Here is a 72,089-nt window from a genome sequence, read left to right on the forward strand (position 1 = left end):
TCTGTTCACTGTTGTATTGGAAGGCTTAGAACAATGCTGGTTGTTCAATTATTCCTGTTTTAAAAGATTTATTTTATTTAGGAAAGAGAGAGAGAGAATCTTCCATCCATGGGTTCACTCCCCAAATGGCTGAAGTGCTTGGTGTTGGGCCAGGCTGAAGCCAGGAGTCAGGAACTCCATCTGGGTTTCCCATGTGGATGGCACGGTCCTAGGTACTTGGGCCATAATATCCTGCGTTCCCAGGAGCATTAATAGGGAGCTGGACCTGAAGAGGAGCAGTCAAGACTCAGATTGGTGCACCAATGTGGTATGCCAGCATTGCCAGTGGCAGCTGAACATGCTACACCACAACACGGGCCCTCAATTATTATGTTGTAAATGAACACATTGACCAAAGTAAATATTTCTGTTCTGTATAGATGTCAAAGTTAGAAATTATAGTCAAATGCTATTACACCTTTGTTAAACCAATGGTTAAGAATGTTACCACTATAGTTTTAATGATCTGTGATTATTTTAAAATTGGTTGTATTTAGGTAAAATGATAATTTTTCCATTTAATTATCATGTATATCCATTGTCTATATTTGCACTAAACTAGGGTCTTTTTGCTTTTTACTTGTTAAACTTCTTATTCTGTGAAGTATTAAGCCTTTTTACTGCAATGTAAATTTAAAATATGTTATCTCAAAAACAAACAAAAATAAACAGAGAAGGAAGGAGAGAGAGGGAAAGAAGGGGAAGGAGGAAATGAGGAAGGGAAAATCATTTTCTTAGAATTGTATCTACAAAGCACATTGAATATGTTAAAATTTAATTAAATTTTTAGAAAGATTTTATTTAATAAATATAAATTTCATAGGTACAGCTTTTGGAATATAGTGGTTCTTCTCCCCATATCCGCCCTCCCACACCTACTCCCTCTCCCATCCTATTCTTCATTAAGATTCATTTTTAATTAACTTCATACACAGAAGACCAACTCTAAACTAAGATTTCAACAATTTGCATCCACACAGACACACAAAGTATAGAGAACTGTTTTTTACTGTTAATTCACATACTACAACACATTAAGGACAGAGATCCTACATGGGGAGCAAGTGCACAGTGACTCCCGTTGTTGATTTAACAATTGACATTTTTTTAACTTTTATTCAATAAATATACATTTCCAAAGTACAGGTTGTGGATTACAGTGGCTTTTTGCCCCCCATAACCTCCCTCCCACCCACAACCATAAAATCTCCCCCTCCCTCTCCCATCCCATTAACATCAAGATTAATTTCAATTATCTTTATATACAGAAGATCAATTTAGCATACACTAAGCAAAGATTTCAAAAGTTTGCATCCACACAGAAAAACAAAGTGTAAAGTACTGTTTGAGTACTAGTTATACCGTTAAATCACATAGTACAACACGTTAAGGACAGAGATCCTACATGGGCAGTAAGTGCACAGTGACTCCTGTTGTTGATTTAACAAATTGACACTCTTGTTTATAGCGTCAGAAATCACCCAAGGCTCTTGTCATGAGCTTCCAAGGCTATGGAAGCCTCTTGAGTTCACAAACTCCGATCTTATTTAGACAAGGTCATAGTCAAAGTGGAAGTTCTCTCCTCCCTTCAGAGAAAGGTACCTCCTTCTTCAATGACCCCATTCTTTCCACTGGGATCTCACTCACAGAGATCTTTCATTTAGGGTTTTTTAATTTTCTTTCTTTTTTTTTTTCCAGAGTGTCTTGGCTTTCCATGCCTAAAATACTCTCATGGGCTCTTCAGCCAGGTCCGAATGCCTTAAGGGCTGATCTGAGGCCAGAGTGCTATTTAGGACATCTGCATTCTATGAGTCTGCTGTGTCTCCTGCTTCCCATGTTGGATAGTTCTCTCCCTTTTTGATTCTATCAGTTAGTATCAGCAGACACTAGTCTTGTTTATGTGATCCCTTTGAGTCTTAATCCTATCATTATGATCAATTGTGAACTGAAACTGATCACTTGGACTAGTGAGATGGCATTGGTACATGCCACCTTGATGGGATTGAATTGGAATCCCCTGACACGTTTCTAACTCCACCATTTGGGGCAAGTCCGATTGAGCATGTCCCAAATTGTACATCTCCTCCCTCTCTTATTCCCACTCTTATATTTAACAGGGATCACTTTTCAGTTAAAATTTAAACACCTAAGAATAATTGTGTGTTCATTATAGAGTTCAACCAATAGTATTAAGTAGAACAAAAAAAATTAAAAGGGATAAAGTATTAATTTGTACATCAACAGTCAGGACAATGGCCGATCAAGCCATTCTTTTTCATAGTGTCCATTTCACTTCAACAGGTTTCCTTTTTGGTGCTCAGTTAGTTGTCACTGATCAGGGAGAACATATGATATTTGTCCCTCTGGGACTGGCTTATTTCACTCAGCATGATGTGTTCCAGATTCCTCCATTTTGTTGCAAATGACCAGATTTCTTTTTCTTTTTTTACTGTTGTATAGTGTTCTATAGAGTACATATCCCATAATTTCTTCATCCAGTCTACTGTTGATGGGCATTTAGATTGATTCCAGGTCTTAGCTATTGTGAATAATTCATACTCTTATTTATGACATCAGTAATCACCCGAGGCTCTTGTCATGAGCTGCCAAGGCTATGGAAGCCTCTTGAGTTCACAAACTCTGATCTTATTTAGACAAGGTCATAGTCAAAGTGGAAGTTCTCTCCTCCCTTCAGAGAAAGGTACCTCCTTCTTTGACGACCCTTTCTTTCCACTGGGATCTCACTCATAGAGATCTTTCATTTAGGTCATTTTATGCCACAATGTCTTGGCTTTCCACATCTGAAATGCTCTCATGGGCTTTTTAGCCAGTTCCAAATGCCTTAAGGGCTGATTCTGAGGCCAAAGATCTGAAAAACTAATTAAAATTAAAATTAAAAAAATTAAAGGTGGAATTCACTGCAAATACTGGTTAAAGAACTCATATATCACAATATTCTTTCATTGGTTAACTGAGTCATCATCTTTTTAATGGTTTGTAGGTTATTTAGCATGGAACTATTGAGTTTTCTTTCCTTGAACAATTTCTTAACAGTTCCAGGCACATTGTCTTGTGTTCAGTTAAAAATGCAAACACGTGTGTGAGATTGGACTACATGCTTTTCATATTCCTTCTAACAGTAGTAATGCTGTGAACTCTTTAGACCAGCTTCAAAAAAATTTATAACCATGTATTCTCAGGGAGTTCTAGAAAAAAATATCATGCACTCCAATGCTAAAAGGAATGATTTCTGAATGATCATACAATTGATTCCTTCAATCAAATGTATAGAGTTTCCGAAGATTACCAATCTGTAAACTCTCTTCTGAAGATTCCTGCTGTAAATAGAAGTGAAGAATAGTTAAGAAAAAATGACAATAAAACAGTGACTATGATTTATATCCAGGACAGCCTTTTCAGAATGCCCAATGAGTTAGAAATCAGAATCCCAATGCAGCATGTATCTGTTAAGATCATAGTAAAATGTTCACTTGATATGATCAACCTTGAGTAACTTGCCATAGTTACATCATTCATGGATGTTTCAAATTGACTTCCTTTGAAATATCTAACTACTTCTGAAGTTTGGATCCAAGGACTCCAGTGAATGAAGATGAAAATTTTTATTTAATTTTTGAATTCAGTGGAGTTGAGTAAGCTGCTATGCCTGTGATAAAAGCGATGGACATAACTATGGTCATTATTCATTGTTACACTTAGTGCTCACCATATCCAGTTTTCTTTACCTTCTTGGACACAAGAAGAAGCACATTTCCTGTTCCCCTTATACTTATATATGCTAGTGAAGCTTCCATTAATGATTCATTAAAAAACTGAAATTATGTATGACTATTCTCGGCTGTAGCACTAAAGAGCCCATGAGTACTTCTCTGTGCTTTCTGTATTCTGATGTTGTCATGAAAGAATCTTCACAGTGGGTTTGAGATGCAACAGTATCAAAAACTCTTGAAAATTAAGCTACTGCCTGGAAGCACATGGTTTTAATGTCACCCAGAAACCCAAAGCAGACTATTTGTATGGGAATTAAATATTTTTTGTGTTCAGCTACTCATCAAGATTTGGGGGTGTTTGGGCCAAACCATAATCAAATTTGTCTTGATATTGATAGCAAGAAATACAGTAACTCAAATGTGGATAACAACGGCTTAGTAGTCACAAAGCAGGAAATAAGTTATGCAGTGGCAAACATTTGGTAAAATTGAGATAACTTTTGAGGTACATTGGGTGCCCAGTGAACATTTAGCTCTAAGAAAGAAGACTGAAAAACAGAATTTTAGTAGTGTATATCAAATGGTTTTACTACATATGTCCAAAGAATTACAAGAAAGAGAGCAGCTCAGAAACAAATGGCCAGTTTGCAAGCAGAATGGAGAGAAGCATGGAGAAATTCTAGAAATTTGGTTTCTTTCAGACTTGAAAGTTTCCATCACTTCTTTATCCCAACTAGCAGAAGATAAAATTGAGAGAAAAAATAAATATCAAATACCTACTAAGATTAGACTTGGGGAGTGGATCTTATGAAAGCTATGATTTCTTACTTGCAGTTAACTTCACAATGAATTGACTATTCAACAACCATACAACCCAGCAATTGCACTCCTGAGCATTTATCCCAGAGAAATTAAACTTACAGTGACACAGAAATTTGAGCCTTAATGTTAATTGTGCCTTTATTTATACTGTTTGAAATTAGAAACAATTTAGATGCCTTCTTTAAAAAAAGAGTTATTTATTTATTTGAAAGTCAGAGTTAGAAAGAGAAAGAAAGAAGCAGACAGAGAAAGAGAGTGGGATCTTCCATCTGCTTCTTTACTCCCCAAATGACCACAACAGCTGGGACTGGGCCAGGCTGAAGCCAGGAGCCAGGAGCTTCTTCTGGTTCTCCTATTTGGTTGCAGGTCATAAGCACTTGGGCCATCTTCCATTGCTTTCACATGCACATTAGCAGGGACTTGCTTCAGAAGGGGGGCAGCCAGGACTTGAACCAGTGCCCACATCAAATGCCAGTGTCACAGGCAGCAGTTTTAGGTGCAACGCCTCAACACCAGCCCCATATGCCCTTTAATAAGTGAATGGCAAAAAAAAAAAAAAAAAAGAAAAACAACTGTAAAACAGACATACTGTTGAACACTATTCAGCAATAAAAACAAACAGGTGATTGATACATTCAAGAACTTGGATTAATCGCCAAAGAATTACTGAATGATAAAGGTCCATCCCAGAAAATGACATACTATATTCAACATTCACATTTTAGAAATGACAGAATTGCGGAAGTGGAGAACAGATTAGAGGTTTCCTGCAGTTAAAGAGGCAGATGAGACAGGAGAGAAGTGGTTTTGACTAGTAAAGGGGAGTACAAAGTACCTTTGGGATGGTGGAGCTCTTCTGGATCTTGACTGGCTGTGATATTCTGGTTGTTATATTTTATTGTAATTTTCTAAGATGTTACCATTTGCAGAAGTTTTTATAAAGGATGCATGGAATTTCTTGGCAGTGTGTTTCATAACTGCATATACTTCTATAATTATCTCAATAATTAAAAGTTTAATGCAATAAAAGAAACAAAAACATAACGATTTATAACGAGCTCAGATATATATGATTTCAATGCCGACTTCATCAGTTTTTTCTTGTACAAAATGGCAATTGTAATACTTTTGGTGAATGGAGAGAGTTAAAGATTTTATTAAATGTCTTATAGAAATAATGCTGAATAAATGGCAGCTATTATTATTGCTACTGTGACTATTAAAATGCAATATTTTACATTTCATTTTTCCCAAGGAAAGCATATATCTGATGCCAACTTCAGAGTTGACCAAAAGAATAATACAGAAGAAACATCTCAGAGAGTACAGTCATGTCCACAGAGGACAACAGTCATGAGAGCTACATAAGATCAGAGTCAGGGCCCTAACAAAGTGGGTAAGGGCCATCACAATCTTCTCAGTGGAATTTTAGTCTTGTGCGGAACCAATAATTGCCCTTTGTTTTCCATTCTTCTCTTTCCTGGCTGTTCACTGTGGCTATCCTATACTCTTGGACTATTATATCTTAGCTAGGTGCAGGGGAAGGGGCTGAAAATGAGTCTTTCTGATTAATTTGTAGGCAGCCATGCATGCACTGAAGCCGAGTATTACACATCACCTAGATATCCAAGACCCTGAGCCTGACACTGTGCATCCATGAGACTTTGCAGTTGTCTTGGGAAGAGAGAAACTAATTCTGCATAGGGAAAGAATAATAGACTAAACATTTAGTGTCCAGAGGTCTAACTGAGGTAGACATTACTAATGCCCATTAAATCCAGTAGATGAGTCAAGTCACTTAGTCTCCAGGAAGACTGCATTTCCTGTGACAGTTTGCCCTATCTCCTGCTGCTGCGAAGGGTCATGCAGGGACCTGTGCAGAAGACATAAGATTTAAGCCACCTGGGTCACAGTCATTGCATGGAGGTTACTGGCCCTGGAAAACATCCTGAACCTACATGAATGTTAAATAAACATTAAGTAGAGTTTAGTTAAGCCCCTAAGATTTGGACATCACTTTCCACCAGAGCACAACATACCCTAGTCTTATCAATTAGTTATATGTTAATCATATATAAAATATTAAATGAATTTTACATATGTAATCAATATAGTGGTATACACATACGAACATGGTCTGAAAACTCCTGGGTCAAATTAGGGAAATAATAAATTAAGCGTTTACAACAGTATTTCAAACAGTTCACAGAAAATGGAATTAAAAGAGAAGTTTATTTTTGGTGCAGAAAAATTGCAAATATATGCATACAAAACATTCATGGATAATGCATATTAGGAAAAAACTATGCATGGATTTAAAAAATGCTTTGCAACAAAATAAACTTGTCTTTTTATTCAGTTAAGAATCTATCTAGATAAATACTATGAGGAGTACTCTAATAGAGCTTCCAACAGTAGGAGACAGGGAATGAACAGATTTTTCCCTATGGAAGGGTCCAGAAATTCCTGAAAGATCCAGAGTTCAACCTGATTGTCAAAATAGAAGCATCACCACAAAGTGACAATCAGTTTGGTCTGTAGGCTCCTGGAAGGCTTTGTTTTAATCAATATTTGTGTTGCCTCTCTAGTGAAAGAGGTAATAGAGGCTAATTGTCATTTAAGTGACTGTTAAGAAGACCAGATGAATTGTTCTGGTAGCAGAAGATGTAAAAGCAGCAGCAACAGAAGGCATTTAAAGCACTCTACACTAAGTGTATCAAAATAAATAAATAGATAAAATATCAACCCTAATTATTAGTTCAATACTACACTTGCTTTTCTGAGCATTTGACAACCATAAGTCCATTTACTAATATCTCAATATCATTTGTGTTGACCTCTGCATATATTATTTTTACGCTTGTAATATTACTTTCTGCTATTGCTATTGATTTTTTTTAACTTTTTTAACTCTACTTGAAATGTGATGAGTATCACACTGAAGCTTCACATGTGAGGGGGCTTGAAAACATTCACTGAAAATTTGCATTGTCTTTCAAATCCATTTTTTCATGAACTTGTCAAAGCCCTCTCATATGTCCCCTTTACTCACACATGCAGCAACCCTATAAATTAATTATTAGCACCCATTTTCAGAAGAGAGGACTGAAGGTCATATTGCCTGAATGTTACAAGGACAACATTGGCAGTACAAGGACTTCATCTGAAGGTAACTGTGACAAAGCCCTGTAATGAGAGTCCTGCTGTGGCACCACCTGTATACGCCCTGGTCCCTGCCACAGTATCACTGCACAGCCCAAAGGATTTACCACTGGGTTCCATTCTTCACAATCTGGGTCAAGGAAGCTGGCAACATTGGTAATGCAAGGATATAAAGTGAAGGGAGTAAGAGAAAAAGTAACAAGGTGTTAAGGGGACTTTTGTTGTACGAGGCTGAAAACACAGGAAACAAAGAAGCACCACTATAACCTCATCTTCTGTAGGGGAAAACAGGCATTATAGTCAAACCCCCCTCTCCAGGATGTGGGGGTTGCAGAGGAGATGGATTCTGCCTTCCAAAAATCATCCCACAGCCAGCCCCAGAGAGGGGGTGATGGACTCCAACACCCTGCATCTCTGGACTAGTGAGGAGGGAGGAGGTTGCTAGAAGATGATGCCAAGTGAATTATTTGCAAGCTTGGAGCATGCCCATTAGAATGAAAGCCTCTTGTCTCATTCTTTGGTTGAACATCTTCTTATAAAGTAACCATTTCTTCTCCCCTTTACATACCTGAAGGGTGCAACAGGAGAACAGGAGAACACAAGAACAATGGCAGGGCGGAGGGGCCACTGCAGCACCACCATTTAGCCTGGCAAAGAGTTTCAGCAGATAATAGAGACTAAGTGGGCTGAAACACTTCCCACTGGACAAAAGGGTGGCTGACAGGCATGAACCCAATATCAAGAAGCTGTGAGTTCCCTGGAAGAGAATGTAAGAGGAGGGACATTGGGAGAGGTTAGAGAGGGTGGATCCATCTCAGAGAGAAGTACAGACGGAGGCTCCTGCCAGGTCTCAGACGACTGAAACTCACAAGGAAGGCACTGCTTAGACTCCTGCTGGTAGAAAGCTTCTGTGATCAAGGAGGAGTCCCAGGAGAAAGGACACTCACAATGGAATGAACCACACAAGGGCAGATAAATGTGAGATGCTCACCCCTTGCCTCCCTCTTCATCTCTGCCCCAACATACATGGTAGAGATATCAAGAAAAGGGAGAGGGAGAAGGGATCCCACAGGTTCCCCTGCTAAGCAAGAAAGGAAAGAGTTCAAGAGCTGACTGCAACATCCTCTTCTGTTCATATTCCTGAAGCCGTAGATCTTACTGACACATGAGTAGGGCAAAACGTTGAGTGAGATAAGAGATGGAAGACCTGGGCCAGAATTGTGGTGCAGACAGTTAAACCACTGCCTGCAGCACTAGCTTCCTGTGTGAGCATCTGTTTGAGTTCTAGATGTTCCACTTCCAATCCAGCTCCTTACTAATGCACCTGGGCAGGCAGTGGAGGATGAATCAAGTGCTTGGGCCCCTGCACCCACGTGGGAGACCTGGATGGAGTTCCTAGCTCTTGGCATCAGCCTGGCCCAGCCCCAGCCATAGTGGCCTTTGTGAAATAAACCAGCAAATGAAAGATCTCACTTTCTCTTTTACTCTGCTTTTCAAATAAATAAATATCCAAAATGAGAGAGAGAGAGAGAGAGAGAGGGAGAGATGGAAGACCTGATGTATTTTAGTGACTTGAAAACAAGGGGATCTCCATAAAATGTCATCACAGGGTCTCAAAGCTTGATTTAACAGAGAAAAAGAAAAAAGTTGATCCCTTCTGATTTTAGATTTTGAGGATTTGGCAGCCACTATGCTGTTTATTGGTGCCTTCCCCTGAAGGACCTGTGATGCCAAGAACACAGGGAGGGGACAGGAGGAGTCAGGCGGAGTTGAGATTGAGCCAGCTGGGCAAAGGCTCGCATGTTGCACCCCCATCTGAAGAAATGAGAAAAGCATAGCATACATCTCCAGCTTACTTCTTTCCCTGAGAACAGTGATTTATACAGGATATTTTCCCATCACAGCAAGGTGTTAAAGTTTACTATAATGAAAGAAAAAGATACCAGGAAGAGTAAAAAAGTTGCATTCACTCTGATTTTGGATAAAGACTGCACAGAACTCCACCAGGGTAATAAACAACAGGCAGTTATTTGGCAGAGTGATAAAAGCAAACTTTGCTGTTGACAATGGAACAGTGGCTGAGTTTATCCAAAGTTGAAACAGCTTTGATGGATCCAAGTGTAACAGATGTGGGCTGTGAAAGTTGGCTGAGAGACTCTTGACTGCTCTAAGTGAACTGATTGGAATGTAGGCTGTCAGGGAAAGGACACTTAAATTATACCTGTCCTAAAATATGCATGAAGGATTTGAATCGCCAAAGGAAAAACAAAAACAATAAAAGTTCCTGAACAGAAGAAGAGATTGAGGATGTAGCAGAAAGTGAAAATAAAGGGGAAGACCCTGCCCAGACAGCATCAGCCAGGCCATAGCCTTCCAGGAAGCCAAAATTGAAGAAGAAGCAAAAAAAGAATCCGAAAACCTAGTTCAGAGGGTCCCTCAACATCAGACAATTCAAGATGCCTGAGGACAAAGAAAAGCACATATTTCAGTGATGAGAAAGAATTCGATGATTAACTTATATTTATTATGTAAACTGGAATAAAAATGAAAAGTCCTTTTTTCTGAAATTCAATCTTATTTATTTGTTGTTATTAAACCTTATTTTTGGCTGGACTCAGATTTAGAAGTAGGCATTCTCAGAGAAGGCAGCCGTTGTCTCTTGGCAATCTGTTCCTAGTGTTTTTCTTTGGCCTCCTTCATTCTCTTGGCCAAAAGTTGAGCACATCCTCCAGCCTCTTCCTTGTCCTTAGTACACTGTGTCTTCAGAGCAGTACACCAGAGTTTGTGTTGAGGACATGTGGAGTAACCAGTCACTGAATATTGGGTGCTTTGGTCCTAGGTTTCTTATCCTCTTTGTCTAAAGGCTTTCTTACAACATACTGGCATACATCATCTTCTTTAGAGAGATTGAAAAGTTTGTATAGACAGATCAACCGGACGGAAGATCAACAAGGAAACATTATATTTAAATGACACTATAGCCCAAATGGATCTAACAGATATCTACAGAACTTTTCATCCTACACTTAAAGAATTTACATTCTTCTCAGCAGTACATGGAACCTACTCTAGGACTGAACACATACTAGGCCATAAAGCAAGTCTAGGCAAATTCAAAAGAGTTAGAATCATACCATGTAGCTTCTCAGACCACAGTGGAATGAAGTTGGAAATTAGCAACTAAGGAATCCCTAGAGCGTATGCAAACACATGGAGACTGAACCACATGCTCCTGAATGAACACTGGGTCGTAGAAGAAATCAAAAGAGAAATCAAAAACTTTCTGGAAGTAAATGAGGATAACAACACAACATATCAAAACTATGAGAAACAGTGACTTGATCAGCCCTTGTCCTGACTGTCGATGTACAACTTAATAATTTATCCCTTTTAATATTTTTTGTGCTACTTAATACTGTTGGTTGAACTCTGTAATTAACACACAATTATTCTTAGGTGTCTAAATTTAACTGAAAAATGATCTCTATTAAATATAACAGTGGGAACAAGAGAGGGAGAAGATGTACAATCTGGGACATGCTCAAACTGACTTGCCCCAAATGGTAGAGTTAGAAACGTGTCAGGGGATTCCAATTCAATCCCATCAAGGTTGCATGTACCAATGCCATCTCACTAGTCCAAGTGATCAATTTCAGTTCACAATTGATCATAATAATAGGACTAAGAGTCAAAGGGACTAGTGTCTGCTAATACTAACTGATAGAATTAAAAAAGGAGAAAATGATCCAACAAGGGAAGTGGGATACACAGCAGACTCATAGAATGGCAGATGTCCTAAACAGCACTCTGGCCTCAGAATCAGCCCTTAAGGCATTCAGATCTGGCTAAAAAGCCCATGAGAGTATTTTAAGCATGGAAAGCCAAGACACTCTGGCAAAAAAAAAAAATGACCTAAATGAAAGATCTCTGTGAGTGAGATTCCAGTGGAAAGAACAGGTCATCAAAGAAGGAGGTATCTTTCTCTGAAGGGAGGAGAGGACTTCCACTTTGACTATGACCTTGTCAAAATAAGATTGGAGTCAGCGAACTCAAAAGGCTTCCATAACCTTGGCAACTCATGACAAGATCCTAGGGAGATTACTGACCCCATAAACAAGAGTGTCAATTTGTTATGTCAACAACAGGAGTCACTGTGCACTTACTCCTCATGTAGGATCTCTGTCCTAAATGTGTTGTTCAATGTGAATTAATACTATAACTAGTAAACAGTATTTTACACTTTATGTTTCTGTGTCGGTGCAAACTGTTGAAGTGTTTACTTAATATATACTAAATTGATCTTCTGTATATATGAAAAAAAAAAGAAAAGTTTGCAAATTCTTCTGGCTCCTTGGAGACCCAGGAAATGAGTCACCGTGGTATCAGTTAATCCAGGAATATCTTTCTCTCCTTTTTTTTACAATAACCAAGCTGAGAATACTCAAATTGGCATCAACAATGAAGCCCTAAACAGATGTGCACTTTGATTCTCCAGTTCTCCTTGGTCTGTAACAGGAATGCCCCTTACTCAGCAGTAGGTGGACCAGGCCATGGGTCAAGAGACCTTGTTTCATGGGAAAACCTTGTTTGTCATTCCCACTTGAGTCACACCACCTAACCCTTCCATTCTTCAGCTAGAGTGCTGGCAGTAACTTCTGTGGCCATACACTGCTTGTAAAAAGTACAAAGTTTACATTCATCATCCACTTCAATGAGTTTCTGGCAGCCAGTGGCTGGGAAGGAGATGTCCAGCTTCATCCTGAAGCAGCTTATCGCATTGGAAGGGCCAGCAAAAAGAGCAAAAAGTCTTAAAATAAAAAAAAAGTCTTGCAAAGTTCAGTGTAAGACTAAGGCTGCCTTTAGAATTTGAGCATAAGAACACTTAATATTAAGCAGTTTTTTACTAGAAAATCATTCATAAGAAATTTTAAAATACGTATGAAATATCATGTTTCTGTCCTTCCTTAGCACAGTACAGTTGAGCATTCTTTTTTTTTTTTTATTAAACTTTTATTTAATGAATATAAATTTCCAAAGTATAGCTTGTGGGTTACAATGGCTTCCCCCCTCCCATAACTTCCCTCCCGCCCGCAACCCTCCCCCCTCCCACTCCCTTTCCCCTTCCATTCATGTAAAGATTCATTTTCAATTCTCTTTGTATACAGAAGATCAATTTAGTATATATTAGGTAAAGGTTTCAACATTTTGCCCATATAGCAACATCGAGTGAAAAAACTACCATTGGATTACTAATTATAGCATTAAATAGCAATGTACAGCACATTAAAGACAGAGATCCTACATAATTTTTTTTTCAAAATAATTAATTTTCTATGCCATTTCCATTTTAACACCAGGTTGTTTTTTTTTTTTCATTTCCAATTCTCTTTATATACAGAAGATCACTTCAGTATATAATTAGCAAAGACCTAATCAGTCTGCGCCCACACAGAAACGCAAAGTATAAAAATACTGTTTCAGTACCAGTCATAGCATCACTTGGCTTTAGACGACACATTAGGGACAGATCCCGCATGGGGTGTAAGTACACAGTGACTCCTGTTGCTGACTTAACAATTTGACACTCCTGTTCATGGCGTCAGTAATCTCCCTAGGCTCTAGTCATGAGTTGCCAGGGCTATGGAAGCCTTTAGAGTTCGCTGACTTTGGTCTTATTCAGATAGGGTCATAGTCAAAGTGGAGGTTCTCTCCTCCCTTCGGAGAAGGGTATCTCCTTCTTTGATGGCCCCGTTCTTTCCACTGGGATCTCACTCACAGAGATCATTCATTTAGGTCTTTTTTTTTTTTCCCATGATATCTTGGCTTTCCATGCCTGCTATACTCTCATGGGCTCTTCAGCCAGATCTGAATGCCTTGAGGGCTGATTCTGAGGCCGGAGTGTTGTTTAGGACATCTGCCATCCTATGAGTCTGCTGTGTATCCCACTTCCCATGTTGGATCTTTCTCTCCCTTTTTGATTCTATCAGTTAGTATTAGCAGATACTTGTCTTGTTTGTGTGATCTCTTTGACTCTTAGACCTATCAGAGCTATCAATTGTGAGCTGAAATTGATCACTTGGACTAGTGCGATGGCATTGGTACATGCCATCTTGATGGAATTGTGTTGGAATCCCCTGCACATTTCTAACTCCACCATTTGCGGCCAGTCCGATTGAGCATGTTCCAAATTGTTCATCTCCTCCCTCTCTTTTTCCACTCTTAGATTTAACAGATTTAACTTTTAACAGATTTAACTTTTCAGTTAAAATTTAAACACCTGAGAATAATTGTGTGTTAATTACTGAGTTCAACCAATAGTACTAGAACAACAACAACAACAACAAATACTAAAAAGGATAAAGTATTACATTGTACATCTAAAGTCAGGACAGGAGCTGATCAGTTCATTGTTGCTTATAGTGTCCATTTCACTTAACAGGTTTCCTCTTTGGCGCTCAGTTGTCATCGATCAGGGAAAACAAATGATATTTTTCTCTTTGGGACTGGCTTAATTCACTCAGCATGATGTTTTCCAGATTGCTCCATCTTGTTGCAAATGACTGGGTTTCGTTGTTTCTTACTGCTGTATAGTATTCTATGGAGTACATGTCCCATAATTTCTTTATCCAGTCTACTGTTGATGGGCATTTGGGTTGGTTCCAGGTCTTAGCTATTGTGAATTGAGCTGCAATAAACATTAATGTGCAGATGGCTTTTTTATTTGTCAAATTAAATTCCTTTGGGTAAATTCCAAGGAGTGGGATGGCTGGGTTGTATGGTAGGGTTATGTTCAGGTTTCTGAGGAATCTCCAGACAGACTTCCATAGTGGCTTAACCAGTTTGCATTCCCACCAACAGTGGGTTAGTGTCCCTTTTTCCCCACATCCTCTCCAGCATCTGTTGTTGGTAGATTTCTGAATGTGAGCTATTCTCACCGGGGTGAGATGGAACCTCATTGTGGTTTTGATTTGCATTTCTCTGATTGCTAGTGATCTTGAACATTTTTTCATGTGTCTGTTGGCCATTTGGGTTTCCTCTTTCGAAAAATGTCTATTGAGGTCCTTGGCCCATTTCTTAAGTGGGTTGTTTGTTTTGTTGTTGTGGATTTTCTTGATTTCTTTGTAGATTCTGGTTATCAATCCTTTATCTGTAGTATAGTTTGCGAATATTTTTTCCCATTCTGTTGGTTGCCTCTTCACTTTCCTGACTGTTTCTTTTGAAGTACAGAAACTTCTCAATTTGATGCAATCCCAAATGTTAATTTTGGTTTTGACTGCCTTTGCTGTTGGAGTATTTTCCAGGAAGTCTTTGCCTGTGCCTATATCTTGCAGGGTTTCTCCAATGCTCTCTAATAATTTGATGGTTTCGGGTCGTAGATTTAAGTCTTTAATCCATGTTGAGTGAATTTTTGTGTAAGGTGATAGGTATGGGTCTTGCTTCAAGCTTCTGCATGTGGAAATCCAATTTTCCCAGCACCATTTATTGAATAGACTGTCCTTATTCCAGGGATTAGATTTGGATCTTTGGTCAAATATAAGTTGGCTGTAGGTGTTTGGATTGATTTCTGGTGTTTCTATTCTGTTCCATTGGTCTATCCATCTGTTTCTGTACCAGTACCATGCTGTTTTGATAACAACTGCCCTGTAGTATGTCCTAAAATCAGGTATTGTGATTCCTCCGGCTTTGTTTTTGTTGTACAGGATTGCTTTGGCTATTCGAGGTCTTCTGTGTCTCCATATGAATTTCAGCATCATTTTTTCTATATCTGAGAAGAAGGTCTTCGGGATCTTGATGGGTATTGCATTGAATGTATAAATTGCTTTTGGGAGGATAGACATTTTGATGATATTGATTCTTCCAATCCATGAGCATGGAAGATTTCTCCATTTTTTGGTATCCTCTTCTATTTCTTTCTTTAAGGTTTTGTAGTTTTCATCGTAGAGATCTTTAACGTCTTTGGTTAAGTTTATTCCAAGGTATTTGATTGTTTTTGTAGCTATTGTGAATGGGATTGATTTTAGAAGTTCTTCCTCAGCCGTGGCATTGCCTGTGTATACAAAGGCTGTTGATTTTTGTGGATTGATTTTATATCCTGCTACTTTGCCAAACTCTTCGATGAGTTCCAGCAGTCTCTTAGTAGAGTTCTTTGGGTCCCCTAAATAAAGAATCATATCATCTGCAAAGAGGGATAGTTTGAGTTCTTCCTTCCCGATTTGTATCCCTTTAATTTCTTTTTCTTGCCTAATAGCTCTGGCCAAAACTTCCAGAACTATATTGAATAGCAGTGGTGAGAGAGGGCATCCCTGTCTGGTACCAGATTTCAGTGGAAATGCTTCCAACTTTTCCCCATTCAATAGGATGTTGGCCGTGGGTTTTTCATATATTGCTTTGATTGTATTAAGGAATGTTCCTTCCATACCCAGTTTGCTTAGAGTTTTCATCATGAAAGGGTGTTGTATTTTATCAAATGCTTTCTCTGCGTCTATTGAGAGAATCATATGGTTTTTCTTCTGCAGTCTGTTAATGTAGTGTATTACGTTGATTGTTTTGCGAATGTTGAACCATCCCTGCATACCGGGGATGAATCCCACTTGGTCTGGGTGGATGATCTTTCTGATGTGTTGTTGCATTCTATTGGCCAGAATTTTATTGAGGATTTTTGCATCTATGTTCATCAGGGATATTGGTCTGTAATTCTCTTTCAATGTTGCGTCTCTTTCTGGCTTAGGAATTAAGGTGATGGTGGCTTCATAGAAGGAATTTGGGAGGATTCCCTCTTTTTCGATTGCTCTGAATAGTTTGAGAAGAATTGGAGTTAGTTCTTCTCTAAATGTCTGGTAGAACTCAGCAGTGAATCCATCTGGTCCTGGGCTTTTCTTTGTTGGGAGGGCCTTTATTACTGTTTCAATTTCTGTGTCAGTTATTGGTCTGTTTAGGTTTTCTATGTCTTCCTGGCTCAATTTAGGGAGGTTGTATGTGTCCAAGAATCTGTCCATTTCTGATAGATTTCCCTGTTTGCTGGCATACAAGTCCTTGTAGTAATTTCTGATGATTCTTTTTATTTCTGTGGCGTCTGTTGTTACGTTTCCCATTTCATCTCTGATCCTATTGATTTGGGTCTTTTCTCTTCTTTTTTTAGTTAGTTGGGCCAATGGGGTGTCAATTTTGTTAATTTTTTCAAAAAACCAGCTCCTCGTTTGGCTGATTTTTTGTAATGTTTTTTTGGATTCAATCCTGTTGATTTCTTCTCTGATTTTAATTATTTCTCTTCTCCTACTGGGTTTGGGTTTGGTTTGCTGCAGATTTTCTAGATCCTTGAGATGACTTGAAAGCTCATCTATTTGGTGCCTTTCCAATTTCTTGATGTAGGCACCTATTGATATAAACTTTCCTCTTAACACTGCTTTTGTTGTATCCCATAGGTTTTGGTATGTTGTGCTGTTATCCTCATTTACTTCCAGAAAATTTTTGATTTCTCTTTTAATTTCTTCTATGACCCGTTGTTCATTCAGGAGCATATTGTTCAATCTCCATGTGTTTACACGTGCTCTAGGGATTCCTGAGTTGCCAATTTCCAATTTCATTCCTTTGTGGTCTGAGAAGCTGCATGGTATGATTCTAATTCTTTTGAATTTGCTGAGACTTGCTTTATGGCCTAGTATGTGGTCAATCCTAGAGAGGGTTCCATGTACTGCTGAGAAGAATGTAAAGTCCTTAGATGTAGGATGAAATGTTCTGTAGATGTCTGTTAGATCCATTTGGGCTATAGTGTCATTTAAATCTACTGTGTCCTTGTTGATCTTCTGTCCTGTTGATCTGTCTATCTCTGAGAGTGGAGTATTGAAGTCCCCCAGTACTATTGTATTGGGGTCTAAGTCTCCCTTTAAGTCCCTTAACAAGTCTTTTAAATAAGCTGGTGCCCTGTAATTAGGTGCATATACATTGATAATCGTTATATCTTCTCGTTGAATGGATCCCTTAATCATTATATAGTGCCCCTCTTTGTCTCTCCTAACAGTTTTTGTAGTAAAGTTTATGTTGTCCGATATTAAGATGGCTACGCCCGCTCTCTTTTCATTTCTGTTGGCGTGGTATATCTTTTTCCAGCCTTTCACTCTCAGCTTGTATGGATCATTGTTGGATAGATGGGTTTCTCGTAAGCAGCAAAAGGATGGGTTTTGTTCCTTAATCCAATCAGCCAATCGGTGTCTTTTAACTGGACAATTCAAGCCATTAACATTCAATGTGACTATTGAGAAGGAGTAACTTTGCCCTGCCATTTGCCAAAGATATTTTCTAATATCTGGTTTGAGATTCCTGTGATCTTTTGCTCTGAGGTTTCCTTCCTTTACCTTCTTTCATATTGGTGACCGTGTTTCTGTGTTTCTGTATGTAACACGTCTTTAAGCATCTTTTGCAGGGCTGGACGAGTGGCGACAAATTCTTTCAATTTCTGTTTGCTGTGAAAGGTCTTAATTTCACCTTCATTCACAAATGAGAGCTTTGCAGGATATAATATTCTGGGCTGGCAGTTTTTCTCTCTTAGTACCTGGGCTATATCTCGCCATTCTCTCCTGGCTTGTAGGGTTTCTGATGAGAAATCAGCTGTAAGTCTAATTGGAGATCCTCTGAGAGTAATCTGTCGTTTCTCTCTTGCACATTTTAGGATCTTTTCTTTGTGTTTCACTGTGGTGAGTTTGATTACGACGTGTCGTGGTGAGGATCTCTTTTGATCATGTTTATTAGGGGTTCTCTGAGCTTCCTGTACTAGGATGTCTCTGTCCTTCTCCAAACTTGGGAAATTTTCTGCTAGTATCTCACTAAAAAGGCCTTCTAATCCTTTCTCCCTTTCTATGCCTTCAGGAACTCCTAGAACCCGAATGTTGGGTTTTTTAATAGTATCCTGTAGATTCCTGACAGTATTTTTTAGATTTCTGATTTCTTCTTCTTTTCTTTGATTTGACTGTTTCCTTTCCTGTTCTCTGTCTTCTAAGTCTGATATTCTCTCCTCTGCTTCATCCATTCTGTTTTTAAGGCTCTCTAATGTGTTTGCCATTTGATCTATTGAGTTCTTTATTTCATTGAGGTTTTTTTTCACTATCGCAATTTCCTGTTCCACTAGTTGTTTCATTTCATTTTGATTCCTCCTTAATATTTCATTTTCACGGGAGAGATTTTCTATCTTGTCCATTAAGGATTTCTGTAGTTCAAGAATTTGTTTTTGAGAACTTCTTAATGTTCTTGTGAATTTTTTGAAATCTGCTTCTTGCATTTGCTCTATCTCTTCATCTTCATAATCTTGCATTGTCATGTCTTGTTCACTTGGGGGCGTCATAGTGCCTTCCTTGTTCTTGGTAGCTCCGCTTCTATGTTTCTTGCTTGGCATGTTAGAGATAATTTGTGGTGTTTTTGTTTTTGTTTTTTTTTCTCTTGTTATACTATGCCTCTAAGTGAGCTGTCTGTTTTGTTGGAGCCTTAGGGGCTGTGATGGGTGTGGTCAGAGGGCTATGCTTGTTTCTTGAGGTTTAAGGCTGTGTAAAGAGCGACTCTCCCAGATTATTTGCTCCTTGCTGGGACGCTCTCTCTCTCTCTCTCTTTTTTTTTTTTTTTTGTTTTGACTTAGTTGGGAGTGGGGTTGAGGGTAGTTGAAATCTAGCCTCTGTGAGTATTCGTTTGATCTACCCCTGGGACCATACACAGTGTTTATGCAGCCCTCAATGTGTTCTCCAGTTTCGCTAAAGATACTGAGTTTGGCTGAGCTTTACATATGTAAAATCGCGGTGCTCTTTGTTTTGCTTGGTGAGTGAAGGGAGAGGCCTCTGTTCCCCCTCCCCCCAATGTCTCGGACTTCTCAGGTCTTTTGTCTTTCTTACCCTCCTCCGTTCCCGCTTGGCAAGTTAGAGATAATTTGTGGTGTTTTTGTTTTTGTTTTTGTTTTTTTTTCTCTCGTTATACTATGCCTCTAAGTGAGCTGTCTGTTTTGTTGGAGCCTTAGGGGCTGTGATGGGTATGGCCAGAGAGCTATGCTTGTTTCTTGAGGTTTAAGGCTGTGTAAAGAGCGACTCTCCCAGATTATTTGCTCCTTGCTGGGACTCTCTCTCTCTCTCTCTCTCTCTCTCTCTCTCTCTCTCTCTTTTTTTTTTGACTCAGTTGGGAGTGGAGTTGAGGGTAGTTGAAATCTAGCCTCTGTGAGTATTCGTTTGATTTACCCCTGGGACCACACAAAGAGTTTATGCAGCCCTCAATGTGTTCTCCAGTTTCGCTAAAGATACTGAGTTTGGCTGAGCTTTACATATGTAAAATCGCGGTGCTCTTTGTTTTGCTTGGTGAGTGAAGGGAGAGGCCTCTGTTCCCCCTCCCCCCAATGTCTCGGACTTCTCAGGTCTTTTGTCTTTCTTACCCTCCTCCGTTCCCGCGCTGGCGAGATTCTGTGGCTCTGCCTCCTCTCCCGCCGCTGCCGCTCGGCTTGTCTCGGTTGGTTTTCCACGCGGTGGGTTCCCTGTAAGTCCTCTGTGTTTCCTCCACAAGATCCGGAAGCGATTCCTCTGCAGTTTTTTTCTTGAGTTTTTTCCTGATGCTACAGTAATTCCGCTTTTATGAAAGTTTATTTTCCCAAACTAAGGCACACGTCCTCACTATCCGCCATCTTGGCTCCGCCCCAGTTGAGCATTCTTAATCTGAAATCCAAAATGCTACAAAATCTGAAAAATTTTCAGCATCAACACAATGTCTCAAGTTGTACATTCAATACCATGGAACTCTGATGTATAAAAACATTATTACACATTCTGTATAAAATGACCTTCAGGCGATGTATATGAAGTTTATATAAAACATAAATGCCGGTCATATTTAGTCTCAGGACTCATCCCCAAGATATCTCATTACGTATGTGCAAATACTCCAAAATCCAAGAGAATTTGAAATCCAAAGTATTTCCAGTCCCAAGTATTTCAGATGAAAGGTACATAACCTATACTAAAAATCAGAATTTGCTAGTAATAATATTGAAAAGAGCTTTTTTTAATAAAAATAAGAAAACAATATTATTATAGTAATACTGTTGTCATCCCATCAGAAAAAGATATTAAAGTGTTTTTTTTGAGATGTTCATAATAAAACTTCATTCATGTCTGATTGGCTAACATGACTTTTGAAATTTAAACTTCAAAAAAGTTCATAAATGTTAATAAGCATTTTTAACAGAAATAAAGAATTTCGAGAATTTGTTGTTGTTACAGAGTATGTCAGTCCTTTTGGTTCTCTGGTCATATTCTCCTACTTGTTTTTGTGTCTTTAGAATCAATGCATATTTTCATGTAGGATTCATTTTTTTTTCTTTTTTTATCTTTTGATATTTATTTTATTTATTTGAAAGACACAGTTACAGAGAGAGGCAGAGACAGAGAGAGAGGCCTTCCATCTACTGGTTCACTCCCCAATTGGCCGCAATGGCGGGAGCTGCACCGATCCGAAGCCAGAAGCCAGGAGCTTCTTCCGGATCTCCCACGTGGGTATAGGGGCCCAATGACTTGGGCCATTTTCTACTGCTCTCCCAGGTTTGGAAGGGGAGCAGACAGGACTAGAATCAACTCCCATATGGGATGCTGGCGCTTCAGGCCAGGGCTTTAACCTGCTGTGCCACAACCCTGGCTCCAGGATTAGTTTTTAAAAAATATTTATGTATTTGAAAGGCAAAGTTATAGACAGAGGGAGAGAGATGGAGAGAGAAAGAGAGAGAGAGAGAGAGAGAGAGAGAGAGAGAGAGAGAGTGTTATCTTCCAACTGCTGATTCACTTCCCAAATGGCTGCAACAGCCAGGACTGAGACAGACCAAAGTCAGAATCCTGGAAATGCATCCAGGTATCCTATGTGGGTGTCAGGAGCCCAAGCACTCAGTCATTTTACCCTGCTTTCCCAGGCACACTAGCAGAGTGCTGAATCAGAAGCAAAGCAACCAGGACTCTTAGGGGATGCCAGTGACACAGCTTAACCTTCCATGCCACAATGCTGGCCTCAGATGAATGGCTTTAACATTACAAAATGTATGTCCCAAATAAAACTCTGAATGTGGAAAATAAGTTCCATATATTTACAAAAATAATTTGTTCTCCTAACAACTGATAGTTTTTTCAGCTTTTGAATATTTGCATGATCACATAATTAAACCAATAAATATGCTATGCCTCAAAACTTAGAAGGAAATAAAAATGTGGCTTCTATGCTGCCTCAGGTCCAGAGAAGATGCTGTTTGACTCACTGTGAAGGCACTGTGTGTCCTTATTTAACATAAGCAGTGGCGTTTAAGAAAAAATCGTTTGGCTCTTTCTCGTGGTCACAGGGGCAAAGAAAATGTAACAGTCACTCAGAGGAACTGAAATTGTCATTCTACCTAAGAAAACGTTTAGGAAGCTACAAAGTAAGACTGGGCTCTTTATTTCCAAAGTCTGACATATACCTACAAAGAGTGTGAGAGACTGCACTTGACCATCCATTGGTCTCATTTATACCCAACCTTCCTTCAAATCCCTCTGGTCTCTGTGCTTCTGGGAACACTTCCCTGACAGATACAGTCCGATCTGAATGTTTCTCTATGGTGCTGTACATTGCACCCCATTAGCACACCCCCACAATAAATATGATGGCTGATTTACAAGTCCGGGAATGTCTCCTTCTGACACTGGTAGTGATGCTGGTTACATTTACTGAGTTTAATATATATTAGAATACCTTAAAAAGTTCATGGAGAAATGAATTTGAAAGATCCGTTTATTTTAGTACAAAAAGATTTTCTTAAATCCAGGCAGACTTTTTTCATGATGTGCATTTTCCATGATCATTTTGAAGTAATCTTGCATCGTAATATTTAACCCTTAACCAAATGTTATGAAATAGATACCATTACTATACCCATTTTACAGATAGGAAACTTGATTTGCTTAAGGTCATAAAGCTGGAAAATGCCAGAATCATAATTCAGAAGCAAACAGTCTCCAGGTACAGCCCTTTGTACTACTGAAGGAATAAATAAATGAAAAAATAAGGAAACTATTGAAAATTGAGAAAGACAGGTCAAGGGGTCCACAGTGTCCCATCACTTCTTATCTTCTTCTGAGCTGACCTGGAAGAGTCCAGGATGTAGGTGGAACATCCTAGAAAGCCATTGTTTCCAGGCACATAATAAGGCAATGACCTCCTAACTCTTCATTGAGTGCATCTCAGCCTGGAAGCCTGAGTCATGGCGTCATGAGTGTAACTCCATACTTCGCCGTCCCTCCTCTTCTCACTCTTCCTATGTCCATCCCAGCCTCTTTACCAGTTGGTTTCCTATTAGGACTGTCAGCAGGAGTGCTGGCAGCCTGGAGTGCTGCAAGTGCCATGAGAGCAAGAAGTGTACAGGGGCCGGGCACAGGCCCCAGGCCTGCCAGCCCACGGAGGTCTATAATAGAAGACATGGCTCCCAGCTCTCCAGCTCTGAGTCACACCATTTTCCCCACTGGTAAGGTGGCAAGCCTGGCATTTCTACTCTTTTTGTCTTATTAGTTTAAGGGCAGAGAGACAGAGCTCCTATTCACTGGTTCACCTCCTAAATACCTGCAATGGGCAGAGCTGGACCAGGCTGAAGCCAGGAGCTGAGATTTCAATCCACTTCTCCCTCGTGGGTGTCAGGAATCAAGTACGAGAGCCATCATCTGCTGCTTTCCAGGGTCTACATTAGCAAGAACCTGAAACCAGGCTTAGAACCCAGGCATTCCACAATGTGCTGTGGATATCCCCTTAGTGGCTTAGGAGCTAGGCCAAGCCCCACCCCTCACCAGAGTTTCTAAGTTGTGAGGGGCCTTGTCATTCCCGTTTCACTTAGCCAGTGGGAAGGCAGTGTAAGATAGCCCATATACTTGGACCCATGGCATCTCTGGGAGACCAGCATGGAATTCTGGCTTCTGGCTTTAGCCTGCTCCAGCCCTGGCTGTTGCAGCCATTTGGAGGAGTGAACCAGCAGATAGAAGATCTTTACTGCTTTGCCACTTGAATAAATATATAAATAAATAATTTTAATTCCCCCTATTTCCAAATACAGCTACTTTCTGAGGTGCTTGGGTTAGGACTTCCACATAGTCATACACATGGGAAATTCCATTCATACCATCAAAGAAAGTATCAAGAAATATCTCCAGGGTTAATTGTGCTAAGGCTGAAATATAGGGTATGGAGGCAGCAAGCAGAAATTAATATATTCAAAAACAAATTTTGGACTCAGATTTCATTCTTGCTTGTTTTTTTTTTTTCTCATTGTTGTTGTTGGTACTTGTTTTTTTTTTTTTTTCCTTCTGTCACCTACCAGCAACCCTAAGACTGGCAGTTGGCAGGCAGGGATTCAGCAGCAGGATTCCCACTGAGAGCAGGCAGGGGAGGGGTCCCCTGCTCATGATTATGTTACTTTTCCTTCTAACTTTTTGGCTAAGGCCACATAGAAGAGCCTTTGTATTTCAGGGTATTTTTTCATGCTGTGGTTCAGGCCAGCAACATCATGTAATGACACCCACGAGAGGGGCTGACACAGGGAGAATGCTTGACTTAAATCTCACCTCAAAGGTCTCTCTGGAAATGGTGTGGTGTTATCAAGACAGCAAACTGAAATGCAAAGGAGCCTGATGAACCACAGCTTCTTCCCTACAATTTGACTTTTGTGACTTACAATGTTCTTTTTGATCTTGAAAAGAGCCATCTCCTCCCTTCACTTGGTCCCTGCTTAATAAGACATTTCAGTTGAAGTAGAGAAAATTGACAAATGGTTGTGAGAGAATGAGCTAAGAATAGAAACAACATGAGTATAGTGGTCAGTCTTTGGACCTCCATAGCCATGACCTTCATGTATGTAAGCCTCAGCTCCCTCATTCTTAAAATGAGAACAGCAAGACAGTCAACCACATCAGGAGATTGTGCCCATGGGGTTAGACTGCTGAACTTCTCCTTGTCGAAACCCCAGAGAGAGGAGGCACAGCTAGCACTCACACATGCACGATTAAATGAATCGGTGAGAGAGAGACACAGTGCTGGAGCTTGGCTGTTCATTCATTCAGACACCACAGCTAGAGCCTGGCTGGGCTCACAAACTTGTGACCAGAGGGGCTGCTCCAAGCTTCATAGATCTGCTGCTTGAACTGAGCCTCAAAGGACCAGGACTCTCTAAAATAGGGAGGGGAGGCATTATCTACACAGGGAGCAAAATGTACCAAGAAAACCTGGGACATTTAGGTTGATTCTATGTCTTAGCTATTGTGAATTGAGCTGCAATAATCATTGAGTGCAGACAGCTCTTTTATTTGCCGATTTAATTTCCTTTGGGTAAATTCCAAGAAGTGGGATGACTGGGTCATATGGTAGGGCTATATTCAGGTTTCTGAGAAATCTCCAAACTGTCTTCTATAGTGTCTTTACCAGTTTGCATTCCCACCAACAGTGGATTAGTGTCCTTTTTTCCCCACATCCTTGCCAGCGTCTGTTATTAGTTGATTTCTGTAAGTAAGCCATTCTAACCGGGGTGAGGTGAAACATGATTGTGGTTTTGATTTGCATTTCCCTGATGCAGTCTGTTGAAATCTTTACTTAGTATATACTAAGTTGATCTTCTGTATATAAAGATAACTGCACATGAATCTCGATGAAGAATGGGATGGGAAAGGGAATGGGAGATGGAATGGTTGCAGGTGGGAGGAAGGTTATGGGGGGAAAAGCCACTATAATCCAAAAGTTCTACTTTGGAAATTTATACTTATTAAATAAATGTTGGGAAAAAAAAGAAAACCTGGGAGTGTAGGGAATTGGGAAGAATTTGGTGTCACTGGAGAGCAGACCTGCCATTGGAAAAACGGAGAGTTGTTAAGTTGGGCAAGTAGAGGAAGATCAGAAGATGAGGGGCCTTTGTGTACTTTTACATTTTTATTGTATCCATTAGGCAGTGTGAGATCATTAGACCAAACTAGAGCATTGTAGTTTTTAAGGAAGTATAGATGGTTCGTGACTCATATTGGTTCAAATCATTTTTTTTACTATTTCTTTGTAAAAAATCATTACATAATTCAATAGAAACTACATTCTGAATGTTGAATTTGGACTTTGTCCCTGAGTAGCACTGTGCAGTCTAGTCCTCTCAGGTGATGCTGGACAGTGGCAGTGAGTGTTGTTCGCAGTCAGCCCCAGGGTCACTGGGGGACCAGCTGACACTCTACAGTGCACTACATGCTGATATAGGATGTGCGGTGGGTTAGGTGGGGGTCAGTGCATTTTACACTTAGATGTTTCAGCCTACAGAGGGTTTATTAGGATGTAACCCCATCATAAAACAAGGAGCATTTGTAACTCTTTAGACATTTTAGACATTTAGGATTTTAGAACAAGCTGCAGGTTCATAATGGGAATAAAGTCCACTGGGAGAAAATAGTGGATGCAGAGGATGAGAAATCTGGTTTGCAGTCTGTTTAAATGCTCACCACGTTGAGCAATAGCAACTTTCCACTTCCTCATGAAGTTGGAGAAGAATATTAGATAATTTACAAATATCATCAGGCATTAGTTCTTAAATATTGTTACAAAATGTAAAATTATATTTTAAATAGAAAATTGTAATTTATTACTAGCATTTTCTTGATCATTGTCAACTCTTATTCCTTTTGTATCTTTTTAATGTTAAAAAAATAAATATTAGTGTGAGATTAATTTTAATGGTGAAACTTATGTGCAGTACATATAACATATTTCTGCCTAGAGACAAGTGTTGTGGTGCAGCAGGCTAAGCCTCAGCTTGGAACACCTGCATGCCACATCAGAGAGCCAGTGCCAATGTGTGTCCTGGCTCCTCTGCTTCTGATCCAGCTCTAAGCTAATAAATCTGGGAAAGCAGCAGATAATGGGTGAAGTGTTTGGGCCCTTGCCACCAGGTAGAAAACCCAGATGGAGTTCCAGAGTCCCGGATTCAAGTCCTACCCAGCCATGGTTGTTGTAGGCATTTGTGTAGTGAACCATCAGATAGAAGATTTTCCTTCTCTCTCTCTCTCTCTCTCCTTTTCTTTCTCTCCCTCTCTGTCTGCTTTTCAAATACATAAAAGTACAAAAAAGATTTACAAAATATATTTCATTTATATATTTGCTTCATGAGTTTTACCAAAAAGTAATGCAAGGAAGTAATGCAAACCTCATTTGAAAAATTGTGTAAGTTTCTAAAGAGCATGTCTGTAAAAGCACACTTTAATTCATCCATGCCAAAAGAGCAGCTTAGCATTTAGAGTATGATTTTTTTTCAAATGATCAATTATATATGTATCTGGGAATTCCATTATGGTCAGATAGTTTGAAGTTTGAAAGCAATTTTAAACTAATTTTTTTCCTTTTTTATTTACATAAAGGGAACAAATTTCATGTATTTCATATATATAGTTTTAAGAGCATGATACTCTGGAAGTTGGGTGTAGTTAACACTTTCAGTTTGAAAATTGCTAGTAAAACTCATATAATATGATTTGCAGTGAAATGTTTGTAAATTCCTACTTTAAGTTGAGATGAATGTTAGGTTACCAGAGGCTATTGTAAGCACAGTGTTTCCTAGTCTTTGGGCTGCTTGGTCTGTGGTGTGCCTTTTCTGTCATTGCTGACATTTCTCTGAAGGTTACAAAGGAAAAATGTTCTTAAAAATACAGTTAATGAATCCATTTTCTAGGCCTCCAAAGGAAAATTAAAGTGATTTGTCAGTTAAATGCCAACTCAGTTGTCCTATACAAGGACAGATAGAGGTAATGCATGGTCATTAGACTGGTGTTTGACAGGGAATCTATTGACTTTATGAATAGCATAGGGACAATCACAAGAATATTTTTGCCTCTGATCCACTTAGTGACTACATTTAAGCATGTGCTGTGACATTTACTTTAAAGGTGTTAACTATAACCTCTCATTTCTAATTTGATCAAAACCTGCTGGAAGTGCCTACTTTCAATGGTCATATATTGGCCCCAGCCTGCCTCATGCTTAATGGTTTCAAATGACACATGGCAAAAAAACTGGAATGGAAAACTAGGTTTCTCTCCAACAGTTGAATTCAAGTCAACAAACACGTATTGAGCACTCAATGTAGTGTAGCCACCACCTTAGGTGGCTCCTGTTCTAATGTTGACAACTCTTCTCTTTTAACTGTTCACATCCATTTCTGAGTACTCTCATGATGCAACTCTAATCCATGGGCTAAAGCGTCCCAAATCTACCTCTCTGACCCGCATCTATGTTCAACCATCCAATGGCCCTCTCCTATGTAACCCCGCAGGTAGGCTCCTCATGTGCCGCATAAATGTGCTTTTCCTTCTGTGCCCTTGAGGAAATGACTTGCTTACTGATCATTACTTATTCCACTCTCCCCCACCATGTCCATAGGAGGAAACTTCAAAACCTTGTGGAAAATGAAAATAAAAGTTTATTTGGGTACAAAAAAATTTTTAAATCCAGGCATTTTTTTCATAACACACATTTTTCATGAACATTTTGAGGTACCCTCACATGTACTTTTATTTATCAGTTATCAGAATGTGCTGATTTTCTCAAATTCCTTCCCTTCTCTCCAACCCACTGCCCATTTTCAGTTTTATTTTAGCATTTATTTATTTTATTTGAAAGGCAGTGTGACAGAGAGATAGAGAGGGAGAGACAAGAGAAATCTTCCATCTGCTGATTCAATCTCTAATGGCTATAATAGCAAGGAACTCCATCTGTGTCTCCCACATGGGTGTCAGGGGCCCAAGTACTTGGGTATCTTCTGCTTTCCCAGGTGCATTAGCAAGGAACTATAGCAGAAGTGGAGCAGCTGGGCCTTGAATGGCACTGGGATATGGGATGTCAATGCTGCAGGTAGTGGCTTAATCTGCTGCACCACAATGCTCTTCGTACAACAATTTCATTAGCCTTCTTCTGCCATCAGACTTTTCCAGTTCATTTCTCTCTCCACATATTACCAGTCATCAGTAGGATTCCCAGCCTTGTCCTTGTCACTGTCCTCTACCTACCTTGCATAGTGTACATCAGCTAGTACACCAAGGGGATTCACCCAGGAGGTGATACTCCTACAGAAACGCTACTCATCACTCTTGTTAGTGTAATGCTTCCAATGTAATGCTTCCAGCTTCAACACCACCAAAGGCTTACAATTTTATTTATCAGCCATGCTATTTCTGCCTCATTCATTCAAATAAGAAATACTTATTAACTATCTACTCAATCTACTCTGTGCAACTATGCATATGTAATGGTGAGCTAAATGTCTACATGGAGATTACTGTCTCATGGAATCTTCTAGAAATCCCATTGTATTAGTCTATTTTCTGTTGTAACAAAGTATCCTAGGCTGGGTACTTTACAAAGAGCATGGGTGTATTTAGCTCACAGTTTTGGAGACTGAAAGTCCAACATAGGGTGGCCCCATTTGTTTGGCCTCTGGTGAGGATCTGCTGGCTGTATCACTACATAGTTAATGGTGTCATGTCAGCAGCATGTGTAAGAGCGAAGAGTCACATGGCAAGACAAGAAGAGAGGGATTCAGGGGCTGAGCTTGCTCTTTTTATAAGGAACTACTTTCATGGGAACGAAATGTGTCCTGCAAGAATTACTTTAATCCCTTCCAAGGCAATGCACTGATTACCTTATACGAGCCCCTACCTCTTAAAGGTTCCACTACCTCTCAATATTTCCACACTGGGGACCAAGCTTCCAGAGTAAGAATCTGTGTGAAATTCTCAAACTGTATTCAAATCATAACACTTGTCCTCTCACCCCCACATCCTGATATATCTTACTCTTGTTAGCAATCTTCTCCCTGAAGAGACTGCTCCTGACACGTGAGGCTACACACAGTCACCAGCTTCACAGCTGTCTCTCCCCTCTAAGTGTGCTTCTGGAAGGAAGAAACCATGGCTTGTTTATTTTTCTGCATGCCTACATCATGAACAAGTAGATCTGCTCTCAAAGACTTCATAATACATAATATATCTATAAAAATGTATGCATATATACAAAATATATCTATAAAAATGCCAAAAGTAATTGGGAAACAAAGTATCCCTGCTACAAAGAGGGAGATTGCTCTCGAACACGTGGTAAGAATGGTGTTTGGGTGAAAGAGAGGAAAGTAAATCTATGCATTTGCAGAGGTCAGCTTTCAAGATAGGTAGCATTTCTACAAAGAACAATGAGGAAAGGGAAAACATGAACCAAGACATGAGAAATGGTGAGCAGTCCTGCTGAAATAAAAGGATGGGTTCAGATGACAGGCTGAATGCTCTATTGAGATGTGTGGGGTTGAATGTGGTGGGTGATGGGAGCCCTTTAAGTTCTTGAGTCTGGAGTGGGAAAATCTCAGCTGCCCTTTAGGAAGAATTGCAAGGGAAGTATGTGAAATGTAGAAAGGTTTTGTGATGAAGTTCATGGTAGAAATGAGAATATAAAGCAATGGATGTCAGAAATGCAATAAAAAGAGACTGAAAAGAAAAAGAAAATGTATACGAGCAGTGAAAATGTATTTAAAATATGTTCAGACTCCTAAGAAACACTTTACATTGCCAGTTGCTATTTATACTGCCCAATCCCCAGCAGGAGCTGGGAGCAGAGAAAGCAGGAACCAGAGCTGGTCTTAGCAACTCTGTACCCTCAACCTAGCAACAGAGTCCCTGGTGCCTAAGAAACACTCCAGGATTCTAGTGGATAAATAAATTAGCTTATCCATTATTTTATACTCCATACTCCTTGAAAAAGAAATCACTTTGGAATCCTCATCTATTTCCTTTGCACTTATTAAAAATAAATACATTTAAAATGTATTTCAAATAAAATAATTCTAAACCATTATTTTTTTCTTTCTGCAGCTTCACCTACCACTTTGATTCAGGAAATTGTCAAGTACTGTCATGAATATATGCATTAAGTTGCTGGAAAACCCGTATATTCCTTCATATTTTGTAGCTTTCTTATAAACAAATCTGTCTTAAAATTATTTATTTATTTATTTAGTTGAAAGGAAGAGTTGCAGAGAGAGAGAAGGAGAAAGGGAGGGAGAGAGAGAGATCTTTCATTCATGAGTTCGCTCCTCAAATGACAGCAACAGCTGGGTAAGGGTCACCCTGACACCAAGAGCCAGGAAATCCATCTGGGTCTCCCACATAGCTGACAGAGTCCCAAGCCATCTTCCACTAACTTCTCAGGTGCGCTAGCAGGAAGCTGGATGAGAAGCAGAGTGGCTGGGACATGAGCCAGAACTCCAATGTGGGATATTAGTGTCTGCAAGCAGTGACTTAACCCAGTGAACCACAGTGCTGGTCCCTGACTAACCTCCCTAAAATGTTCCTTTGGCCTGACTGTTTTTTTAAATATAAAGCAAGAAAAATAATTATTATTTCCTTCTTACCTAGCAGATGCTGGTTTCTATTTTGGAAAAAATTTTGAGGTGAGGCAGGTTTGTTATCTATGTAGTGACATATTCCTGTTTTCTAGGCATTTCTATTTCAATGCTCTACATCACTTACAATTCAATACACCAAAACTAAACTGCTGATTCTTCTCCATAAATCTCTCTTCTTGGGGCCAGCACTGTGGCGCAGTAGGTTAAAGCCCTGTCCTGAAGCACTGGCATCCCATGTGGGCTCCGGTTCTAGTCCTGGCAGCTCCTCTTCCCATCCAGCTCTCTTTTCTATCGCCTGGGATAGCAGTAGAAGATGGTTTAAGTCCTTGGGCCCCTGCACCCATGTGGGAGACCTGGAAGAAGCTCCTGGCTCCTGGCTTTGAATTGGCATAGCTCTGGCCATTGTGGCCCTCTGGGGAGTGAACCAGTAGATGGAAGACCTCTCTCTCTGTCTCTACCTCTCCTGTAACTCTGTCTTTCAAATAAATAAAATAAATCTTTTAAAAAAAATCTCTCTTGTTCCCCACTGCCCCTTTTGCTGATGGTGTTAATTTCTTAAATCTACTTTTTTTCAGGATTATTACTGGTTCCTTAAACTGTGCTGTGTAGGAGAGCCTGTCTAATGTTTTTTTATTTTTCCTTGTTGTCACTGTGTACTCTTTTTTTTTCTACAGTACAACGTGTCCATCCTACTGAACTTGCCACTGTGCATGCACTATTTTTAGTCTTTGTCCAGATACTATCAAGGTAGGGAGAGCCATATGAAGAATCAAAGAAACTGGGAGCCAAAAAAGTTGATGAAAACTAAAAATTATGGCAGTATAATCTGAAACAAATCTTTAACATTTTTAAGCACCATACTGTCGTTACTTAAAGAAAGTTATGTGCCATGAAAACTGACATCAGTTCAGCTGCCTCCTGTAACTCCAGCATCCCATATAGGTGCTGGTTTGAGATCTGTCTTCTCCACTTTTGATCCAACTCCCTGCTAATGTGCTTTGGAAACAACAGAGGATGGCCCAAGTGCTTGGGCCTCTGCCACCTATGTGGGAGACCTGGATGGAGTTCCTGGTTCCTGACTTCATCTTGGCCCAACTCTTGACATTTTGACCATTGGAGGACTAAACCAGCAGATGGAAGATTCTTTATCTTTAAAAAAGATAAAATGATAAAACTATAATATACTAAGAGAGAACTATAGAAGAAGATATTTGTGACCAAAGGGTGGGGATGATTTTTTTAAGATAAGATCCAAGTACAAATCTTAAAGGGAAAAATAGTGGATTTATCTACATTAATTAATCAAAATACATTAAAATTAAAGATTTCTGGAGTGACTATTTAGCAAGCAGTTAAGACACTGGTTAAGACACCATTGTCCCATATTGAAACATCTATGTGTGAAAGCCAGTGCTGACTCCGGACTCCAGCTTCCTGTTAATGCAGACTCTGGGAGGTAGCATTGATAGCTCAAGTGATAGGATTCCTCCAGCTACTTGAGCAACCTGGATGGAATTCCTGGCTGCAGCTTAGCCTAGTCTTGTCATCTGAGGAGTGAATCAGTAATAAGAGAGCATGCATGCTCTCTCTCTACCTCTCATGTAAATAAATAAAAATTTTCAAAGTTAAAAGAATTAAGGATTCTGCTCAATGAGTGACAATATAAAGTGAACAGACTAAAACAGGATAATTGCCAAAGACAAAGCCAACTAAGGGCTGACAAATGGGATGTGGGAGGACCACAGCCTCTGGCCTGACAGCACAAGGAGCACCATAGATGCCCTTCCCAGTGAAATAATCATAGTTGGCAAAAATTATTTTTCTTATAAAAATCATTCAGTCTCTAAAAATTGTCATAAGGGCAATGAAAGGAAATGGAAAAAAACCTTAAGAAAATTCTATCAGGGGCCAGTGCTGTGGCCTAACAGGTAAAGCCACTACCTGCAGGACCAGCATCCAATACAGGTGCCGGTTCAAGTCCTGGCTGTTCCACTTCTCATCCAGCTCTCTGCTATGGCCTGGGAAAGCAGTAGAAGATGAACCAAGTCCTTGGGCCCCTGCACCCACGTGGGAGACCCAGAAGAAGCTCTTGGCTCCTGGTTTTGGATTGGCGCAGTTCCGGCTGTTGTGGCCAATTAGGGAGTGAACCAGTGGAGGGAAGCCCTCTCTCCCTGCCTCTCCTCTCTCTGTGTAACTCTGACTTTCAAATAAATAAATAAATCTTAAAAAAAAAAAATTCTCTCTACCTTCTGTTCCCATCCAAGTATTATCGTACATCGTTATCCATTCTAATAGGTATTAAATAACTGTGTTTTGAATTTGCATATCTTTGATGACTATTGATATTGAAAACACTTGCTCTACTTATTGACCATCCTGGTATCTTCTTTTGTGAAATGATAGCTCTAGCCTTTTGCTCATTTAAAAAGAATAACTGCACGTCTTGCAATAGATTTAGAGAAGTTCTTTATATATACTTCAAGCAAGCTCTTTGCAGATATCTGTACTGGCTTGTCTATTCATTTTCTTTATGCTATCTTTTTATATACAACAATTTTTATTTTACTAACATCTAATATTTTGCACTTAGTGCTTTTTGTGTACTTTCTATGAAATATTTGCCAATCCAATATTGCAAAAGTTATTTTGTGGGGGCTGGCGCCGTGCCTCACTAGGTTAATCCTCCACCTGTGGCACCGGCATCCCATATGGGTGCCAGGTTCTAGTCCCAGTTGCTCCTCTTCCAGTCCAGCTCTCTGCTGTGGCCTAGGAGGGCAATGGAGGATGGCCCAAGTGCTTGGGTCCCTGCACCTGCATGGGAAACCGGAAAGAAGCACCTGGCTCCTGGCTTTGGATCATCACAGCGCCAGCTGTGGCGGCCATATGGGGAGTGAACCAACAGAAGGAAGACCTTTCTCTCTCTCTCTCTCTCTCTCTCACTGTCTATAACTCCATCTATCAAATAAATTTTTTTAAAAAAATTATTTTGTGCTTTCTACTAGAAATTTTATTGTTATGGGTTATATTTTGTTCTATGACACATCTCAAGCAGTCTTATTGTGTGCAGGGAGATAGGGGTCAAGTTTGTTTTTGTTTTGCATGAGTATCCAGTTTATCCAGCACCATTTGTTACTGAGTTTTCCTTTCTTCATTGAACGACCATATGCACTTAATCAAAAATAAATTTGCCATAATTTCCATGTGAACCTAAAGCTGCTCTGATAAGGCAAAGTCTTTTTTTAAAAAAAATAAATCATAGGTAATAAACTTTGCCAAGGAAAGAGGAGAGAACATTGTGATTATGTGGCTGTTTTTGAATGTGCACTTTAGTCTGAGATGAAATACCAGATCCACCTCTTATCAGCTGTATAAGGCAAGTTACTGACCAATTTGTTTCCTCATTTTTTTTGTAAAACAGAATACTATTATTGTCATTGAGGAAATCAAGTAAATCAGTATCTGAAGTGCTTTGGACAGTGTCTAGGACATATTAAATGTGCAATAGTTGTTGGCTAGTAATCAGAATCCAACTAAATATTTACAAACCAACACACCACAGTTAAAACTGGCTTTCACGTCTGAGTACACCCATGGAATATTTCCTAAAGGAAAGTCCCTCAACAATATTGATACTGATGTTGAAAGTCATAAGCATACATAAATAGCAAACACATGCCTGTGTAGATCACTCCATTAGACCATTTTATTCACCTGACCTCTAAATAGCTTTGCCATCTTTCTCCGATTCTGTACATTTTGCTCTTGTTGGCTCAGCTAGGAGTTAATGCCATGGAGTCAGCACAACTGGGAGTCAGCTCCAAATAACTGATGTCTTAAATAAACAAGTAAACAATATTGTAGAAAGTTTGCCCTTAGATAGACTAAATTTGCTTGGTTCTATTTTCCTTTAAGTTTTCTGAGTCACCAGAGGATCATAATAATCAATTTAGTATCCTAGTGTCCAGGTAACAGCTAGGGATGTCAACCTAATGTAAATCATTCCATAATTTACTGTTCAATCTGAATTTCAAAACATACCTCTTTCCCCTCCTTTCTTAGTGCCAACCATGGGGTTGAGATAATTATTGATAGATTTATTTTAGTTCTCACAGGAATAATTTACATACTTTAGTGTAACTTTTTAAATCATGTTGTTTTATCCCTTGTTCTTTACTTTAAAATTTGATTTTTTTAAAAAATTAAATACTAATAAAATAAAAATATTACACATAGAACTTCAAATTTGTATATTAATTGTGACACTGATTGCACCTAATCAGAGATGCCATTATGCTCTCTTTCTAACGCCTCTAAATTCTTCAATTTTCAAGACAATAGGGTAGCTGCTAGGATTGCACTGGCAGATGTTGATCTTAGTCAGCTCTGTGCTGTGCCTTGGATTTAATGAGCCATGACATGTCAGACTATGTCACTCACAGACTAGAGCTTCCCACCTGAGACCTACAGAACTATAGCTCTGTGGAACAGATCTGTGATCAAAAACAGATGAGAAAGAAAAGAAAACTTCATTTCCATGAACCTGTAAAATTTAGCATCTCATTCAGTTCTAAATGTAAGCAGTAAATCACAATATCATGAGCAGTTGCTGTAGCCTTGTCACCAACAGAAATCATTCATATTTTCATATCTAATAACCATTGTGAATATCTCAAAAATATTTGTATATATCTCAAAACATCGAAATTCTATTAGTTGGTTGAATTTATGCTTAATTAGATTATAGTAGTTAGATTTTACTTACAATTTTAGTAAAGAAACATATATATTCCTTTATCACATGTCAAATTTTTATATTTAAATATAATTAATCATGATTTTTTTCCTTCATAATTCCATGCACTTCATTGTATGCATTTAAAATATTATTCTGGGAAGAATCTATGAATTTTGTTAGATTACCAAAGGGCATGATGACATACAAAAGATGAAGAATTCCTACTCTATCCTTCACTAAATGACTTGATCCATCAAGGCCTTTGGAAATAGGTAGTCAGCCCTGTGTATTCACCCTCAGCTCTAGGAAGCAGATAAGCAGCCTGCCCCAGGCAGATCTGTACCTAGAGGTCCCATGAAGTGACCCACAGACTGCTCCATAAAAATACTTTTAGATAATAACTATGCTACTGTAGTCAAGCAACAGAAAAAAAAAATCTGGCTCTATCCACCCCACCAGCAAAGGCTCAGCAGAAAAGCTATATCTCCCTCTTCCCCAGTGTGCCCTAACCCATGCACACCCTGCAAGGATGCTATCAGAGAAGACAAAGTAAGGATCCAAGACTGTTACCTCCTGATGCACCTGCTGCCTTCCCTTGGGGTGCTATCACAGGAGTATAGTGGAGACTTGACACTTTCACCATTGCTGGGTGACAATGAGATCACCCCTCATCCTGATGTCAGTAGGAGCCACCTGGGTCGCAGTGAAAGAGCACTACCACCCTTCCCAGCCAAGAAGATATCAGTGACTGCTTTGCAGGAAACCATATCTACCATATCTACACAACAGTTACAATGATTCTTATGTCATTATCAACACAGGCTGAATGGGGAATCCAGACTTCCATTCCTACCTTGTAGTCACAAGGTGATGCTCCCATGATGAAAAATGCAATGTTAAAGGAAGCAGGCTAAAACATAAGGTTTAAATAAGACAAAGAACCTCATAGAATAATAAGCAAAATGTCTAGGTTTAAATAAAATAATCATTCATTACACCAAGAATCCAGAAAAATCTCAACTGAATAAAAAGAAAAAAAAATCAATGGTTACCAACAATGAGATGACAAAGAAGTTAAAATCAACTGACAAAGATTTTTCAAGCAGCCTTGATAAATACACTTTAAGGAGTTTTACATAGATGAAAAGTATAGGAAACCTTAGCAAGGAAATAAAAGCAGAACCAAATGGAAATTTTAGAATCAATATGTATAGTAGTTGAAGTAAAGAACTAAATACCCAGGCTTAGCATCAGAATGGAGGAGAAAAAGGAAGGAATCACTGAATTGTATGAAAAGCCATTAGAATTACTTAATTTTAATGACAAAGAGGAAAATTTAAGGGGGGAAGAGGACCAGAGCTACATGAACTTGTGACACTACAACAAGAACAAAAACAAGAACAACAACAACAAAATCTAGTATTCCTATCATCAGAGTTCCAAATGGAAAGGGAGAAAGGACAAAGCTATAAATATACTCAAAAAGCAACGGCTAAAGACATACAACATTTGGGAAAAGGCACACCTTAAGAAGTCAAGAAGCTGAGAAATCATACAAAAGAATAAATCCAAAAAACTCAAACCAAGACACATTATGGCCAGACTCTTGAAATCAAAGGCAAAGCACAAATTTTAAAGCAGTAGGAGAGAAATAACACCTTACATACAAAAGAAAAACCATAATAATGATAGGAGATTTCTCATCAGAAGGCCAGAAGGCAGCTATACATTCTTCTAGCACTGAAAGAAAAGAACCAGAATCCTGCTGGGGAGAAAAGGAAAAGCATCTCCTTTGAAAGTATTCTTTTGGAATTAAGAGGATATGTAGACATTCTCAGATGAAGAAAAATGAAAAGGCATTGTTGCCAGCAGACCAACTGTAAAAGAAGGCTAGAGAAAATTTGCATAGAACACAGTAAGAGAACATCAGGAAGTACAAATGTACTCTTTTGTGTACAGCACAATGTGTCTCACCAAAACTCTTCAGGATGTTTAAATTCTAATATCAAGTGTTAGTGGTTGATGGGTTGCGAAGATGCCACTTATGGTGTCTGAGAATTATGTCTGGTGGGAGGTCAGTGGGGCATGCCCTCTGAAGGTGATTCTCAGGAGAGGACTGATTGTCGTTTGAGTTCAAGTTTGTTCTGTCTCTCTGCTCCTTGACTCACTGTGTGATCATTCCTCTGTGCCCACCAGGACCTCTACAGATGCTGGTCTCTGGGGCAGCTCAATCCTGGACTGCAACTACCAAATCATTAACTGAAATGAACCCTTTCTATCCTCAGAAAAGTGGACTAATACATATACTATGTAAAAATGTGGTTAAGTAACATAGACTACTCTTAACTTTCTAAATTGTTTGACAACTGAAGCAAAAGTTATAATAAAGTGTGATATAGTCATACAGAGGAAATATTGAAGAAAACTACATAATAAATGGTGATGACAAAGTGACATAAAAGAAAGCTTCTAGACTTCACTGAAACTGGTAAAATTTTGGGACTATTAGTGGGAAAAATAAATCAGTGTATAAAAGGATAACACACAAGCTTAGAATAGAATAGAGAAAAACTAAAATTGAGAATGTAAGCTGCCACTTTAATAACCTAGAAAAAAAAACAGAACAAGCACAAATAACACTAAAGGGAGATGGAATGTAAATTCATTAAACCGGAAATAGAAAAACAACACAGTAAGTCAATGAGCAAAAGTGTAGGCTCTTTGAAAAAATCAATAATATTGGCAAATACCTAACCAGAGTGCTGAAGGAAAAATAGAGAAAACACAAACAACCAACATCAGTAATGAAACAGGGGATGTCGCTATAAACTCTGAACACATCAAAAATGTAATAAGGGAATTCTTAAAACAACTCTACAGATAACCATTTGATAACTTAGATAAAATATCTTCAAAAATACTATCATATCTCACGCCGTGTGAAATAAGTAATTTGGAATGAGAAATTATTATGAACAACTATACACCAACAAATATGATAACCTAGAAGAAATGAACAGCTGCATTCATACACTTTACCAAGATTGAATCACAAAATAATAAAATAACCAAGCATACCAACAGTGAGTAGTAAAATCAAATCAGCAAGGAAGTTTTCCATCAATGAAAAGCCCATGATAGAAGCCGACCCTGTGGCATAGTGGGTGAGGTTGCCTCCTGCAGTGCCAGCATCCCATGTGGGTGTCAATTCGAGTCCTGGCTGCTCCACTTCCAATACAGCTCTCTGTTATGGCCTGGAAAAGCAGTAGAAGATGGTTCAAGTCCTTGGGCCCCTACACCTGCATGGAAGACCTGAAGAAGCTCCTGGCTTCTGGTTCTGGATTGGCTCATCTCCAGTCATTGCAGCAAATTGTGGAATGAGCCAGTGGATGGAAGACCTCTCTCTCTCTCTCTCTCTCTCTCTCTCTCTGCCTCTCCTTCTCTCTCTGCTTAACTCTGGCTTTCAAATAAATGAATAAATGTTTTTAAAAATCCCATGATTACCCAGTTTCACAGCTGAATTCGACCAAACATTACAAAAATAACTAATACTGATTGTTCTTAAATTATTCCACAAAAATTAGAAGAAAAGGAAATTCTTCCAACTCATTCTATAAGGCTAGCATTACATTGATATCAAAACCAGATAAAGAGCGGAGCCAAGATGGCAGAATAGTGAGGTTGCACACTGATAGTCCGGGAAAAGATAGTTTAATAAAAGTGGAGTTACTGTAGTCTCAGGGAAAGGCTCAGGAAAAAAATTGCAGAGGAAACTCTTCCGGATCTAGTGGATGTGACACAGAGGACCTACGGGGAGAACAAGGACGCCCATGGCTCAGAGCCCAGGCAGAGTCTGTGTACCAGCATTGGAAGGGGAGGTGAGACAAAAGCCCCGGTAGCCGAGACATTGGAGGGGAAATGCAGAAAGAGCCTAGAGGGAACGAGGCTTGAAGCCCCGCTGGGGAAAGTTCATCAGGCTGACTGGAGGAGAGGAAAAAAATGAATAAATAAGGGGAACTGGCATGGACACGAGCCTCTCTCTCCACTCACCTTACAAAGCCAAGCAAGACGAGCGGGAGTGGCAAGATGGCGGAATAGGAAGGGAGCACATTGATAGTTCAGCAAGACACACAGGTTAATAAAAGTGGAGATACTGCAGGGTCAAGGAAGAGTAGGGGAAGAAACAGCAGTGGAGACTCTTCCGGAACTAGTGATTCACAGTGGACCTGCATGGAGAGCGTGGGAACCCAAGTTCGGGACACCAGCAGCAGAATCAACGCACCAGCGCTGGAACGCGAGGTGAGCCGAAACTCGATAGCCCGAGACACCAGCAGGCAAGCAGAAAGAGGAGACTAGAGGGAACGAGGCTTGAAACTGCATGGGGAAGGGCTCAACAGGCTAACTAGAAGAGAGAGAGGAAAAGAAAGAAAAAGTGACCGATACGGACACGAGTTTCTCTCTCTCCGCTCACCCCTCAAAGGCGAGCAAGACAAAGAGCAGGCGCCATTTTGGACATACGTCATAAGCAGGGCAACCTCAGGTCTGCACCAGCCCTGAGCCTAGCAGAAAAACCTGACTCTGGGGGGAGGGGTGAAATAACAGGAGATTAGCATCTAACTTGGCAACCCAGTGGGAGACTGCAGGAGAATTGGAGCCCACACTGAGGGCAGCAGAGATTCCCTGTGTGGTCCTTGGGAAAGAGCTTCCGATCTCTGGCTCCTGTGGGTATATCATTCGCCTGCTAACTACCTCCAATTACGTTCAGCTGTGCGGAATTACTTCCCTTTTGAATCAAAAAAAAAAAAAAAGAAGAAGAGAGATTTACCACACCTAACCTGGGAGTGTCATCTTTGACACACCCTCAACCCTGAGGAACCAAACACAGCTCTCAGGCCACACCCATCTCAAGCCTCTAAGGCTCCACTGAAAGCAGGCAGTCCACTTAATATAGAGCCGTAGTGTAACAAGAAAAAACACCACAGTGAAGAAACCAAATATCTCCAACATGCCATACAACAAACTCAAAAGCCGAGGTAACAAGAACAAGGAAGACACTATGATGCCCCCAAATGAAAAAGACACCCCAATTCAAGATTTTGAAGATGATGAGATAAAAGAAATGCAAGAAGCGGATCTCAAAAAATTGATAAGAACGTTAAGAAGTTCTCAAAAACAAATTCTTGAACTACAGAAATCCTTAATGGACAAGATAGAAAATCTCTCTCGTGAAAATGAAATATTAAGGAGGAATCAAAATGAAATGAAACAACTAGTAGAACATGAAACTGTGATAGTGACAAAAAACCACAATGAAATGAAGAACTCATAGATCAAATGACAAACACATTAGAGAGCCTTAAAAACAGAATGGGCGAAGCACAAGAGAGAATATCAGACTTAGAAGACAGAAAACAGGAAAGGAAACAGGCAAACCAAAGAAAAGAAGAAGAAATTAGAAATCTAAAAAATATTGTCGGGAATCTACAGGATACTATTAAAAAACCTAATATTCGGGTTCTGGGAGTTCCTGAAGGCATGGAGAGGGAGAAAGGATTAGAAGGCATTTTCAGTGAGATACTAGCAGAAAATTTCCCAGGTTTGGAGAAGGACAGAGGCATCTTAGTACAGGAAGCTTATAGAACCCCTAATAAACATGACCAAAAGAGATCCTCACCACAACACATTGTAATCAAACTCACCACAGTGAAACATAAAGAAAAGATTCTAAAAGATGGAAGAGAGAAACGCCAAATTACTCTCAGAGGATCTCCAATTAGACTCACAGCAGACTTCTCATCAGAAACCCTACAAGCTAGAAGGGAATGACGAGATATAGCCCAGGTACTAAGAGAGAAAAACTGCCAGCCCAGAATATTATATCCTGCAAAGCTCTCATTTGTGAATGAAGGTGAAATTAAGACTTTTCATAGCAAACAGAAACTGAAAGAATTTGTTGCCACTCATCCTGCCCTGCAAAAGATGCTTAAAGATGTGTTACACACAGAAACACAGAAACATGGTCACCAATATGAAAGAAGGTAAAGGAAGGAAACCTCACAGCAAAAGATCATAGGAAGCTCAATTTCTCTTTGACATAGAATTAAACTCTGATGCTCTGTTAAAGCAATGTATTAAAGTAATCTAAAAACAAAAAGCAGTTCAAATAATTGGCAATCTACAAAAAGAGTTAAAGATTTTAAAAGCTATTTTTAAAATTGCTATATTGGTCTATTATGCTATATTATATGTGTGTACATATTGTATGTCCACATGGGAAAATTTTATTAAGAGTTTTATTTTAATTGGCTTATAGATAAGATTGTCCATAAATTTAAGCTGCTAAAATCAATCAAAGATACATTTTAATTTGTGTGACCTGAATCTGTGTATCATATGTTTTAAACTGTTGGTAGAAAGAAACTAAAAACATTTTAGATGGTTGTGCTTAAGTTTACTGGTTAAACAAACTACACCATGTTAGATATTTAAGAGGTGTTTTCAAATACATGATTCTTAAAATTTATAGAAGGCATTGGACCTTCTGGTAAATGTTTTCTTAAGTTCTTATCTAAGGGTTGAAACGGTTTGCTAAGCATTCATGTGATATTGCTATTGTCAGCAAGCGAACTAGGACTTGCTCCCTCATTTCTCTATTCTAAGCCCAACTTGTTCTTTCATTTCTCTATTCTCTTCAAGGTAGGGAACTAATTCTATTATGAAGGAATCTGTAGGACGCACAATTTAATCTTTAGACCTTATAAAAGAGATGGCTAACAATTTTCTGTAATAGCATAGCCAAAATAAGAGCTTAAATAATAATCTCATAGCTAGATTCACTTCGCCATCAGCGAAGTATACAGTAAGTAGAAAAAAACCTCCCTTTCAGACCAAAGGGAAAGAAAGTTTTAAAGTGAGAATATAATTTTCCTCATGGGCATTGTCTACCTTAGAAAAACTACTACAGAACATGCCTGTGACTATAGACTTGTAGTTCAGGCCACCGAAGATTAGAGATGGGACACGGGCACTCCCTTGACTTGCATCCTCTGGTCTGCTTTAACACAAACCAGGAGGAAAAGAAAGCTAGGCATCAGAAGCAACGGGTGGCAGGCCTATTAATGGCTGATCTGTACAGTGATCTGCCCTCAAGGAGACCCAACAGGCCAGTCCACTGCAGTGGCTTTCAATGTGGTAAGCCTGGGCTTCAGCAGAAGTCAGCTTGTGAAGAGCCCTGGCAGCTCTGCCAAGAGTTGGATCACTGGAAATGGACCTGCCCTGGAGTCGACGGATGCCCAGGTCAGAGCCACAGATCTTATTGGCTCTAAGCTGAAAAGCCCTTCACTCAGCCCAACTTCCAAAGTGACCACTGCAGCTGAGGGGATGGTCAAGTAGGGTCAGCAACATTGCAGGCAGAACTGTACATTTCTTGTTAGAGATGCCCCCTGCCTTTACCTGGCTAGCTCTCCTCCCAGCCCAGCCAAGTAATGAAAGTCAACAGAGTGCCTTCCCCTAGGAGGTTCACACCTCCCTTAGGATATACCCCATGTGAAGAGATAGATAGGTCTGGGCCTCTGAACTTACAAGGCCTAAAGCCCACCAGATTATTATCAAGCCCCTTCTGTCAAGTTCTATTTGCCTCTTAATCAGAAAACTTAATTGTAGCTTAGACAGCACCTTTCTTAGCTCCTCTAATAATGACTCTGTCCTTTGTTCTAGACCCTGTCTAGCACACTTGGGCCTCATTCCTTTGTAATCATAACCTCTACTCTACCACCAATGGCTCTATTCCCAACCTGTGTGTACTGATGGTCCTCTTCCCCACTTAATGCTGTATAATTGTTCAAACCTGGTAAATGCCACTCTTAGGATCATTGGTTACTATCCTCACTCTGTCTTTTATGAGCTTGTCTAAATATGATCAGAGTCGGCAAACTTGGAAGGCTTCCATAGCCTTGGCAACTCATGACGACAGCCTAGGGTGGTTACTGGCGCCATAAACTAGAGTGTCAATTTGTTGGGTCAACAAGAGGAGCCACTGTGCACTTGCTCCTCATGTGGGATCTCTGTCCTTAATGTGCTGTACATTGTGATTTAATGCTATAACTAGTACTCAAACAGTATGTTTCACTTTGTGTTTCTATGTGGGTGCAAACTGTTGAAATCTTTATACTAAATTGATCTTCTGTATATAAAGAGAATTGAAAATGAATCTTGATGTGAATGGAAGGGGAGAGGGAGCAGGAGAGGGGAGGGTTGTGGGTGGGAGGATAGTTATGGGAGGGGGAAGCCATTGTAATCCATAAGCTGTACATTAGAAATTTATATTCATTAAATAAAAGTTAAAAAAAAAGAAAAAAGAAAAAAACAAAGCCAAGCAAGACAAATAACAGGCGCCATTTTGGACATATGTAAAGTGGTGCCCGCGATCAGCCAAGTAGAAATACCTGACTCTGGTGCAGAGAAATAACAGGAGGTTAGGACCTAGTGAAGGTGTGGAGCTAACGAACTGAGACTGTGAAAATCTGAGGGTGGGCGAGAGAACTCACAAATTACACAAACTCGGTAACCTTGACAAACCGGTGGGAGATTCCAGAGAAATTTGAGAGACACTGAGGGCTGAATAGACCCTTTGTGTGGTCCTTGGTGTAGAGCAAACCTGGGGCCCACAGGTGCCAGATTTCATACATCGACTACCCTCAATTCTGCTCAGCTGTATCAAATTATTTCCCTTCTGTTTCAAAAAAAAGAGAGAGAGAGGGACCTAGAGAGAGAGAGAGAATAACCTGGGTGAGTCACCTTTGGCACACCCTTAACCCTGGATCACATAAACAAGACTAGTGTCTGCTAATACTAACTAATAGAATTTAAAAGGGAGAGAAATATCCAACAAGGGAAGTGGGATACACAGCAGACTCATAGAATGCAGATGTCCTAAACAGTACTCTGGCCTCAGAATCAGCCTAAAGGCATTCGAATCTGGCTGAAGAGCCCATGAGAGTATTTCAGGCATGCAAAGCTAAGACACTCTGGCAAACAAATAAAAAAAATGACCTAAATGAAAGATCTCTGCGACTGAGACTCCAGTGGAAAGAACAGGTCATCAAAGAAGGAGGTACATTTCTCTGAAAGGAGGAGTAAACTTCCACTTTGAGTATGACCTTGTCCAAATATGATCAGAGTTGGTGAACTCAAAAGGCTTCCATAGCCTTGGCAACTCATGACATGAGTTTTACTGACACCATAAACAAGAGTGTCAATTTGTTAAGTCAAGAACAGGAGTCACTGTGCACTTACTCCTCATGTAGGATCTCTGTCCTTAATGTGCTGTGCATTGTGATTTAATGCTATAACTAGTACTCAAACAGTATTTTTCACTTTGTGTTTCTGTGTGGGTGCAAACTGTTGAAATCTTTACTTAGTATGTACTAAACTGATCCTCTGTATATAAAGAGAATTGAAAATGAATCTTGATGTGAATGAAAGGGGAGAGATCGGGGGGTGGGAGAGAAGTAATGGGGTGGAGGGAGCCATTGTAATCCATAAGCTGTACTTTGGAAATTATATTCATTAAATAAAAAATTTAAAAAACAGATAAAGACACTCCAATATCCTTGATGAATATTATATATCATTTTAAAAAAAAAGTGAAGAGGAAGCTGTTGTGGCACTGAGGTTTAAGCTGCTGCTTGTGACTCCCATTTAGAGTATCAGAGACAAAATCAGGGGAAATCCAAGATGGCGGAATAGGAAGGGAGCACATTGATATTCTTCGGCAAGACACAGGTTAATAAAAGTGGAGATACTGCAGGGTCAAGGAAGAGTAGGGGAAGAAACAGCAGAGGAAACTCTTCCGGAACTAGTGATTCACAGTGGAACTGCGTGGAGAGCGTGGGAGCCCAAGTTCGGGACACCAGCAGCAGAATCAACGCACCAGCGCTGGAAGGTGAGGTGAGCCGAACCTCCATAGCCCGAGACACCAGCGGGCAAGCGGAAAGAGGAGGCTAGAGGGAACGAGGCTTGAAACTTCGTGGGGAAAAGTTCACAAGGCTAACTAGAAGAGAGAGAGGGAAAAAAAAAAGTGACCGAAACGGACACGAGTTTCTCTCTCTCCGCTCACCCCTCAAGGGCGAGCAAGACAAAGAGCAGGCGCCATTTTGGACATACGTCATAAGCAGGGCAACCTCAGGTCTGCACCAGCCCTGAGCCTAGCAGAAAAACCTGACCCTGGGGGGAGGGGTGAAATCACAGGAGATTAAGATCTAACTTGGCAACCCAGTGGGAGACTGCAGGAGAATTGGAGCCCACACCGAGGGCAGCAGAGATTCCCTGTGTGGTCCTTGTGAAAGAGCTTCCAATCTCTGGCTCCTGTGGGTATATCATTTGCCTGCTAACTACCTCCAATTACATTCAGCTGTGCGGAATTACTTCCCTTTTGAATCAACAAAAGAAAGAGACATTTACCACACCTAACCTGGGAATGTCATCTTGACACACCCTCAGCCCTGAGGAACCAAACACAGCTCTCAGGCCACACCCATCTCAAGCCTCTAAGGCTCCACCAAAAGCAGACAGTACACTTAATCTAGAGTCATAGTATAACAAGAAAAAAAAAACACCACAGTGAAGAAACCAAATATCTCCAAAATGCCATACAACAAACTCAAAAGCCGAGGTAACAAGAACAAGGAAGACACTATGACGCCCCCAAATGAAAAAGACACCCCAACTCAAGATTATGAAGATGATGAGATAGAAGAAATGCAAGAAGCGGATCTCAAAAAATTGATAAGAACATTAAGAAGTTCTCAAAAACAAATTCTTGAACTACAGAAATCCTTAATGGACAAGATAGAAAATCTCTCTCGTGAAAATGAAATATTAAGGAGGAATCAAAATGAAATGAAACAACTAGTGGAACAAGAAATGGTGATTGTGACGAGAAATCATAATGAAATGAAGAATTCAATAGATCAAATGACAAACACATTAGAGAGCCTTAAAAACAGAATGGGCAAAGCAGAAGAGAGAATATCAGACTTAGAAGACAGAAAACAGGAAAGGAAACAGGCAAACCAAAGAAAAGAAGAAGAAATTAGAAATCTAAAAAATATTGTCGGGAATCTACAGGATACTATTAAAAAATCTAACATTCGGGTTCTAGGAGTTCCTGAAGGCATGGAGAGGGAGAAAGGATTAGAAGGCATTTTCAGTGAGATACTAGCAGAAAATTTCCCAGGTTTGGAGGACAGAGGCATCTTAGTACAGGAAGCTTATAGAACCCCTAATAAACATGACCAAAAGAGATCCTCACCACACCACGTCATAATCAAACTCACCACAGTGAAACATAAAGAAAAGATTCTAAAAGGTGCAAGAGAGAATCATCAGATTACTCTCAGAGGATCTCCAATTAGACTCACAGCAGACTTCTCATCAGAAACCCTACAAGCTAGAAGGGAATGGCGAGACATAGCCCAGGTACTAAGAGAGAAAAACTGCCAGCCCAGAATACTATATCCTGCAAAGCTCTCATTTGTGAATGAAGGTGAAATTAAGACTTTTCATAGCAAGCAGAAACTGAAAGAATTTGTTGCCACTCATCCTGCCCTGCAAAAGATGCTTAAAGATGTGTTACACACAGAAACACAGAAACATGGTCACCAATATGAAAGAAGGTAAAGGAAGGAAACCTCACAGCAAAAGATCACAGGAAGCTCAATTTCTCTTTGACATAGAATTAAACTCTGATGCACTGTTAGAGCAATGTGTTAAAGTAATCTATTATGTTCTCTTGATGTCTGTTAAATTCTAATTGTTCAAAAACAGCTGAATTTTTATTAAGAGCTATGGGTTATTTAACTATGTGCTTATTTTCAAAGACTTGAATAATCACCTTGTAACAATGATCAAATTTGGTCTATGTTATGTCATGATTTTAAGGAATCTTATTTCAACCAGATATTTTGGATTTTGATATTGGTCTATTATGCTATGTTATATGTGCGTACATATTGTATGTCCACATGGGGAAATTTTATTAAGAGTTTTATTTTAAATGGCTTTTAGATAAGATTGTCAATAAATTTAAGCTGCTAAAATCAATCAAAGATACATTTTAATTTGTGTGACCTGAATCTGTGTATCATATGTTTTAAACTGTTGGTAGAAAGAAACTAAAAACATTTTAGATGGTTGTGCTTAAGTTTACTGGTTAAACAAACTACACCATGTTAGATATTTAAGAGGTGTTTTCAAATACATGATTCTTAAAATTTATAGAAGGCATTGGACCTTCTGGTAAATGTTTTCTTAAGTTCTTATCTAAGGGTTGAAACGGTTTGCTAAGCATTCATGTAATATTGCTATTGTCAGCAAGTGATCTAGGACTTGCTCCCTCATTTCTCTATTCTAAGCCCAACTTGTTCTTTCATTTCTCTATTCTCTTCAAGGTAGGAAACTAATTCTATTATGAAGGAATCTGTAGGACGCACAATTTAATCTTTAGACCTTATAAAAGAGATGGCTAACATTTTTCTGTAATAGCATAGCCAAAATAAGAGCTTAAATAATAATTTCATAGCTAGATTCACATCGCCATCAGCGAAGTATACAGTAAGTAGAAAAAAAAAACCTCCCTTTCAGACCAAAGGGAAAGAAAGTTTTAAAGTGAGAATATAATTTTCCTCATGGGCATTGTCTACCTTAGAAAAACTACTACAGAACATGCCTGTGACTATAGACTTGTAGTTCAGGCCACCGAAGATTAGCGATGGGACACGGGCACTCCCTTGACTTGCATCCTCTGGTCTGCTTTAACACAAACCAGGAGGAAAAGAAAGCTAGGCATCAGAAGCAATGGGTGGCAGGCCTATTAATGGCTGATCTGTACGGTGATCTGCCCTCAAGGAGACCCAACAGGCCAGTCCACTGCAGTGGCTTTCAATGTGGTAAGCCTGGGCTTCAGCAGAAGTCAGCTTGTGAAGAGCCCTGGCAGCTCTGCCAAGAGTTGGATCACTGGAAATGGACCTGCCCTGGAGTCGAAGGATGCCCAGGTCAGAGCCACAGATCTTATTGGCTCTAAGCTGAAAAGCCCTTCACTCAGCCCAACTTCCAAAGTGACCACTGCAGATGAGGGGATGGTCAAGTAGGGTCAGCAACATGGCAGGCAGAACTGTAAATTTCTTGTTAGAGATGCCACCTGCCTTTACCTGGCCAGCTTTCCTCCCAGCCCAGCCAAGTAATGAAAGTCAACAGAGTGCCTTCCCCTAGGAGGTTCACACCTCCCTTAGGATATACCCCATGTGAAGAGATAGATAGGTCTGGGCCTCTGAACTTACAAGGCCTAAAGCCCACCAGATTATTATCAAGCCCCTTCTACCAGGTTCGATTTGCCTCTTAATCAGAAAACTTTATTGTAGCTTAGACAGCACCTTTCTTAGCTCCTCTAATAATGACTCTGTCCTTTGTTCTAGACCCTGTCTAGCACACTTGGGCCTCATTCCTTTGTAATCATAACCTCTACTCTACCACCAATGGCTTTATTCCCAACCTGTGTGTACTGATGGTCCTCTTCCCCACTTAATGCTGTATAATTGTTCAAACCTGGTAAATGCCACTCTTAGGATCATTGGTTACTATCCTCACCCTGTCTTTTATGACCTTGTCTAAATATGATCAGAGTCGGGGAACTTGGAAGGCTTCCATAGCCTTGGCAACTCATGACGACAGCCTAGGGTGGTTACTGGTGCCATAAACTAGAGTGTCAACTTGTTGGGTCAACAACAGGAGCCACTGTGCGCTTGCTCCTGATGTGGGATCTCTGTCCTTAATGTACTGTACATTTTGATTTAATGCTATAACTAGTACTCAAACAGTATGTTTCACTTTGTGTTTCTATGTGGGTGCAAACTGTTGAAATCTTTACTTAATATATACTAAATTGATCTTCTGTATATAAAGATAATTGAAAATGAATCTTAATGTGAATGGAAGGGGAGAGGGAGCGGGAGAGGGGAGGGTTGCGGGTGGGAGGGAAATTATGGGAAGGGGAAGCCATTGTAATCCATAAGCTGTATACTGGAAATTTATATTCATTAAATAAAAGTTAAAAAAAATAAAAAAATAGAAAAAAAAGAATTGTATTTACAAATCACATTGTATCTGTTAAAAACTAATTAAAAATTAAAATAAAGAGTATAGAAATAAAGAACAGTGTGGTTATGAGAAAAAAAAATAGAGTATCAGAATGCCAATTTCAGTCCTGGCTACTCCACTTCTGATTTGACTCCATGCTAATGTTCTTAGGAAGCAGCAGATGATGACTCAAGTGCTTGAGTTCCTGCCAGCCACATGGGAGACTCAGAAGGAGTTCTTGGCTCCTGCCTCCTGCCTCCTGGCTTCAGCTTGGCCCAGCCCCAGCTATTGTGACCATTTGGGGAGTGAACCAGAGGGTGAAAGTTATATTTATCTCTGTCTTTCTCTCTGTCACTCTATCTTTCAAATAAATAAATAAAATCTTTTGGAAAAAAATCGAAGGAGACACAAAAAATTGAAAAAGACCAGTGATGTCATACAATGGGTTAAGATGCCACCTGAAAACCCAGATCCCATACCAGAACACCATTTTGAGTACCAGTTGCTCTGCTTCTGATCCAGCTCCCTGCTAATGTACCTGGGGAAGCAGTAAAAGATGGCCGAAGTACTTGGACCCTGGAATCAATGTGAGAGGCCCCAAAGGAGATCCCGGCTCCTGGATTTGACCTGTCCTAGCCTGGGTCATTGTGGCATTTGGAGAATGAACAAGCAGATGGAAGATCTCTTTCTCTCTCTGTCTCTCCCTATCTCTCTGTAACTCTGCCTTTCATTAAAATAAAATAAGTATTTTTTTTAAAAAAAAATGGAAAGACAAATCATTAAGAGATGTTGTAAGGTGGCAGAATAGGGAAGGAGCTTACTGCTCTCAGCTAGGGGAAGATATTTTTTAAAAATCAGAGAGTGAATTCTCAGGGGAGAGTTAAGGAGCATACTGCAGTGCAAATCCTATGGAAGGAAGAGGGACCTGTTGATCTATTTGGAGGGTATTTACATGCAGCACAAGCACAGACACAATCCAAGACCACAGCATCCGAGAGCCTGAGAAAATGCCAGCTTTGGAGAGTGCACTGAGATCAGATTGCTGCAGCCTGTTCCACTGGCAATATTGCTGGGAAGAGAGCCTGGCATGAGTCCGGCCTAGAGCCCTGTGGAGAACAGGATATCTGTTAACATAGTGGAAAAAAGTGCATGTTGCTCCCTTCCCAGCCCACTCCCACAGTCCCCAGCAACTGTCAGAGAGGATGGACGATATTTTGGACATATGTAACAGCTGCACCAGTTCTTGTGCATGCCCAGCAACTGGCCAGGATGAGAAAGATGTCATCTTGTCAGTAGCTGCTACAGTGGCTCAGGTCCACACACCCATGCTCCCAGCAACTGGTGGTGACAAAACACACCACAGTTAAACGAGAAGGGGCTGCGATCCATGGCTCTTGTGCACACATATGATCCAGGGATTTTACCAGAAGGAAAAATTACACACTCAACATTGACTTTGATTCTAGCTGGGAAGAATGACAAAGGACTGGGCATCCACATAGGACTGTGAAGTATCCCCAGCGTCACAACATATCACAGGCTCTGTGGCTAAATCAGCACAGGCAGAGCGCTCACAGGCAGCTCGCTCTGGAAATATCTCTGCCTCTCTGTGGACAGGACAGTCTAAGGGGGGATGAAACAGATTCATTGCACCACATGACTGTGAGAGCTCTGTGTGCTGAGACTGTGGGAACTCTGCACCAGAGGGTGTAGGGTGTAGCTGGGTCACAGGGCAATCACTAGGAGAAGCTCCACACTCTCAGAGCTCCCTGATTACCTGGAGTGAGTCACTACAATGGGATCTGTGCTCACACTGAGGACTGAACAGATCCTTTGTGCAGTACTTAAGGCAGTACGGTTGAGTATTATACCCACTGTGGGCAAACACCCTGAAATTAATTACCTTGGAAGACAGGAAGTGAGGGTGTGATTACACCAATAGAGGTGATAAAATCCTCCCTTCTGATAAAAAAAAAAAAGAGGAGGTTTACCATGCTGGTCTGACATGTTACCCTGGATACTCACCATACACTGGAGCACTGATCACAGCTTTCTGGCCATACCCAGCACACACCTCTGAGTATTCGTTGAAAGACCTCTAAGCCAGAGAATCATAGTTCAAAGATAAAAGCCATCAGAGGAAAAAAACAAGTATCTCCATAAATTCCTAAATATAAATGCAAAACTCAAGAAACAATGTTAAGGAAGATAACATGACACCAGGCCCCCAAATGAATACAACATTTCAATATTAGAATGTGAGGATGAAGAGATTGATGAAATTCCTGAAACAGAATTCAAAAGATAACCATAGAATTACTCAAAATCCATCCATAGCAAATATAGGAAGCACATAGAATGCCCAATAGGCTGACAAGAAAAAAAAAAATTCACCACAACAAATGGAAGCCAAACTTTCAACAGTAAAACATAAAGAAATAATTCTAAAATGTGCATAAGAAAAATGCCATATTGCTTTCAGAGGATGTCCAGTTAGACTCACAGCTGACTTCTTGACAGAACCCCTATAGGCTAGGAGACAATGGAGAAACATTGCCCAAGTCTTAAGAGAAAAAAAACTGTCCACACAGAATATTGCAAAGCTCTCATTTATAAATGAAGGTGAAATAAACACCTTCCATGACAAACAGAAATTAAAAGAATTTGTCACCATTCATTGAGCCTTACAAAATATGCTTAAGGATATACTACATACAGAAACACAAAAAGATAGTCATCATTATGAAAGAATGTGAAGCCAAAAAACCATCCAGTAAATTACAAAAGAAATTCAAGGCCGGCACCACGGCTCACTTGGCTAATCCTCTGCCTGCTGCGCCAGCACCCCAGATTCTAGTCCAGGTTGGGGCGCTGGATTCTGTCCCAGTTGCTCCTCTTCCAGTCCAGCTCTCTGCTGTGGCTCCTGGCTTCGGATCAGCATGGTGCACCAGCCACAGCGCACTGGCCGCAGCAGCCATTGAAGGGTGAACCAACAGAAAAAGGAAGACCTTCCTCTCTGTCTCTCTCTCTCACTGTCAACTCTGCCTGTCCAAAAAAAAAAGAAAAAAGAAATTCAAAGTAAAAAAATATGAATCTCAAGCACATATGCAACCACATGGAGACTGACCAATATGCTCCTGAATGAGCAGTGAGTCTCAGAAAAAATCCAAAGAGAAATCAAAAATATTCTGGAAAGGAATGAAGATGACAATACAACATATCAAAACATGAGATACAGCAAAAGCAGTGTTAAGAGGGAATTTATAGGGGCCAGTGCTGTGCCATAGAAGGGTAGACCTCCACCTGCCATGTTGGCATCCCATTTGTGTGTCAGTTCGTGTCCCAATTGCTCTTCTTCTGATACAGCTCTCTGCTTATGGCCTACAAAAGCAGTAGAAGAGGTCCAAGTGCTTGGGCCCCTGAACCCATATAGGAGACTCAGAAGAAGCTCCTGGCTCCTGGCTCCTGGCTTTGGATCAGCTCAGCTGTGGCCATTGCAGCCATCTTGGGAGTGAACTAGTGGATAGAAGACATCTCTCTCTCTCTCTCTCTCTAACTCTACCTTTAAAAAAATCTTTTTTAAAAAAAAAATGGAAGTTTAGAGCAATTGTTGCCTACCTCAGAAATTGGAAAAGTACCAAATAAATGAACTTTCAATGCATTTCAAGGACCAGGAAAAAAACAATAAACCAAACCCCAAATTTGTAGGAGGAAAGAAATAATTAAAATTAGAGAAGAAATAAACAAAATAATAATTAAAAGCAAAAAATACAAAACATTAGTGAAATGAAGAGCTGGTTTGTGAAATAATAAATAAAATCGATATGCCATTGGCACAATTAACACAAAAAAGAGGGAGAAGACCAAAATAAATAAATCAGAAATGAAAAAAGAAATGGAACAATAGATAACACAGAAATAAAAAAAATCCTTGGGAATTATTACAAAGTATTGTATGCCAACAAATTGGGAAACCTAGAAAAAATGGATAGATTCCTAGACATACACAATTTACCATAATTTGAGTCATGAAGACACAGAAACATAGAGGCAAATAACCAGAAAGAGATTGAATCATTAATAAAGATCATCCCAACAAAGAAAAGTCCAGGACTGGATGTCTTCCCTGCTGAATTCTACCAGACATTTAAAGAAAAACTAATTCCGATTCTTCTCAAGCTATTCAAAACAATTGAAAAGGAGGGAATCCTCCCAAACTTCTTCTACGATGCCAGCATCACTTCAATTTCTAAACCAGAAAAAGATACAACAGAGAAAGAAAACTATTGACTAATCCCTGATGAACATAAATGCAAAAATCCTCAACAAAATGCTAGCTAATTGAATCCAACAACACATCGAAAGATCATTCACCTGGACCAAAAGGGATTTATTTCTAATATGCAGGGATGATTCAACATTCACAAATCAATAAAAGTGATACATCACATTAACAAACTGAGAACAAAAACTGAATGATTATCTCAATAGGAGCAGAGAAAGCATTTGATAAAATACAAAATCCTTTCATTATGAAAACCTTAAGCAAATTGGGTATAGAAGGAACATTCCTCAAGACAATTAAGGCATTTTATGACAAACCCATGGCCAGCATCTTATTTAAATGAGGAAGTGCTGGAAGCACTTCAAGTAAGAACCAGAATCAGACAAGGATGACTACTCTCATCACTGCTATTCAAGATAGTCTTGGAAGTTTTAGCCAGAGCCAGTAGGGAAGAAAAAGAAACCAAATGGATACAAATTAAGAAGGAAGTAGTCAAACTTGAATAAAAATGATTCTACGGGGAATCCAAAAGACTCCAGTAACAGACTATTGTAACTCATAAAAGAGCTTGGTAAAGTGACATGATGTAAAATGAATGGACAAAAATCACTAGCCTTTGTATACACAGAAAATACCAGGCCTGAAAAAGAACTTCTAAGATCAATCTCATCCAAAATCACCATAAAAAAATTAAATGTCTTGAAATAAGTTTAACCAAGGATGTCAAAGACCTCCATAATGAAAATTATAAAACAGTCAAGAAAGAAATAGAAAAAGACACCAAAAAAATGGAAATATCTTCCATTTTCATGAGTTGGAAGAATCAATATCATGGAAATGTCCATACTGCTTATAGTAATTTACAGATTCAACGCGATCCCAATAAAAACATCAACTACATTCTTCACAAATCTAAAAAAAATAATGCTAAAATTCATACATAAACAGAAGAGACCCCGAATAACTAAAGCAATCTTATACAACAAAAATAGAGCCAGAGGCATGACAATACCAGATTTCAAGACATAATACTGGGGCCGGCACTGTGGCACAGCGGGTTAACATCCTGGCCTGAAGCACCAGCATCCCTTACGGGTGCCAGTTCGAGTCCTGGCTGCTGCTCCACTTGTAATCCAGCTCTCTGCTATGGCCTGGGAAAGCAGTAAAAGATGACCCAAGTTCTTGGGCCCCTGCACCTGCGGGAAGACCCAGAAGAAGCTCCTGGCTTCAGATCAGCATAGCTCCAGCCATTGCAGCCAACTGGGGAGTGAACCAGCGAATAGAAGACCTCTCTCTCTCTATCTCTACCTCTCCTCTCTCTGTGTACTCTGACTTTCAAATAAATAAATAAATCTTTAAAAAAAAAAGACATAATACAAGGCAGTTATCATCAAAACATCCTGGAACTGGCACAAAAACAGACATGTATACCCATGGAACAGATAAGAAATTCCAGAAATCAATCCATGCATCTAAAACTAATTTATCTTTGAGAAAGGAGTGAAAATCAGTCCCTGGAGCAAATGGTTCTGGAAAAACTGGATCTCCACCTGCAAAAGTGTGAAACAAGACCCCTACCTTACACCTTATACAAAATCCACTCAAAATGGATCAAAGATCTAAATCTAAAACCCAATACCATCAAATTATTAGAGAACATTGGGAAAACCTTACAAGACACTGGTACATGCAATGACTTCTTGGAATAGATCTCAGAAGCACAGACAATCAAAACCAAAATTGACAAATGAGGTTACATCAATTAATAAGATTCTGCAGTACAAAAGAAATACTCAGCAAAGTAAGATGCAACTGACAGAATGGGAGAAAATATTTGCAAACTATGCAACTGATAAAGGATTGATATCCAGAATCTATAAAGAGGTCAACAAACTCAACAACAACAAAACAATCCAGTTAAGAAATTGGGAGAGGACTTGAATAGGTGTTTTTCAAGAAAGAAAATTCAAATGACCTACAGACACATGAGAAAAGGCTAAAGATGACTAGCCATCAGGGACAGGTAAATCAAAACTACAATGAGGATTCACCTTATACCAGTTAGAATGGCTCTCGTACAGAAATCAACAAACAACAAATGCTGGCAAGGATGTGAGGCAAAGGTAACCTAATCCACTGTTGGTTGGAATGTAAACTGGTACAGCCACTGTGGAAGACAGTATGGAAATTCCTCAAAAATCTGAATATAGACCTACTATATGATCCAGCTGTTCCACTCCTGGAAATTTATCCAAAAATAAATAAATTAGGCATATCAAAGAGTGATCTGTATTCTATATACATTGTGGCTCAATTGCCAGTAGCTAAGAAATGGAATCAACCCAGAATTCCATCAACTGAAGACTGGGTAAAGAAATTATGGCATATATACACTATGGCATACTAATCATCTGTAAATAAAATGAAATCCTGTGTTTTGCAACCAAATGTACACAACTGGAAGTGATTATCCTTAGTGAAGTAAGCCAGTCCCAAAAAGACAAATACCATAAGTTTTCCCTGATCTGAGATAACTGATAGAGTACCTAAAATGTAATGTATTGGAGTGAAATTGACATTTTGAGATTTGATGATTATTTATAGCCCTTCTATCCTGTGTTAACAGTGGTTTTTCCTTCATACTATTTGTAGTTGGGCCACTGCAACTACACTGGAAATCTGAGTGAACTGTTGACCTGGCCCAGCCCTCGCCATTGTGAACATTTAGGGAGTGAACCCACAGATGGAAGCTCTCTCTCTCTCAGTCTCTCTCTCTCTCATTTCTCTCTCACACTCGCTTTCTCTGTCTCACCACTCTCACTCTAATACTCTGCCTTTCAACATAAATAAATGAATCGTTAACAAATAAATAATAAAAAATAAGTTCCCTTTGTACAAACTTTTTAAAGTAACCTTAAGTACAAGAAAAATTGCTAAGTGGGAGAGGGGGCTGTTGGGCACCAAAAAATATGTTGTGCCCAGATCATTAGATCCCTGCAGAGACCCCCAGAGTCGATCACACCGAACTGCAAAAGCAAGGTTTATTCGGGAGTACAAGCCACAACAGGGACCCCACCCAACCAACCGGCACATATACTAGAAAATATCTTTGGGAAAATGGCAGGGCAAAATTACTACTTATCAATAGTCACATTGAACGTTAATGGCCTCAACTCTCCAGTTAAAAGACACACACTGGATGAATGGATTAAGGAACAAAACCCATCTATTTACTGCTTACAAGAAACACATCTTTCCAACAAAGATGCATGCAGACGGAAAGTGAAAGGCTGGAAAAGATATACTATGCCAACAGAAATGAAAAAAGAGCAGGCGTAGCCATATTAATATCAGAAAAAATAAAATTTAACACAAAAACTGTTAGGAGAGACAAAAAGGGGCACTATATAATGATTAAGGGATCAATTCAACAGGAAGATGTAACTATTATAAATGTATATGTACTGGTTTATTTAAAAGATATGTTTAGTGACTTAAAGGGAGACTTATATTCCAATACAATAGTACTGGGGGACTTCAATACTCTACTCTAAGAAATAAACAGATCAACTGGACAGAAGATCAACAAGGAGACAGTAGATTTAATCGACACTATAGCCAAATGGATCTAACAGAACTTTTCATCCTACACTTAAAGAATTTACATTCTTATCAGCAGTACATAGAACCTTCTCTAGGATTGACCACAAACTAAGCCATAAAGCAAGTCTCAGCAAATTTAAAAGAATTAGAATCATACGATGCAGCTTCTCAGACCACAGTGGAATGAAGGTGGAAATTAGCAACTCAGGAATCCCTAGAGCATATGCAAACACATGGAGATTGAACAACATGCTCCAGAATGAACCCTGGGTCATAGAAGAAATCAAAAGAGAAATCAAAAATTTTCTGGAAGTAAATGAGGATAACAACACAACATATCAAAACTTATGGGATATGGCAAAAGCAGTGTTGAGAGGAAAGTTTACAGCAATAGGTGCCTACATCAAGAAAGTGGAAAGGCACCAAATAAATGAGCTTTCAACGCATCTCAAGCATCTAGAAAAACTGCAGCAAACCAGACCCAAATCTAGTAGGAGAAGAGAAATAATTAAAATCAGAGAAGAAATCAACAGGATTGAATCCAAAAAAAATTACAAAAAATCAGCCAAATGAAGAGCTGGTTTTTTGAAAAATAAACAAAATTCACACCCCATTGGCCCAACTAACTAAAAAAAAGAAAAGAATAGACCCAAATCAATAAAATCAGAGATGAAAAAGGAAACATAACAACAGACACCACAGAAATAAAAAGAATCATCAGGAACTACTACAAGGGCTTGTATGCCAGCAAACAGGGAAATCTATCATAAATGGATAGATTTCTGGACACATGCAACCTCCCTAAATTGAGCCAGGAAGACATAGAAAACCTAAACAGACCCATAACTGAGACAGAAATTGAAACAGTAATAAAGGCCCTCCCAACAAAGAAAAGCCCAGGACCAGATGGATTAACTGCTGAATTCTACCAGACATTTAAAGAAGAACTAACTCCAATTCTTCTCAAACTATTCAGAGCAATTGAAAAAGAGGGAATCCTCCCAAATTCTTCCTATGAAGCCAGCATCACCTTAATCCCTAAGCCTGAAAAAGATGCAGCATTGAAAGAAAATTACAGACCAATATCCCTGATGAACATAGATGCAAAAGTACTCAATAAAACTCTGGCCAATAGAATGCAACAACACGTCAGAAAGATCATCCACCCAGACCAAGTGGGATTTATCCCTGGTATGCAGGGATGGTTCAATGTTCGCAAATCAATCAATGTGATACACCACATTAACAAACTGCAGAAGAGCCTTGATCATGTGGCTTCCAGCATGATCACCTACTGCCTTCTGAGTAGAAGAACTCACTGCAGAGCAGTTTACCTCATTTTACCTTAGTTGCATGTGATTGCAATGTCTGAGTTATTACTTGAATAGTTGCAAAAATTACAAAAAATACACAGGGTAGTGGGTCCTTTTGTGGCTTTCCTAGTTACCCAAATTGACTTCCCCCCACCTTTGCACAGGTGCTTTCAATAGTTTTAAAAATATTATTTTTTAAATATATATTTTAGCCTTTTAATAAAAACAGAAATCAATTACTTCTTGACTATTTTGGTTTTGCAAAAAGACCCACTATCAAGGAATGCTGCATGTGCTATTGAAATTGTTCCAATGTCTAGGAATCTGAGACTTGATGTATTTCTTTCATTTTGTCCAGTGTTACCAAACGCAATTGTGTAGTGTGGGGTTCCCCGCAAGTGCAGAGGAGTTCAGTATCTGTCCTAAAGACGTGTAGAGTGAGCCCAGTTAAACTGAAGGTGTTTTGTGCTTGTTGTGTGTATCAGTTGTACTTTGTTGAGCACGTATTACATCCTGTACATACGAAATGAGTTCTTTCCATGGCAAAAGCTATTACCTTGTATGATGCTCTAATCATATTGCATTAATTTTATTTTGCACAGTGACTTTGTAGCCATGTGAGAAAGCACCTGTGTTTTAGTTTGGTCTCAGGTTTATCTGGTTGAGTTGGTGTTTTGTTTGGGTTTTTTAATTCCGCGTGTTTCATGCCATAAAGCAGTAGACAACACCACTGAGGTTGTTGTGAAGGACAATATCTACAATCTCTTTTTTGTCTCTGTTACATGAAGTTTTATTCCAGTTGCGTTTCATGGAATGACATATTTTGAACAAGTAATTTTCTTGACAAGAAAGAATGTATAGAAGTCTCCTTGCAATTAAATTCCAATGTTTACATTTTTTAACTAGACTGTGGAATTTCTACAGATTAATATGAAATGGAGCTCGTGGTCCGTTTATGTGTTAGCTGTACTGTAGCTGAAGCCATGTTTGTCTTTTAAACACTAGTTGGAAGCTCTCAATAAAAAAAAAAATGCCTGTTTAGCTGACAGCACAGAAAGTGGGGCGGGGGAGCCTCAAGCCCAGTTCAGCTGTCCTGCTGATGCCTTTGTCACTCTTCGATCCCTCCTGATCCTCAGCTCGCTCTCGGGAGCCTGTCCCCGGTTGTGGGGAGCTCCCTCCCCCAACCCCTCACACACACGGTGCAGGGAATGAGGGCTGCCTCTCGTGTGGAGATACTGCAGGGTCAAGGAAGAGTAGGGGAAGAAACAGCAGAGGAAACTCTTCCGGAACTAGTGATTCACAGTGGACCTACTTGGAGAGCGTGGGAGCCCAAGTTCGGGACACCAGCAGCAGACTCAACACACCAGCGCTGGAACGCGAGGTGAGCCGAACCTCAATAGCCCGAGATACCAGCGGGAAAGCAGAAAGAGGAGACTAGAGGGAACGAGGCTTGAAACTCCGTGCGGAAAAATTCACCAGGCTAACTAGAAGAGAGAGAGGAAAAAAAAAAAAAAGTGACCGATACGGACCCGAGTTTCTCTCTCTCCACTCACCCCTCAAAGGCAAGCAAGACAAAGAGCAGGCGCCATTTTGGACATACGTCATAAGCAGGGCAACCTCAGGTCTGCACCAGCCCTGAGCCTAGCAGAAAAACCTGACTCTGGGGGGAGGGGTGAAATCACAGGAGATTAAGATCTAACTTGGCAACCCAGTGGGAGACTGCAGGAGAATTGGAGCCCACTGAGGGCAGCACAGATTCCCTGTGTGGTCCTTGGGAAAGAGCTTCCGATCTCTGGCTCCTGTGGGTATATCATTTGCCTGCTAACTACCTCCAATTCCGCTCAGCTGTGTGGAATTACTTCCCTTTTGAATCAAAATAAATAAATAAATAAATAAAGGAAGAGAGATTTACCACGCCTAACCTGGGAGTGTCATCTTTGACACACCCTCAACCCTGAGGAACCAAACACAGCTCTCAGGCCACACTCATCTCAAGACTCTAAGGCTCCACTGAAAGCAGACAGTCCACTTAATATAGAGCCATAGTGTAACAAGAAAAAACACCACAGGGAAGAAACCAAATATCTCCAACATGCCAAACAAAAAACACAAAAACTGAGGTAACAAGAACAAGGAAGACACTATGACGCCCCCAAATGAAAAAGACACCCCAATTCAAGATTATGAAGATGATGAGATAAAAGAAATGCAAGAAGCAGATCTCAAAAAATGGATAAGAACGTTAAGAAGTTCTCAAAAACAAATTCTTGAACTACAGAAATCCTTAATGGACAAGATAGAAAATCTCTCGCATGAAAATGAAATATTAAGGAGGAATCAAAATGAAATGAAACAACTAGTAGAACAAGAAACTGTGGTAGTGATGAGAAATCATAATGAAACGAAGAATTCAATAGATCAAATGACAAACACATTAGAGAGCCTTAAAAACAGAATGGGCGAAGCAGAAGAGAGAATATCAGACTTAGAAGACAGAGAACAGGAAAGGTAACAGTCAAATCAAAGAAATGAAGAAGAAATCAGAAATCTAAAAAATATTGTCGGGAATCTACAGGATACTATTAAAAAACCCAACATTCAGGTTCTAGGGGTTCCTGAAGGCATGGAGAGGGAGAAAGGATTAGAAGGCATTTTTAGTGAGATACTAGCAGAAAATTTCCCAGGTTTGGAGAAGGACAGAGGCATCTTAGTACAGGAAGCTTATAGAACCCCTAATAAACATGACCAAAAGAGATCCTCACCATGACACGTCGTAATCAAACTCACCACAGTGAAACACAAAGAAAAGATCCTAAAATGTGCAAGAGAGAAATGTCAGATTACTCTTAGAGGATCTCCAATTAGACTCACAGCAGACTTCTCATCAGAAACCCTACAAGCTAGAAGGGAATGGCAAGACATAGCCCAGGTACTAAGAGAGAAAAACTGCCAGCCCAGAATATTATATCCTGCAAAGCTCTCATTTGTAAATGAAGGTGAAATTAAGACTTTTCATAGCAAACAGAAACTGAAAGAATTTGTTGCCACTCATCCTACCCTGCAAAAGATGCTTAAAGACGTGTTACACACAGAAACACAGAAACATGGTCATCAATATGTAAGAAGGGAAAGGAAGGAAACCTCACAGCAAAAGATCACAGGAAGCTCAATTTCTCTTTGACATAGAATTAAACTCTGATGCTCTGTTAAAGCAATGTGTTAAAGTAATCTATTATGTTCTCTTGATGTCTGTTACATTCTAATTGTTCAAAAACAGCTGAACTTTTATTAAGAGCTATGGGTTATTTAAATATGTGCTTATTTTCAAAGATTTGAATAATCACCTTGTAACAATGATCAAATTTGGTCTATGTTATGTCATGATTTTAAGGAATCTTATTTCAACCAGATATTTTGGATTTTGAGCCTTCTTGGCATTCTTGACAGACATTCAAAAAATCAAAGTTTCAAACAATCTGGACTCTAAAATTACCAGTAAATCTTGGACTTTGGTTTTTCCAGTTTGGACCCAACTGAAAAAATTGAAGGACCTATGTCTCTCATCTTATAGAGACACCAACTAATCTGGCTATTTGGATTATATTAGAAGTACCGTCAAGATGTGACGTGGTACCAAATTTTAAGTTTCTACAATGGAAAATGCTATTAATACAAATGTTTGAGAATTAAAAAGTCTAATTATTTTGTGTTACTAGACATGATAGTTATCTTAATGAGAAAGCCCCAGAGGCCTAAAGGGTTAAATACTTGTAAAATCCTACAGGTGCTTTCCAAAATACTGTGAAGTAAGCAAGTGCCTCTTGTTGGCTGATGAGTTTATAATTTTAAACATGGCGACTTAAAGTCTTTTGTCATCCACAGCTATATATGATTTGCTGCTCATAAACTAAAGCATTGTTGGTTCTGTGTTTAGCTGTCCTCCTATAGGTTCCTATGGACTTTTTCCAGCCACTTCTATCTATTGTATTCAGTACTTTGGGATGGCTCTGTAAACAGATGAAGCCAATAATGAATTAACAGTACCAACTGAGAGAAAGTATGGTTAACTGAGGTTACTAAAAACAAAAAGCAATTCAAATCAATTGGCAAGCTACAAAAAGAGTTAAAGATTTTAAAAGCTATTATTAAAATTGCTATATTGGTCTATTATGTTATGTTATATGTGTGTACATATTGTATGTCCACATGGGAAAATTTTATTAAGAGTTTTATTTTAAATGGCTTATAGATAAGATTGTCCATAAATTTAAGCTGCTAACATTAATCAAAGATACATTTTAATTCATGTGACCTGAATCTCTGCATCATATGTTTTATACATGTTTGTAGAAAGAAACTAAAAACATTTTATATGGTTGTGCTTAAGTTTACTGGCTAAACAAACTACACCATGTTAGATATTTAAGAGGTGTTTCCAAATACATGATTCTTAAAATTTATAGAAGGCATTGGACCTTCTGGTAAATGTTTTCTTAAGTTCTTATCTAAGGGTTGAAACGGTTTGCTAAGCATTCATGTAATATTGCTATTGTCAGCAAGTGATCTAGGACTTGCTCCCTCATTTCTCTATTCTAAGCCCAACTTGTTCTTTCATTTCTCTATTCCCCTAAAGGTAGGAAACTAATTCTATTATGAAGGAATCTGTAGGATGCACAATTTAATCTTTAGACCTTATAAAAGAGATGGCTAACATTTTTCTGTAATAGGATAGCCAAAATAAGAACTTAAATCATAATCTCATAGCTAGATTCACTTCGCCATCAGCGAAGTATACAGTAAGTAGAAAAAACCTCCCTTTCAGACCAAAGGGAAAGAAAGTTTTAACGTGAGAATATAATTTTCCTCATGGGCATTGTCTACCTTAGAAAAACTACTACAGAACATGCTTGTGACTATAGACTTGTAGTTCAGGCCACTGAAGATTAGAGATGGGCCTTGGGCACTCCCTTGACTTGCATCCTCTGGTCTGCTTTAACACAAACCAGGAGGAAAAGAAAGCTAGGCATCAGAAGCAATGGGTGGCAGGCCTATTAATGGCTGATCTGTACAGTGATCTGCCCTCAAGGAGACCCAACAGGCCAGTCCACTGCAGTGGCTTTCAATGTGGTAAGCCTGGGCTTCAGCAGAAGTCAGCTTGTGAAGAGCCCTGGCAGCTCTGCCAAGAGTTGGATCACTGGAAATGGACCTGCCCTGGAGTCGAAGGATGCCCAGGTCAGAGCCACAGATCTTATTGGCTCTAAGCTGAAAAGCCCTTCACTCAGCCCAACTTCCAAAGTGACCACTGCAGATGAGGGGACGGCCAAGTAGGGTCAGCAACATTGCAGGCAGAACTGTCAATTTCTTGTTAGAGATGCCCCCTGCCTTTACCTGGCCAGCTCTCCTCCCAGGCCAGCTAAGTAATGAAAGTCAACAGGGTGCCTTCCCCCAGGTGGTTCAAACCTCCCTTAGGATATACCCCATGTGAAGAGATAGGTACTTCTGGGCCTCTTAACTTACAAAGCCTAAAGCCCACCAGATTATTACCAGGCCTCTTCTGTCAGGTTCTATTTGCCTCTCAATCAGAAAACTTAATTGTAGCTTAGACGGCACCTTTCTTAGCTCCTCTAATAATGACTCTGTCCTTTGTTCTAGACCCTGTCTAGCGCACTTGGGCCTCATTCCTTTGTAATCATAACCTCTACTCTACTACCAATGGCTCTACTCCCAACCTGTGTGTACTGATGGTCCTCTTCCCCACTTAATGCTGTATAATTGTTCAGACCTGGTTAATGCCACTCTTAGGATCGTTGGTTACTATCCTCACCCTGTCTTTTATGAGCTTGTCTAAATATGATCAGAGTCGGCGAACTTGGAAGGCTTCCATAACCTTGGCAACTCATGACGGGAGCCTAGGGTGGTCACTGGCGCCATAAACTAGAGTGTCAATTTGTTGGGTCAACAACAGGAGTCACTGTGCACTTGCTCCTCATGTGGGATCTCTGTCCTTAATGTGCTGTACATTGTGATTTAATGCTATAACTAGTACTCCAACAGTATGTTTCACTTTGTGTTTCTATGTGGGTGCAAACTGTTGAAATCTTTACTTAATATATACTGAACTGATCTTCTGTATATAGAGAATTGAAAATGAATCTTGATGTGGATAGAAGGGGAGTGGGAGCGGGAGAGGGTAGGGTTGTGGGTGGGAGGGAAGTTATGGGAGGGGGAAGCCATTGTAATCCATAAGCTATACATTGGAAATTTATATTCATTAAATAAAAGTTAAAAAAAATTACAATGAGGTATCTTCTCATACCAAATAAGGATGCCTACCATCAAAGAAAAGAAAAGAACAATCAATGAGGAAGTAGGGAATTAGAAACCTTGTGAACTGCTGGTAGAACCATAAAACATTGTGACTATTGTTGAAAAGATTATAGAGGCTTTGCAAAAAAAAAATAAAAATAGAATTAGGGTAGACATTGTGGGGCAGCAGTTAAGTTGTCTTTGGAATGCCTCCAACCCTGTCACAGTGACTGATGCAAGTCCTGGCTTTGCTTACAATCCACTTTCCTGCTAATTCCTGATGACTTGAGTACTTAAGGCCCTGATACCTAAATGGGAGACCCTGATGGAGTTGCTAGTTCCTAGTTTCAGCGTGGTCCAGCCCTGGCTGCTATGGTGATTTGGGATGTGAACTAGTGGATGAGAGATCTCTGTGTGTATCTCTCTCTCTTTCTCTTCCTCTGTTTTTAAATAAAGTGAAAACAAATCAAAAGTTTACAATTAAGGTAGAACTACCAAATATTTCTGTAACCTCATTTCTGAATATACATCCAAAACAATTGAGATCAAGGTCTCAAAGAGATATCTGTATTCATCTTCAAAATTGTACCTTTCATAAAAAATGAGACCTAGAAGCAACCTAAATGTCCAGTGACAGATGAATGGATAAAAAAATGTGGTATGTACCTGAAGTGGGATGTTATCAATATTTTAAAAGGAAGGAAATCTTTGTCAAAGTATACAATATTCAGGTATACAAAATGAAAAAGTTCTAGGGATCTAGCTCACAGCAATGTGAATAGCAATATTGTATATGTGAAACATGCTAAAGTAAATCTTAAGTGTTCTCATCAACATAAAAAAAATCATAGCTCTATGAGGAAACGGATGTGTTAATCAGCTTGATTGTGGTGATTATTTCACAGCTTATACACATTTCAAAATATCAGGTTGTACTCCTTAAACAATTTTTACTTGTCAATTATACTTCAATAAAGCGGAGAGGAAACAAAGGAAGGAAATCCTGTCACATGTTTACAATATGGATGAATTCTGAGAACATTATGCTAAGTGAGATAAGCCAGTCATAGAAAGGAAAATACCATAGGATTCTAGTTATATGAGATATTTAAAGTATTCAAATTCATGAAACAGAGCAGTGGTTTCCAGGATCAGGGAGGTGAAAAGGGCACATGTTGTTTAATGCATATAAAGTTTCAAATTTTGCAAAATTGCAAAGTTCTGAAGATCCATTGCATAACAATGTGAATATACTTTACATTATTGAACTGTACACTTAAAGATAGTCAATATGATAAATTTTATGTTATGAGATTTTTAACCATAATTTTTTCTACCACTACCATTTTAATTGGGCTTTATTAGAAGAGGCATGGCTTGTTCAACATTTTCAAAATCATATTATAACCCATTCACATGACAGGCTGAAGAAGAAAAATGCCATGATCTTATTGATGGGTGTAGAAATAGCAATTGACAAAATTCAATATCTGTTCATAATAGAAACTCAGAAAAATTAGAGTAGAATCTTTCTTAACTTGATCAAAAACACCTACAAAAAAAAAGCCTATAGGAGTAAGACACTAAAAAGATGGAAATGTTGGGGCCCGTGTTGTGGTGCAGCATGTTAAGCCATGGCTTACGATGCTTGTTTCTCATATTGGTTTGAGTCCCATCTGCTCCAGTTCTATCCAACCTTTTAATGCACCTGGGCAGGAAGCAAAAGATGGACAAAGTACTTGGACCCCTGGTGCTCCCATAGGAGACCTGGATGATGTCTCAGGTTCCTGGCCTTGGACTGGCCCAGCTCCAGCTGTTGTAGCTATGTAGGGAGTGAAACAGCAAATCTCCCTCTCTGCCTATCTCAGTTTCTCTTTCCTTTTCCCTCTCTCTCTTTCTCCCCACACATACTCCTTTTCAAATAAAACAAGTACATGTTTGAAAAAAGCCCTTACAGTTTTTGGTCTGAGATCAAGATCAAGGCAAAAATACCTGCTGACACCATCTTATTCAACAATAGTACTGGGAGTTCTAGAAAGTTCTCCATGGCAAGAAATGGAAATAGAAAACATATAGAGGAAAGAAGTAGTACTATCCTTATTTGTAGATCACATAACTGACATAAAGTTTTTCAACAATCTGCAAAAGTTGCCTAAAACTAGTAAGTTTAACAAAGTCACAGGGTACAAGATAAACATACAAAAAAGTCATTCCATTTAAATATACTAATAATAAACACATGGACATCATAAATTTGAGACTCTTATTTTTAATTAATACTTTGATTTTTAGTTAATGGTATGACATTACAATACATGTATGTCATGTGTATTGATGAGATAAGGTGTTAACTGGCATGTATATAACTTCAAACGTTTATCATTTATTTGTGGACGCCAAAATTTAAAGCATAATATTATTTAAAATTGCCCCAAAACATGAAATTTTTGGCTGAAAAGCTAATATATAGGACTCATGTATTTATATTATACAGTACTAATGAAAAATACATAAACAGATGGAAAGACATGCTAACCAAAGTTAAAAATACTTCCCAAACTGACAAAAAATTAATGTAATGTCTACGAAAATATCAGCAAGAGGATTTATAGATATACACAAGGTTATTCTAAAATACATAGGGAAAATAGGACAACTAAGTCAATTTTGAAAAGAAAGGACAAAGTACAGTTATCTGTCCATCCAACCTGAAGATATGTTATTTACATACAGCAACCAACACTGTGTGGCAGGGAGACAGACACTTAAATCATTGGACAGTGAGCTCAGAAGTAGACATGCCCAACTTCTCATTAAAGACTCAAAAGTAGAGGCAGGCACTGTGGCACAGTGAGTTAAGCCATGGCATGCAATGCCGGCGTCACATATGGACTGCTCCACTTCAGATTCAGCTGATGTGCCTGGAAGGGTAACAGAGGATATTCCAAGCCCCTGGGCCCCTGAACCCATGTGGGAGACCTAGAAGAAGCTCATGACTTCAGATCAGCCCACTCTGGCCATTGCTGCCATAGGGGGAGTAAACCAGTGGATGGAAGATCTCTCTCTTTGTCTATCCTTTTCTCCCAGGAACTCTTCCTGTCAAATAAATAAATAAATAAATAAGACTCAAAAGCAATTCAGTGAAGTAAATAACTTGCTATAAAGACAAATTTTTCAGTATATGATGCAGGAACAACTGAGCATCTATAGACAAAGGACGTGAACTTTTACATAAAGTTCATACCTTATTTTAAAAACTAACTAAAAATGGATCACTGACTTTAATGGAAAATGTAAGAATGTAAAACGTTTAGAAAACAATAGGGAAAAATCTTAGGATGTAATCCTAGAAAAAGAGTTCTTGGATAACAAAAGCATGATCTGTAAAAGGAAGAGTAAATAAGACTTTAAAATCTTGTTTGTGGGACCAGGGCACTGTGGCATAGCAGGTAAAGCACCGCCTGTGGTGCCAGCATCCCATATGGGCGCCAGTTTGAGTCCTGACTGCTCTACTTCCAATCCAGCTCTCTGCTTTTGCCTGGGATAGCAGTAGAAGATGACCCAAGTCCTTGGGCCTTTGCATCCCCATGGGATACCCAGAAGAAGCTTCTGGCTCCTGGCTTCAGATAGGCACAGCTCTAGCCATTGTGGCCAACTGGGAAGTGAATCAGTGGATGGAAGACTCTCTCTGTCTCTCTTTCTCTCTGTGTAACTCTGATTTTCAAATAAATAAATAAGTCTTTTTAAAAAAATCTTGTTCTGCAAAGTACAATGAAATGTTGTATTCCAGAAGGAGCATGTCTGCATACAGCACATACAAAAGAGGACTAGTAATAAAGAATTCTCAAAATTCAACAGTAACATAAACAAACAATATAATTAGAAAGTAACTGAAAGACATTTCATAAAATGTTTCTTCAAACATTTTACTGAAGAGGATAGACAGATGTCACATAATCACATGAAAATGTCTTCAACATCTTTAGACACTAGAGAAATGCAAATCAATCCCACAGTGAGATATAACATGCCTACAGAATGACTAAAATAAATAGCAATGACAACTCTAAATGCTTATGAGAATGTGAAGCTGAATCACTAACACAGGGCTGGTGGAAATGTGAAATGATAAATCCACTTTGAGGCTGTGAATATAAAGTAAATTGAAAGTTCATTATTACTAAAAATTTAAAGGAGAAAAAAGGAAAGAAAGGAAGGAGGAGGGAAGGAGGAAAGTGTCATTGTATCTTTGGAATCATATCTATGAAGTTCATGAAATCTGTTCTCTATATATGAATAAAATTAATTTTACTTGTGTACTTTTGCTTTTCTAATATGGCTACTACAAAACATATAATCACATTCCTGACTTGGGCTTAGCTCACTTCTGGTTGTTGTGGCCATTTGGGGGAGTGGACCAGGGAACAGAAACTCTCTCTGTTTCTCCTTGCCTCTCTGTAACTCTGCCTTTCAAATTATTTAATCTTTAAAAAAAGAAACAAATATATAACCATACACGGCTCACATTGTGTTTCTATTGGATGGTGCTGATTGCTATACATTCATTAAGCATCAGCAAACATTACTACTGTCCCTCCTTTTGAAACCATTTAATAATTGCCTACTTCCTACCACTTGTATTCACTATTACTTACTGACAGCAGAAACGAAACCCTGGCTTAACTATTCCATCCACTCTCTTCACCTCTCTTCCTGAATTACAAGACCTATAAAGCTAAATTTCAATTCTTCTGAATTCAGTTTCCACAGTCAGGTTGCACAGCTAGGAAGCAGAAGTAGAGACATTGAGGAAGCAATCACAATGGGGAGATGTCTGGCAGAAATGGCAGTGTGCAGATAGCTGATTTTCTAGGGCAGCTCTGGATGGGCTTCTAGGGTCTGATCCTGAGCACCATAGTTGCCAAGCCACAGGCCATGGCTGCAATGTTGTTTCTGCCAGGCAGCCACGTGGTGTGAATTCCCCTAGCTGGGTTGCTTACCATTGAAGTCTTCTGTAGGGACAGTGGCAACTCTACCTGGTGCCTGGGCCTTCTCAGAGATTCTCTGAGCTATAAATATACTTAACTATTTTTCTTTGCTTTCTAGTGTACTATAGTAGATGATGAGATCTATGACTAATAATGCTGACCTAATTCAGTGGTCTATCTTTGGAGGAAAAAGACTCTTCTAGCTCTATTGAATGTTTTTCACTATTGTAATCACTATTGAATGTTTATTGAATATTTATAATGTGCACCAAACACTGAAGAGCTCAATAAATAAATGCTCTGGGCCCGGCGCCATGGCTCACTTTGTTAATCCTCCACCTGTGACACCGGCATCCCATATGGGTGCCAGGTTCTAGTCCTGGTTGCTCCTCTTCCAGTCCAGCTCTCTGCTGTGGCCCAGCAAGGCAGTGGAGGATGCCCAAGTGCTTGGGCACCTGCACCCGCATGGGAGACCAGGAAGAAGCACCTGGCTCCTGGCTTCAGACCAGCATAGCTCTGTCTGTAGCAGCCATTTGGGTGGTGAACCAACAGAAAGAAGCGCTTTCTCTCTGTCTCTCTCTCTCTCTCTCATTAACTCCATCTGTCAAATAAATATAAATAAATAAATAAATAAATAATCACACAGGCATGGAAAAGTTTCCATCAAAGGTCTCAAGTCTTGTGCCAATTTTTACTATGATGTATTAATGAAAAATATTTTTATAGAGGAAAAACATTAATTTAATCTTCCTTTCCTCATACTTTTTATGTACATGTATACAATAAGTATTAATTTTTCTATCAAATTTATTTTTGTATGACATTCAGCAACTAATCCTAATAGTTTATAGCCAAATTCAGAAATCCAAAAATGTTATCCTTGCTACTTTGAACATAAATTATTTTCTTAGAATATATTTAAGAGGCAGAGAGAACAAGAGAAACAAACAAAGATCCCATCTGCTGCTTCTCTTATCAAATGCCCGCAATAACCAGGACTAGACCAGGCCAAAACTAAAAACAAGGAACTCAATCCAGGTTTCCCATGTGGGTAGCAAGAACCCAGTTAGTTGATCCATCACCTGCTGCCTCTCTGGGTATGTATTGACAGGAAGTTAGAATCAGGAGCCGGGGGGGGGGGGGGGGGGCAGTAATCAAACCCAGGTACTAAACAATGCAGTGCATGCATACCAATTCACATCTTAACCACTAGGCCAAGTGCTGCCCCTTGAATTCTTTTCTTTTTTAATTTTGATTATTTATTTGTGAGGCAAAGAGACAAAACCAAGGAGAAAGATAGATATATTGCATGCTCCCATGTGCTAGTTTACTCCCCAGTGCCAACACTGTTCAGGGCTAGCCCAGGCTAAAGCTGGGAGCCAGGCAGAAACCCAGTTAGTTGACCCATCACTGCTGCCTCCCAGGTCTACACTGACAGAAAGCTGGAGTCAGGAGCCAGAACCAGGTATCAAACCCAAGTACTCTGATGTGGGACATGAGTATCTTAACTGGTATCAACTACTAGGCTAATTACCCGCCTC

The 72,089-nt window shown here is 39.4% G+C and overlaps 2 pseudogenes; one reads left to right on the forward strand and one right to left on the reverse strand.

Annotated features, from left to right (window-relative positions):
* Window positions 1–7,646: 7,646 nt before the first annotated feature.
* On the forward strand, window positions 7,647–10,268 carry LOC133758728 (zinc finger CCHC-type and RNA-binding motif-containing protein 1-like; annotated as a pseudogene).
* Window positions 10,269–10,352: 84 nt separating this feature from the next.
* Window positions 10,353–12,512, reverse strand: LOC133758435 (small ribosomal subunit protein eS6-like; annotated as a pseudogene).
* Between the last annotated feature and the right edge of the window lie 59,577 nt (window positions 12,513–72,089).

This window comes from Lepus europaeus, chromosome 4 (genome assembly GCF_033115175.1).
Source record: "Lepus europaeus isolate LE1 chromosome 4, mLepTim1.pri, whole genome shotgun sequence".
NCBI lineage: Eukaryota > Metazoa > Chordata > Mammalia > Lagomorpha > Leporidae > Lepus > Lepus europaeus.